Here is a 68,006-nt window from a genome sequence, read left to right on the forward strand (position 1 = left end):
GTCACAGGAAATTGGAAGTTGTTACTAACTTTGTGCTGCACAGCATGATCAGCAGATTACCTACTTGCTGCCAAGGGTGAGAGAGAGAGAGACCACATTTTGAAATTTACTGGGTGCCAATTTAGGTCAGTAAAGTATAATGCCTTTTGGTCACAGGAGTTGTAAATAAGCACATGTGCAATAGTTTTGAATGACTCAAGTTTGCAGAGTAGAATGTGGGAGACTGGTTCAGAGTTCTTTGGAATATTCAAGTCTAGAGGAAAATGAAGATCAAAGCAGCAGAGGCCCATATAGGTGCTGTTATAGAGGTGGTAATAGCGTGTTAGTCATAACACATATGCAGCTGGAACCTCACATCTGTCAAGTGTGAAACTAAGATTACCAACAATCCAGATCAGCCTTGTAATCACCAGAGAGACGGATGGAGTCTGGGTTGGGAATCATTTATAGCAGGTACTGAAAACCAGGACCTCCGTCTTCCCAATATTTGTTAGAATAATTTACTTCTTCAGTACTGCACTTTTGATGGAATTCACTGAATGGCAGCACATAGATGAGGAAGTGGAGCAGGTCACAGTTTTATCCTTGAGGGAAATTGGATGTAAACTGCATGGGTGAAAGGAAAAGCTTTTGCAGGTGAATATCTGGTTGTAAATGGAGAGGTGAGAGAGGATTGAGTTGATCTATCCAGCTGGATCGCAGTGGAGAAACATTGGAGGAAAATGTTATGATCAAATCAAAACTGTGCTGATTAAAAACAACAAATTAAATGCCTAAGTTATTTTGAAGTAACATAAATACAAAACAAAAATATCGCTGATCCTGAAATAAAATCATTCTAATAGAAATATTCAGCAGGTTTGACCCGAGCTTTTACCAGTTTCAGTTCAGTGACCTTTCAGCTAAACACACATGGAGCTTTGACATAACAAGAGATTCTCAGAAGCGTTATAAAACAAAATGTGGAGCTGAACCGGGTGAAGATGTTAATAACATAACCCTGTCAAAGGTCTTAAAGAATATCTTTAATGATCTGAGCAAGGCAGAGAAATAGTGATGTTTAAGAAGAGAAATGTGGAACTGAGACATTTGGCAGCTGAATGCTTGATAAAGCTATTAAATCAGTGGTGTTGAAAAGGCCAGAATTACACAAGTGCAGTTATCATTTGAGTGGCTTGGTGCAGGTTGCAAAAATGGGAAAGGGTAAGACTGGAGAGATGAAAACTAAATGAGAATTTTAAAATTGAGGCTTTGTTTATTTGGGAGCCCCCACAGATCAATGAGCACAGAGGTGATAGATAATGACATGCTGTGAATTAGGATTTGGGCAGCAAGAATTTTGGATGATCTCAAGTTCAGTGGAGGTAGAACATTCGAAAGCATCTCAGCATATGTTGAAATTACTAAATCTAGAGAAGGACAAGGACATATAGTTTGCAGTCAAATATGATCTGGTTTTGCTAAGAGTTTGGTAGAGTGGTATGAATCTAAAACTGAGGGATTCAACAGTCTGGGAAAGGTGGGCCTGGTAACAATACTTTCAAGGACTTTGGAGATGAAAGGGAGGGAGCTTACAAGGATGAAGGATTCAAATTTAGTGGGTTTTTTTATAAGAGGGGTGATTATGCCAGATTTATGAGAAGGGGACAAAAAATGAGGAGAGAGAATCATTAATAATGTCAGCTCACATAGAAGCCAGAGAGTGAAACTAGATGGTTAATGTTGCAGTGAGAATAAGATCAAATGAACAGGAGGAAGGTCTCAAGACAAGATAAGCTTGCAGAGAGCTTGAGAGCAGAAAGCACAGAAACCAGTGAAAGACATAAGTTCAGAGATAACACAGGCAATCCTTGGAGAAGTTTGCCCTAATTGGGCTCAGGGAAAGGAGGAAAGCAGCAGAGGTGCAGAATTAGATGGTATCAATTTTTGTTACATAGTACATGAGTTCCTCATGCTTCATGGCAATGAGAGTGAAGAAGACAGAAGACAGCAGATTAACAAGACTATTTGCAGAATATTTGGGGATATTCTTTGCAGTCAGGATGATCCTGAAATAGTAAACAACTTTGCACTCTAGAATAGGACTGAGTAGTTCTTTATGTGGACCAGTCAGAACTGACGGTGTACGGTTAAGCCAGTAACACACCATACCTACACATCTTGGAGAATAGAGGCAAATGCTGTACCAAGGCAACAGTCAGGATAAGAGAGAGAATTAGTTTTGATGGAAATTATTGCCTCAACAATGAATGTGCCATTGATCATTTTAGTGTGCGGTAACCACTGTCAGAGGTCAGGAATCCAGAATATTGGATTGTCCACTTTGCTGATCAATTCCCACAGATGCATGCTTACAAAAATGGCTATGATCTTGTGGCCAGCTGATATAAAAATGAGTATGGCAGAGAACACTACTGCAATTGCATAAATTATTATTTTTAATACAGTTTAAGTAATAATTACTATTAAAAATTGTGCTGATCACTTATGAGAGCTGTGGTAATTAATAAATGTCCTATAATAACCAATAGCAATATCAATAATTTCAGCCCAATTTACCAGCAGTGGAACGATTAACTATTTATACTTATCTGTCTTTATGGCATCTTGTTCCCAAAGAGCTCAAGTCTTTCTCAATACATGTCTATGCATTCTTCTGAGAAAATAATGCAGATCTGGAGCTCTGCTTTCAGGCTGTCTGTTTCCAATCTATTCTTCCAATTTCTCCAAGGAGTGATCATGAAGAAAATACTTGATGTAAGAGCACCATTGCAAGATATGGAGAGTGTAGGAGTTGATTTTCTTCATGGTGAAGGGGATAAACAAACACTCAAAGAACGTGACCTCGCTCTTGCCTCGATTTAACTTGATTCCCAATGTCAGTTCAAATGGCCCACAGATGCTCACGAGTGTGCACACTAACAGCAGATCTGAGCAGAAAATGGCAGTGTCATCGATATACAGGGAGGCTTTGACCTGAAGGCCGCCGTTGCCTGGAATAGTTACCTCTCTCGGGCTTACATCCTTCCTGATGGGCTCAGCAAAATCTTCTATATAACATACAAACAAGGCAGCAGAAAGTGGACAACCCTGCCTCACTCCAGATCTAATTGGGAGATTCCCACCTTTGATTGAGATTGCGCTAATGATGTTGGTGTCAAGCAGTGGCTTGTGGATTCCCTCCTCAAAGCCCATTTTGGGGAGTACATCCACATGCAGGTGTGTGACATTCTGTCAAAGACCTCCTCCTGGTCCAGGCTAATGATCCCACTATCCTGGACATAGGTGATCATATCCCTGAGGAGTGCAAGACTCTCAGAGATCATCCTGTCTGGTACAGGGTTGGTCAGGGTGAATCAGTGATCCCAGAGCAGACCTCACCCAGTTGGTGATGACCCTGGACAGAATGTTGTAATCTAAATTCAGCAGTGAGATCTGTCATCAATTTCTAGTTTCCTCCCTTATCCCCTTCCCCTTGTAGAGGAGAATGATGATATCTTTTTGCTTCCGACAGAGGCATACTCTCATACACCTCCAACAGGTCCTGGCCAATCATGACGCATAGAGCTAAATAAAGCACCGGTAAGCTGTCACTTTGGTATTTTACTCGTCTCAAAGGACTTGAGGGCTTTATTCAGTTTATCCAGAGATAATATCATATGGAGTGCATTATATTAACCGAAAACTGGTATCTGTGATAGTGGGGACCTCAAAAGAGGCTGACATAGATCATCTACTTTCTACTTCTGGCTGAAGAGGATCGTAAATGTTTCAGGGCGAAAATGGGTACTGCAGATGCTGGAGATTAGAGTCAAGATTGTAGTAGTGCTGGAAAAGCACAGTGGGTCAGGCAGCATCTGAGGAGCAGGAAAAGAGGCTTCATCAGGAAATGAATTTTGCCCGCAAAGTCAATTTTCCTTCTCCTCGGATGCTGCCTGACCCACTGTGCTTTTCCAGCTCGACCCGAATCTTGACTCACAAATACTTCAGCCTTGTTTATTGCACTGATGCATCAGGCTGTCCCATCATTGAGCATTAGAATATTTGTGAAGCCTCTTTCTCCATCTCTGGTCAGTTGTTTAATTGTCCACCACTATTCAGGACTGGATAAGGTCAGACAGCAGGCATTTAATCAGATCCAAAGGCTGTGGGATTGCTTAGCTCTACCTATTGTATACTGCTTCCATTGTTTGGCGTGCAAGTGGTCTTGTGTTGTAGCTTCACCTAACTCACGGAAGCTTAACCGCTTCGTTCTGCTTGCAGAAATACGAAGTAGACAAGCAGAAGGTTGGAAGAACACAGCAAGCCAGCAGCATCAGGAGGTGTAGAAGTCGACATCTCGGGTGTAACTCTTCAAAGCAAGCACATATCTTAAGAGTGATGTTTCTGCCTTAACAGCAAATCTTCCAACTATATATACCTTGGTAAAATATGTGTAAAATTTATGCCAAATAATTACTTCAACAATGATTTTTTGAGCACCTTTCTGTTTCGTAACCACTTGTTCTTTACCCTTGTGAGATGAATATGTGGGAAGGCTCTCTGGGCTGAGATTGAGGGCCTGAATAATATTTCTACTGTGACTATTTCCAAGATTTCTGAACTATCACTGTAGAAATCCACTGGTAAATCCTGAAGCCCCTTCTCAAAATTGAAATTTCTCAGAACTAAGGGGATACACTTTGTTACACCTTATTTATGGTATTAGTGGCGTATAACAAAGTATAATTTGCTCCAATGTAACCAAAATGGTTCTGTATTAATTATTGATGCCAGGACATTCTCACTCAGTGTTTTTGCCTTTGTTTACCTATAGGTTAGGTCTCTCATCACAAAAGAATTCCCGTCAATTTCTTTATCCACATTTACACTGTCATTCAATAATTTAAAAAGACTAGAGGTGCCTCATAGCAAAATAAACTTAATTATATAAACAGAATAGACAAAATAATGTTCAGCAGCAGTTACTTTATCATTTTGAGGCAATGCTGGTGAATTAAAGAAGGATCTTAATGATGATATAAGACCATGGGAACAGGGGTAGGCCATTTAGTCCCTCAGGCTTTCTCTGCCATTCAATAGGATCATGGCTGATCTGAAATTCTTCATATCCACTTTCCTGCCCTTTTTGCATAACCCCCAAAACCTCTACTGATCAAGAAACTATCTATCTCAGCCTTAAATGTATGCAAGGACTTTGACCCCACAGCTCTCTGTAGGAAAGAGTTCCAAAGACCCACAGCTCCCTGAGAAGAAATTCCTCTTCATGTCAGTCTTAAATTGGTACCCTTTATTTGGAGACTATGCCATTGGGTCCTGGACTCTCTCATTAGGGGTAACATCAGGTAGTGATGATTCAATACATTGTCTTTGTCGGTGGTAGACATGGTGGGTTCAGAAGGCGCTGTCAGAAGAATTCAGGTGGTTGCTGCAGTGCATTTTGCCGATGGTACACACTGCTACCACACTGAGTAGGTGGTGATGGGAGTGAAGATTGGATGGGATGCCAACCAAGCAGGCTGCTTTGGTATCGAGCTTCTTGAGTGTTATTGCACTGTCCAGAATAAAACTGGACTTCTGGCTGGCTGAAGTTCATGTAGAAATTATATGGCTAACAAAGGGAAGAGAACTCGACAGCAGGAATTTTGAAATGGTGTTGTGAGTGAATTGAGAAACAGTTTTTCTCTCAGGGGTATACACAGAAGTAATTAAGCCTGGAAGGAGAAAGAACAAGTGTGGGTGGAGCACGATACAAAGTAGTGCAGAGATTGGTTTATCTGTGATTGATGAAGGGCCCGAAACGTTGATTTTCCTGCTCCTCGGATGCTGCCTGACCTGCTGTGCTTTTCCAGCACCACTCTAATCTAGACTCTGGTTTCCAGCATCTGCAGTCCTTGTTTTTACCTTATCTGTGATTGATACAGAGGGGCATTATCACCAAATGGATTGCCATGAATGTAGTTTAGATTGTTTATATGGAGGGAGATATGAAGGGAAGACAGGAAAGTAGCAAATCCAAGAGATGGGTCTGATGGATTATTGGATGTTTAATTCATTTGTGAATTTTTGCCTTGGTCATAAAACATGCATTGACTGGTCAAGATTTTGAAAATGCATCAGTGGACCAGTTTCTCCTGCACCACTGTTTAACACCCTGACCATATACAATGTTCAAAGTTTGTAAAACCCAACTTTAATTTGTAATTATCCAAATTAACTTTGCTGCTTTATTCCTGGAATATCACTTTTTACTTTTGGGTGCTCCGGTTTCCTCCCACAATCCAAAGATGTGCAGGTCAGGTGAAATGGTCATGCTAAATTGCCCGTAGTGTTCAGGCGTGTGCAGATTAGGCGCATTAGTCAGGGGTAAATGTAGAGTAATAGGGGAATGGATCTGGGTGGATTACTTTTCAGAGGATCGGTGTGGACTTGTTGGGCCAAATGACCTGTTTCCACACTATAGGGGTTCTATGGTTCTATTCAATTGTGAAACCATCCAAGAGTACTAAAAATCTATTGGCTACAAGGACTAGCACAAGTTGAATTGCCACTTCAGCAAGCTAGCACAGCCTAGACATGAGGGACCGACTGCCTCCTGTGCTGGATTCGTTTTGTCTTCCCAGAGAGTAGTGGAAAAAATGAAGTACAACAGTTCAAAAAGGCAAGTCACCATCACCGTCTCAAGGGCAATTAGGGATGGGTATAAATTGCTGATCCAGCCAGCGAAACTTACATTCCATAAACAAATAATAATTATGATAAACAGGGTTGATGAGTAGTTCTAAGGATTAGAGTCATTAGATTCTTGGCTATACATGAGTAAAAGGATGTGGGGGTAATGGGATAGGCAGGAATGTGGGGTTGATGCCACAATTAGATCAACCATGATATTATTAAAAGGCACAGAAACCTCAAGAGAGCAACTGGTCTACTCCCGCTCCCAATACATCCCTTCTACATTCACACTGAAATGTGATATAATATGCAATTTAAAGACGTGTCACTGTCACCACTCCTAATTATACAGGGTTTTAATTGGAGCAGTTGACCATATTTTGGGAACATCCTCACTGTAACATTATACCTGGATCATTTTAACCATTAGATGAAACATATTTTTCTCTTTTGCTGCACAGCAATGTCAGTGTTGGTCTTTTTGCCCCCAATTAGAAAAAGTAGAGACTCGGTGATGTCTCTCCATTGTACAACATGAGGGTTAACACTAACGCCAGCAACAGTAATGTTAGGGTTAACACTGGGAACAATGGCAATGTTAGAGTTAATACTAGCACCAACAAAAATGCGGTGGTTAATGTGAGCACCAACTGCGTCATTAAGATTAACATGAGCTCCTTTGAAACTATTAGGGTTAACTCTAGCACCAACAGCAATGTTAGGATTAACTTTAAGATCCACAGCGGCATTACGGTTAACTCTAAGACCCACAACAGTATTATGCTTAACTCTAGCATCAACAATAAGGTGTTAGGTTTAACTCTGAGACCCACAGCAATGTTAGCATTCACTCTAATGGCCACATGTGTTAGGGTTAACTCCAGCATCAGTGGCAGTTAGGATTAACTATAAGACCCACAGCAGAGTTACATTTAACTCTAGCACCAATGCAGTTAGGGTTAACTGCAAGGCCCACATTCCTGATGAAGGTCTCCTGCCCGAAACATCGATTTTCCTGCTCCTCGGATGCTGCCTGACCTGTTGTGCATTTCCAGCACCACTCTAATCTTGACGTAAGGCCCACAGCAGAGTTACAGTTAACTCTCACACCAATGACACTGTGAGGGTTGACTCTCAGAACCACAGCAGCGTTACGATTAAGTTGAGCACAAATGGCAGGGTTAGGGTTAACTCTAGCACCAACAACGCTGTTAGGATTGACTCTCAGAGCCACAGCAGCATTTGGGTTAACTCTAGCACCAATGGCAGTGTTAGGGTTAACTCTCAGAACCACAGCAGCGTCAGGGTTAACTCTAGCACCAATGGCAGTGTTAGGGTTAACTCTCAGAACCACAGCAGCGTCAGGGTTAACTCTAGCACCAATGGCAGTGTTAGGGTTGACTCTCAGAGCCACAGCAGCGTCAGGGTTAACTCTAGCACCAATGGCAGTGCTAGGGTTAACTCTCAGAACCACAGCAGTGTTTGGGTTAAGTCTTGCATCATTGGCAGTGTTAGGGTTAACTCTGGCACCAATGGCAGCGTTAGGGTTAACTCTCAGAACCACAGCAGCTCCTGTCTACACAGACACACACACTGTCCCCTCCCCGGTCGTGACGTTCAGTCTGCTGCCGGTATAGAGATGGTGTGCTGTGCCCCACGCTGTGGTGCCTGATCCCGGCTCAGTGTAGACAACCGCGACATGGGCAAAAAGAGAACCAATAAGTTCCCACGGCCGCAGTTTTCCCCAATCGGGCCAATGAATAGCATCAAGGAGGAGGAGGAGGCTGGAGAAGTTTATTCGGCGGCGGGGGATTTGCTTGAGAAAGTAAATGACGGATCTGTTTCTCCCGGCTGCTCCCATGTGGGGCTTGATGTGGATATAACTTGTTCACGATTGTTTTAGGTGTCTTCTGAGGCTCTTAAATTAAAAATATAACATGTACATTGAGTTATCTCTCTCCCCCCATGCTCGCTAGGGTTAACAGACATGGCCAGGCAGAGAGAAAAAAAACCCTTTTAAAAGACATCTCATCTTGTTTTAGAGGGTGAAGGGAGTACCTAGGACAGAGTTCAGGGAAGCCTTTAGGAGGATCCATACACGTTCAGAGAGAACCTGCTGGCATGTGGTCTGTGTGACAACTCTGTAACAATTTGGTGGGTTGGCAGGCTGCCATAGAAAGTTAAAGGAATACTTAGTAAAACACTGAGTCGAGATAAGTTAACTTATGTAGAGTAGAACGTGGAAAGGGGAGCTGATGGCTTCATTGTATTGTTACTAGACTGCTAATCCAGACATCCAGATGATGTTCTGGGAACCCTGGTTTGAATTAAGTAAAAACAAAATCTGGGACTATGCATCTAATGATGACCATGAAACCATTGCCAAAAGTCAGAAAAAAAATCTGGTTCATTAATGGCCTTTAGGGAAGGAAACTGCCATCCTGGCCCAGTTTGGCCTATATGTGTCTTCCCCCACAGCAATGTGGTTGATTCTCAGCTGCCCTCTGGGCAAATTAGGGATGGGCAATAAGTACTAGGCTACCCAGGGATAACCATGTCCCATGAATGAATTTTTTAAAAAATCCAATCAGGACGGTATTAGGGTTCTTGAGCCTTGAAGTAGGTTGGATGATCCAGTGGTTATGGACTGTTATGATGATGGGACAAGGTAATCTGCACTGGACCAAATAGGACATTAAAATGGTGCATCATAATTTAGAACAGACCAAATTGGCAAGACACAGTGAAGGAATTGGTGACCCCTGAGCAACTTGTTCTGAGAAAATAGCAGGAATGATTTATTTTACTAATGCCAAATTTGGCAAGACTTTTTCTGTAAGTTGCTGTTGGACAAACAATTGGTGGAATGCAATTTGGAGCAGTACTGAGAGTTCAAACTGGCAGCCAATCATCTTGAAGCTGACCCCTGCTTGTAGATGATGTCACTCATAAACAGGCCAAGCATTGAGATGCAGAAAGAGGGTTAATGAGTGTGTCTTGGGCATACGCAGTTGACTAAGTTGGGACAGGAAGAGATGCCATTGCCAGAAATGTACCCACTGTGTTGACAATGAGGAGTGAAGCTGCAAAGCCAAGTCAAGTTGGGGAAATAAGGATGGTGGTGGTCAGGTTGTAAGCAACTGTGGTGAGATTGGATTGTGAGTGTTGATGCTAATAGGAAAAGGAAAGCTACAGCAGTTAAAAACATATCCTTAACAGTTCAAGTTTAAAAGAAAATCTACATGCTTCTTATACTTGCCATTAAAATTAAAATGCATATTTGCAGAAGAAAGGAGACAAGGTGATTTAGTTTTTGCCTGAAATTGGATTCTTTTATTATCATTGCCTTGCAATGTATTCTTGAAGTGTTAGGATAATTTGGCAGTTGAGCAGAAGGTACAGTATCACTTAAGTCGATCTAGCCAACTTTGGCATTGATCGCTTGGTCAGTCTCTGAAATTTAGAAACATAAAATTTGAAATTTCCAAGGCAGAAAAGTGAGGGAGATGAAAAGGACACTGAAAGTAAAGGAGCACTTGAGGAGGTTAACAAGCTGCAGCATATCGTTCATCGTGGGCCTGAAAAGAGGATGCTGAAGTCTAGATAATGGATAGTTTTCCATGGTAAAAGTTTACAAGTGGTTCGGATGTGCAGACATTGAAGTAAAGAACAGCAGAGTAAAAAATATTGTACTTAGATGGCGTCTTTCTGAACCTCTGGATGTTCCAAAGCACTTTACAGTCTGTTCAGTATTTTTGAAGGTCAGTTGTTGTTAGAAAGTGTGACAGCCAGTAAACCTACAGTATCTTCCCACAAACTGCCATGTGATAATGACTAGGTAATCTGCTTTTTTGGGTGATATTGATTGAAGGATAAATATAGATCAGGACAGCAAGGTAAGCATGTGATTATCCTTGATTGAAATATTCTGCCTATTTTAACAACAATCAATTTCACCAGTTTCAGTCATGGACAACCACATCAAACACATCCATTTTGTGGGAAGTTTCTCATGACAGACATTAATGGTACCCCATTGTCTGACATTGATATTTCCTCTGACAACAGAAAGATAAACCGATGGATTGTGACAATCAGGCCTTTGAGTTGAAATTTACTCAGATTTGAGGAATACAGTGCAGGAGGGTAGTTAAGAGAGTCAGGCTCGAGAGGTTTTCAATGTGGAAAATATTTCAATATGTACCTTAGGAGTATTTTAGCCCCCATTTGCTCTGAATCTACAGTGGAGGCTCATAATTGGCAGATGTTCAGGTTATGTAAAAACTCAAAACTTGCTTTCAAATTTTTTTGTCATCCAAAGCTTTTGCTATAATTCTTTCACAACACATTTTTAGGTACCTACTAGCAAAGTATAATTCATTTTTGTTACACTTTATCTAAATATATCAGAATTGAGGGGAATTATATTAACTTGGCCTTTAACTTGACTTTTCACTTATTTCCTGTATTGTAACATTGTTCAAATTTTGTTTCTGGCCTTGAGCTAAATATGCACAGTTTACATCCTGTAAGATAGAAGCACATTGTGAGACCAAGTAAAAAGACACAATATTCAGTTGTACGGGAACATGTTGCTTCTCCTAATTTCTATTATTGTATAAAGAAATATGGAGTAGTGTCTGGCAGTTCAGAAAAGTAAATGACAGTTACAGAAGCAACTGAACCTAATAAGGCTCACATTTGTAACAGACTCCTCCATTTCCCCAAGTTTAAAGTGCGTAGGTACAGATTGACATAGCTAAATCCAGGATACTGCTACAGGTTATCATTGCTTTGCTTGTTCACCAGTAAATTTACTGTTCTACTCAATAAAACATTACTTTCAGTGTTTATCTAGTCTGGTAAAACTGAGTAAGAATCTCTTCAGTTTGGAGTAGCGAGCCAACTAGCAGATCATGACCACCCAGGCTGTGGAAGACTGCAGAGCCAGTTAACACTTACCTGCTTTAAATGATTGATATGAATCTAAGTTTACTTTGTCAGCTTATTGTCATCCTTTAGCCACTTTGACTTCAAAGAGCTGACCCGACATTGTCTGAAATCATACCTTGTGTTTATGTAGCACTTAAATTAGAATAAAACATTTTCAGTTGCTTCTCAAGAACTGTAGAAAAGAAGATGTAACACTGAGCCACAGAAGTTTGATGACCCTTGGTGAGGGAAGTAGTTTAAGCTTGGTGAGGGAAGTAGTTTAAGAAATGTCATAAAGGAAGATAGTGAGGTAGAGAATTGGTGCAGTGAAGGGATAGTATTCCAGAACTTGGCATCAATGTAATAAAAGCAGTTCCCAATGGGAAATTTGGGTAAACCATAAGAAGAAAACTGGCGTACACTATTGAATTGAAAAAGCCCAGATGATAATCCACTTAATAGAATTGTCTAAATTGGTGTAATCTTTGTCTATGATCAGGTGTCTTAATTCTAATATCTTCGCCAATCACTTTTAGGTGAGAATTTCTCATTTATGAAAAGTAACTGCAGACGTATGTTTAACTTTCATTATTTGATGCACCTTATGACACAGTCACTGGAGAAATTAAATTTACACTAACCAACACAACCTGAAAGATATTGTACTCTGTGCATTACTCAACATTAAGTTTTAATTATATGAACTTTGGATAGTCATATGATTGTCTTGATTCACAAACTGCTTCTAAAGATAGAGGAATGCAGAACATTTAGCATCAATGGAAAGGAGGATTACCACCAAAGCCTACACATTCTGAACATATTACATTGAAATTAACCAGTCCAAAATATCATCCAGTTTCCAGGATTTGTACAACAGATAAAAATAACAGCATGTGATCATCACCTGTGATTTAATTACAGTTTTATTCTCTGGTAGTTACAGAGTGCGAATCCTGACATTCGTGAATTTGCCTGTGCAAGTATTTCCAAACTTGTCCAGGAGAAAAAGGTGATTTCTTCATTTCTGCAGAAAGATGTTGTTCGGTGTTTGGGGCCTCTGCTGCTTGACCCAAGTGTTGGTGTGAGAGAGACAGCTGCTGGTGCACTCAGGTTATTCTTTTAAATATCATTACATGTGCTAAAACTAATTTAATGGTTGTATTGTTAATTTTTTTTAAAAAATGATGTGCACTTGAATGTCAGTTTCATTCAAATAGTGACTGGAATTTAAAGATTTCAAATGTATAAGTTGTGTTTGTAGATCAGATAGTGAGACTTTTTGAGGGAAGAATGTTTTATTTTTGAATAATAACATAAACTTGGGTGTATGAGACATAATTTAAAAGCTTGCAGTTAACACAATACATGGAAATCTTGTGAACTGTTAGGAGAATAGCAACAGAGGATTTCAAAGAGCTGTTGGAATGAGCAGACGCAAGATAGATGAAATTTAATGCAAAGAACTGCAAAATCAGGGATTAATGAATTAAGGAGCGGCAAAATGAAATAAAGAATGCAAAGTAAAAGGGGTCTAAAAGCAGAAATATATTTGCTCAAATTATTGAAGGTGTTAGTGCGGGTTGAAAAAGTACTTAAAAAGGAATATGGGATGCTGGGATTTATTAGTAGAGGAATACAGTCCAAAAGCAAAGAAGTGAAGACGAACCTTTATGGTAGACTGGTTCCACCTTAACTGGAATGTTGTGACCAATTCTGAGCACCACAATTTAGGAACAATGTCATGGCATTTAGGGAGGGCGCAGAAAAAAAATATGAAAATGGTTTCAGTGATGAGAAAGTTCAGTTATGTGGATAGTTTGAACAAACTCAGTCTATTTGTAGAGAAAAGGAGGTTGAAAGGAGAGTTGATAAAGGTGCTGAAAATAATAAGGGAACTTAATAGAGTAAATAGAAACTATTGCCATTGTTGAAGAGCTAAGAACCAGTGGACATAAGTTTAAAGTGATTCTTGGACTCAAAGGAGTGAAGAAAAGCAGGTGGTTAAAATTCAGTATAATACTTGAAGGGATTTATGAGGCAGATTCAAATGTGGCTTTCAGAAAAAACATTGGTCTTTGAAGAGATAAATTGTGAAGGGCCATAGGGAAAGGTTAGGGAACGGGACTAGCCAAAGTATTCTTGTGAAACCCAGCATGGACTAGACAGGTGAATGGTCTTTCTTATGTTGTAACCATTCTCGGTTATGTTTAGAAAAAGAAGTTGTAAATATTCAAGTATCTAATATGAATCGTTTGTTCATAACAGAAACCTTAGTGCTTGTGGAGGATATGATGTTTGTGATGAGATGGTGAAGCAAGATGTAATGACTCCTCTTACCGCATTGTTGCAGGAGGTAAACAGTTTATGTAAAATTTAGATCCGTATGTACTTGTTTCATTTTTTTCTACTAATTTCCTTCCTTGAACCTTTTTCCTCCAATAAAACATAAATAGGAGCAAGTGTATGCCACTCTGTCCCTTGAGCCTACTATGCTACTTAATAAATCACAGCTAATCTTCTCCCTCAGCTACACTTTGCTGCACAATCCCCCACATCTCTTGATTCCCTTAATATCCAAAGCTACATCAATCCCTTACTTGAGCTGCACTGCACATTTTCAGCTGTCTACAGCCAAGAATTCCATATATTCACAACCTTCTGAGAAAAGAAATTTCTTTTTATCCCATCTCAATCCTAAATTGCTAAGCCTTTTATTTTGACACTGTATCCCCTAGGTTTTGACTGCATAGCTACAAAACATCCTCCTGGCATCAACCTTTCCAGGTCCATTTTTATACATTTAAATGAGTTCATTTCTCATTCTTCCAAACTGTACAGTATTTCTAATATCATAAATGAAGTCTATGTAATATCTCTCTGCAAGTCACTCTCCTGATCCCAGGAATCAGTTTAGTGAACCATTGTTGCACTTTTTCGAAGAGAAGCCCATCCTTCTATGAGTAAGGGACCAAATCTATACACAGTATGCAAATTGTAATCTCACCAAGGCTGTATATAATCGCAGTCTTCAATGTTTATCTCAAAACCCTTTATTCTGAAGACTAACCTATCACTTGCTTTTCCAGTTGTTTGTTATAATTGCTTATTTACTTACTGTTTTATGCATCCAAAGTAGGATTCAAAATACTTTTTTCCCTCAAGGGCTGTTTGAGATATTGTCGAGGGCTGCTTTTTGATTTTCAAGAGGTGACATTTTTGGTTTTGGGGATTACCTTTTTGTTTTCAGAATTTTTTTTTTCATTTTTGCGATTCCTTTATTGCATGATATAGTCACAACATTGCGTTCTGCATTGGTGTTAAATATTTTAGGGTGTTCTTCCATGAATACATGGGAGAGCACAGACACCAAACATTGTACAGATACCTAATTAAATCTTTTAACTTGAACCATTCAGTAAGATGTGTTTTTACTAATTTACAATAAATAAGTTTCTCATACTCTGTTTCTGCAATGGGATTGTGGTAAAATGATTTGGTGCAGTTCATGTTGAATGATTCAAATTTTGTAGTTGATGAACTAAGTCAGAAGTTTCCAATTTACATTCCAAGAAATTAAGAATAGAATGATTATAAACGTTTTCTTCATCAAAATATCAAACATACATGATTTGTTTACTTAAGTAGTGGAATACACCTTGTAATTAGCCTGTCTCATGCCCCACCATAAATACACAGGGCCTTCTTCCAAAACCCTCTTCCTCTCCCTCACTCAGCAGCCACAGAATCCACTGTTTGCCCCTCCAACCCCAAAAATGTCCAGAAGTAATCTCGAGAATACTGGACTCTACCACACTTTCTTTGTCATGAGAAAAAGTCCTGCATAATCATTGGTAGCTATATACAGAGATAGCAGTCTCTGATTTACAAGCTCAATTCTTGGTACGCCAAATAATCAATCCATTCAGATCTCATAGCTAAGTTCAACTAATTTTAACTAACTGTATAAATAATCAAGTAAAGCAGTACTCAAACATCAGTTATAACTATCTTTTAACCAGTTAGATTTGCTGACAGTTCTGGTCAGTTCTACCAGGATATGGATTCTTGCAATGCAATCTTTTTACAAAACCTCTGAGAGACATTACTGACCTAAGCTAGAGACTTGCTGTTATTTAGTATTTTGTTCTGCCTCAACCTAGACCCTCCCATTATAGATTTCTGTTTAAGGCCTGTACTCCTGTCTGTGTCACGTATGGACCACTGCAATTGGGCCAGACACTGCATCTTCAGCCCAATCACAGTTTTCCTTCGTACTGCCCTTGCTGCTGCTCCTATCATGAGTCTGAAATTTGAATGAGAGAATCTGTGATTGGATAATGAGAAAACCAAACTCTGATTGGAAGACAAGCTGTTCACAGATTCTGAATCTCCCAAGTATGGGAGGGGTACTTTTCCAGATTGGGCAATCACATCAATGAATTTTCCTGAGCATTTTGGTTACTTTCAGGGGGTGAATTTACCTTTTGTCCCCATTTATTTTGACCATTGATCCAAGGAAAGCCAAATATGTCTCAAGTACAACAAACTAAAGTGTCTGATTTTTGTTTAAAAAAGCTCCTTTTTTTCCCAGAATGGATATCTTCATGCCGAACTTGCTCTGTTGTGCTTGTGCCCGCTCATTCAGTTTGTCTAAATCTTTTGCAGTCTCTTGGAATCCTCCTTACAGTTTACATTCCCACCCAGCATTGCATCGTTAATAAAACTCAGCTACCCAATGTATTGTCAGTTCTGAAGAAGGATCACTTGACTTGAGACCATAACTCTGCTGTCTCTCATTAGAAGCTGCTGGACCTCCTGAACTTCTCCAACAATTTTTGGGTTTTTCTTTTGAAGATTTCCACTTTCTGCAGTTCTTTATTTTAAATATTATATTTGCATTTAAGGATGTGAGAAACTTTTCACTTTGACTTCTACCAATTCTGTCAGTATGACCAATTTCTCAGTGAAGGGGGATGCAGTTGAAGTAGCTCTGCTTAACGAAAACTGGCTGGCATCTAGAGCATTGGCAAAATTCAGAATGGAAACTCCTTGTGTGGAACTGTTGGATTGAAGCTCTTAGATATTTGAATTCCATGGAGCTTGCTGCTTTTTAAGTTTATGCTGTTTAAATATGTGCTGAGAAAGCCATTGCTAACAGCAGTCTTAGTGAAGTCTTTCTGTTGTTTCCCAATTATAGTGCTGCACAGAATTAGATGCATATGGCATCACTTCACAGAAGCAGAAAGGTGCAGATAAACCCTTTGTAGAAGACATAGCAAATGAGGCCATCAGCATTCTCTGGAACTTATGGTAAGTTTACTTATCATCAAGCGCAAACTCTTCCCGAGTAATTAGCTGTTGGCTGTGATGAATCTGTATTTTCATTGCCAATTTTCTTGCTAGCTCCTAATAAAGTTTGTACAGCAAAATCATGAATGGCTTTAAAGATGAATTGTCTCGGTTATGGAAAATGCCCATGGTGGCATTGAGTAAGAAGTCAAGCAGAAGTTTTCATTTTGTGTCCAGCAGCTATTGAGTAATTTACTTGACAGGCCTTGGCAAAATACTGCAGCTAGAATTCCTGAGCTCTCGCGAGTGATGCACTGCTCACTGTTTCCTGTTCATTGATTTCAACAGAGATAAAATTGTGGGCAGCATACCCGTAGTTTTCAGATCCCCTCCCACAAATAGGCACCTTGAGGCATGAAGACTTTGAACATCAACCCCAGGAATTTTGTATTATGTTGTTAGTTCTGCTCAAAACAGCCCTGTGGAATAGCTGAGTAATACCTGAAGTTAGATCGTGATATATGCTGTTTGAACACAGCAGTTGCAAAAATCGTTACTGCCTTTCAGGTTCCCACTAACATAATTGTCCTGTGAGCGTCAACTAGGAATTGATATTATTGGAAAGATAGTTGCTGTCAAAATGGCTTACATCTTCACAAATTAATGTAAACTTCATATTATTGCTCACTGTTTTCTGTAAACTGCACTGGAGTTTTGTCAGTGCATGTGTACAGTTTACAAATAAGCCTGATGATGAAGTGTCTAATTCTGGAAGCTTGAGAAGTTGACTAGTTTGTGGGTCGCAGCATTTCTAACTGAAGCTAGTAGAGTGTACGGTAATTATGTTGAGCAAAAAGGTTGATTGACATTTTTTCTCTTTTCTTTCTGAGTGAGAGTAGCAGCACAGCAGTGTCTATCTTTAACAAAGAAGGGTTATTGGATGTCTGCATTCAGTGCCTAAGACAGTTTAACCACAATGTAGAACTAGCCATTTCAGCAGGTGAGTAATCTTGAATTATTTATTGTGTGCTGCATCTGTTGGATTTATGGTAAAAGTTTAAGTTGTGCTTTGCTTCATACTATAAACAAAAAAAAACTCATTCAAGGGAGTTTCATTTAGAACCTCTTGTAAAATGTAAACTGTCTTAATTTGAACCCCTGATAAACTGTTATGTTATTTAAAAAAACGTTTCAGAATAAGTCCTCAGAAGCATCAGCAAAAAGCAGTTTGATCAATAGTTGGCACCATAATTGGGTCAATTTTGAGACCATTAATAATAAGCAGAAGTTGGGGATGGTGCATAGATTCAAAAACATTGAAGTGTATAAGACTGGAAAAGACAAGTTTCGTCAATCTTGGAGTCTTTGAAATCAGAACAATATTTTCACTACTTATCTCTCTCACTTTTCTCACTTTCTTTTCAAGATAAGTTATTGACCTCCCTGTTTGAGGAGTCTCTTTTAAGCATAACCATGCTAATATATCTGATCTATCCATTTCTTTCTCTTCTTTCCAAACATCGCCTTCCTCACTTGCTGTCAACCAGAGGACCTTGGTAAATATTAAAGATCTTGACTATCTGGGTAAAATCCATTCCCAATCTTTACCATAAACAAACTCAGCTTTTAGAATCTCTGGATGCAGCTAAGATGTCGAATGCCAAGGTCTGAATTTTTGTGGGGTTTCCTTTTTTATTCACTCATGAGAAGTGGGCATCGCTGGCTGTCACTAACTGCCCTTGAAAAGATGGTGGTGTGCTGCCTTCTTGAACTGCTGCATTCCACAGTGCCCTCAGGGAAGGGAATTCCAGGATTTTCACCCAGTGATAGTGAAGGAATGGTGCTTTATTTCTAAGTTAGGATGGTGAATGGCTTGGAGGGGAATTTGCAGGTGATGGTGTTCCCATGTATCTACTGTCTTTGTTCTTCTAGATGAAAGTGGTTATGGGTTTGAAAGATGCTGTCTGAGGATCTTTGATGAATTTCTGCAGTGCACCTTGGAGATAGTAAAAGCAGTGAGCTAAGTGTTTGTGGTGGAGGGAGTGGGTGCATGTGGATGCTGTAGAAGAGAGCATGAAAAAGCTTAAGCGGGTGCGATTAAGAAAAATCCTAAAGTGTTCTACACTTAGGTGAGGAACGAGAGGATGGTCAGAGTGAGGGTAAGGCCGATCAGGGATAGTGGAGGGAACTTGTGCCTAGAGTCGGAGGAAATAGGAGGTCTCTAATGAATACTTTGCTTCAGTATTCACTACTGAGAGGAACCTTATCATTTCTGAGAAGAGCCTGATGCGCTAGAACAGGTTGATGTTAGAAAGGAGGATGTGCTGAAAAGTTTGAAAAACATAAGGATAGATCAATCCCCTGGGTCAGATGGGATATACCCTAGGTTAACACAGGAAACAAGGGAAGAGATTGCTACACCTTTGGCGATGATCTTTGCTTCCTCACTGTCCACTGGAGTAGTGCCGGATGATTGGAGGGTGAAAAATGGTATTCCCTTGTTCAAGAAAGGGAATAGGGATAATCCTGGGAATTACAGACCAGTCAGTCTAATGTCTCTGGTGGGCAAAGTATTGGAGAGGATTCTGATTACTTGGATTACTTATGATTACTTGGAAATCCATAGTTTGATTAGAGATAGTCAGCATGGCTTTGTTAAATGCCATAGGATCTTTGGGATGTTTCTACAGGACATGGGAATGCATGATATAAAATAGAGGCTTTCCTGTCCTTTTGCATAGTTGAAAATAAATACACCAATGGAACAAGTTACTAATGTCAGTGCTGATTTAACAAAGCCATGGAGTGCTGCACTAAGGCCTAATACATTCAGATGAAGAAGTAAAACATTTGTAGTGACTTCACAATGATTATTCATAATCTACGTTTTGGGCACCAGCCTTGACCACTTGCTTCCTGCTCTAAATTTAACAAAACAAGCGTACATAAGCAGTTAACAGCATGGGTAGAATTGGCATTAGAAGAGAATATATTTGAATAACATGAACAGTGCAACAAGAGGTGGCTCCATGACCTTACAAAGCAAAATAGCATACAGGCCATGGTCTTTAACTGGACACAGCATTAAGCACAGCACAAATTCCACTCTCATACATTTCTTGTCATTGTATTGCAGCAACATATCACATTACTGGAAAAGGTGCAGCAACACCAACCCATCTGATCGGATTGGTTTCTTTGCTCCCAGGAATGGTGAACCCCTCTAACACTTACTTTTGAAGAACACTTACTATGTAGGCAAGTGCCGATAGCAAAAGATTCTTGAGACAGTGAGATGGATAATCGGTTGATTATTTTGATGGTTGACTCATTTGGGTGAACTTGCTGCTGTGCAAATAGTGCTGTCTGTCTGAACCACTGGAACAGGTATTCGCAGCTTCAGTTTTATTTCTGCTTCAAAGTATTCTATGACAAGGTAGCACACTCTTGGTGCTGCATTACAGTGTTAACCCATGACTTTTTGACTCAGGCTAAAATGCTCCCAGTAGAGTCAAGCTGACACATAATATATGCAAAAGGAGTTTTAATCCCCCCTGGGGGAGTACTGCTTATACAGCACGTGCGGGTAGGGTTTATGTTTTTCTCTCCGTACTTGAGTCCAATTTGCATTTGAATGCTTGATGAATGAATTCTAGGATGATTTGTATAAGGGAAGCTCCTTACTGAAACTACACTGGGGAATATTACTCACGTTTTTCTGAGGTATCTCTTTGATTGCCTGATTACAGTTGCCAAGTGGCTTCATCTGAATAGTCAGTGCCTGATGACAGTAGCAATATATCTTCCACATTGTCCATGTTGAAAAATGAGGTAGTTGGTTTTAACAAATGACAGTATATTGTTCCAGTTATTTTAGCAGTATTTGAGTCTCAAAGAGAAATTGTGATCAAACAGATAAAGATTTTTTAAAAAGCTGTAAAATATATTTTGGGTGTATCAGTTCAGACTGTGTACGAGCCAATTAAGTTCTAAAATTACTTGACTTCTTTACACTCCGTAACGAACAGTGTAAGCTATAGTTCAGTTATTTACAGTCTGACCTCTGAGTCAGGAGATCATTTGAGTTTAAGTTCATCTCTGGAGGCTTGTGGCATAATCTAGGCCAACATTTTAGTGCAGAACTGAAAGTGGACCGCACTGCCAGATTTGCTATAACTTTTGGATGAGGCCCTGCCCCCCCCTCTGTTGGACATGAAAAATCTCATGGCATTGTCAAAGGAGAGCAGAACAGCTAACTTGGCCAACATCTATCCGTCTAGCAGCTGCTGCTGTTTGTAGCTACCTCTGCCAGGAGGTCTGTACTGGCATGCCACCCTCTCTGTCTTGAGCAATTAGTTGACCCCATGTTCTTCTGATCCCAAGAAGAGAGCTCTGTAGCTTTTCAGCTCTGATCAAATGACTGAATTTGTGACAGTTTCTTCCTGGTTGTCACTTCCTTTTGCTCTTGCAATTTTAGTTACCTTTTCATGTATCTTAATGTCTTTGTTTATTGTCTGTGCATGGAAATTTTGGCATCTGTCTCAGCATCCACATTCCATGGGCCTCTGTTTTGACCCATAGGTCTTTACTCACTATTCAGGTTTTTGAGGCAAACAGGAAAGTGGATAGAATGTAGCTTCTTACTTTTTTTGCTACAGGCCCAAATTGATCTTAGAAAATATCTTCAGGCTATCTCTATCATTCTTTCTCTTCTGCATCACGTCTGATATCTTTCATTATCATTTGTGTTGAATAGACAAACTTACCTATTTGTTCCAGTGTGACTCCATTCACTCAGTCTTCACTGTAGTTTCTTCTGATGTATTCCTTCTGCTGCTGTTTTTATCATCTTAGTGTTTATGCTCAATCCATATTGTGAACTTCTAGGTTTGACTTGATATTTTGTAGGATCTCTTCTAATTCTGCAATTAATGCTGTCTTGTCAATGTACTGCAAGTTTATTAAGTTCTTCCCTCCAATCTTTACAATTAGTATGTCCAAGTCTTTTGAGTATTCATTCTGTGCACAAATTAAATCATTTTGACAGCAGTGCATAGTCTGTTCTACTCCTTTCTTCAACAGAAACATGTTTGACCATCTCTGTTTTTAGGCCATTTTGCTATTTGGTTCCCAATAGCTTCTGGATAAATCTCACAACCAGTGTCAATGAAACAAATTATCTGGTCATAATCAAATTGCGGTTTATGGAACCTTGCTGTAAACAATTGAGCTGTTTCTTTTGTGAGCAAATTTAATTCAAAAATTAGTGGTTTCCATTCGAACCAGGTGAAGTTTGTTTTCAAAATGAGTTTCTGCTGCAATGCTCAGGATTTTATGTAAAGCACTTGTACCCTTCACATACCTTCGAATCGACTCTTCAGTGACTTGCACTTATAGCTATTCGAGTTGAGCACTTTGGAAAATGGGATCATTTTTTAAATGAAGGGTCAAATTTTGGTTAATCACGTCAAGTTATCAGCAGATAAAGATCCTTGGTAGTCTGACTGTCGGGAATGTTTGCAAGAACTGCTAGCCTGCCCTGCGCTTTTACAGCCAGTGCTGAAATACTCACTGTGTCACTTCAGATAATGAGAGCTACTTGTAAATTCTTCAAGTGAATGTGAGGTCAGTATATTTGTTAAAGTTTTGAGTTAATTAATTTGATATGCTTCCTCTCACTGTGCATTGAGAACAAAGTACCACAAATGCATGCTACACTCTTATTTTTACACGTATCGGTCTGCTGTGACAATGCTCTCAGTTAGAGGCTATGATGTGGGTGGGCTAGGAAGCTGTGGAAGGGATCTGCCTTTCCAAATGAAGAAATTTGAAAGATATTTGTGAGAAACTGCCCAGTGACACCAGTGTTTCTTTTATGATTCATTCCTGGAAAATGAATAATTCTGTATTCCTTGCTCATCATAGACAGATTTCTGCAGGATAAGTCAATATTGTATGAATACAGTATATTCAATTTTTTTACTGTAAGTATACGAAGGTAGGTACAATAACTGTTCAGAATAAATTATAAAATGTGACGATTCCACTTTGAAATAGGTACTGTGTGCAAAAGGCTTGAACACCCAAACTGTATTTCTGAACAAAATTACTCTAGTAAAGAATTCAAATGTTACCTTTTGTTGCTAATTAATGATTGGTGAGGAACACTTAACCACAAATAGAGTCATAGAGATGCAGAGCATGGAAACAGAGCCTTCAGTTCACCTCGTCCATGCCGACCAGATATCCTAAATTAATTTAGTTCTCTTTGCCAGCATTTGGCTCATGTCCCTCTAAACCTTTCCTGTTCATATACCCATCAAGATGCCTTTTAAATGTTGTAATTATACCAGCCTTCAGCACTTCCTTTGGCAGCTTACTCCACATATGCACCACCCTCTGCATGAAAAGTTGACTTTTAGGTCTCTTTTAAATCTTTCTCCTCCCATCTTCAACCTATGCCCTCTAGTTTTGGACTATCCTACCCAGGGAAAAGATTTTGTTTATTTACACTATCCACGCCCCTCATGATTTCATTAAAATCTATAAGGTCATTCCCCCAGCCTCTGACGCTCCCGGGAAGATAGCCCCAGCCTATTCAACCTCTCCCTACAGCTGAAACCCTCTAACCCTGCCAACATCCTCACAAATTTTTCTGGAACCTTTCAAGTTTCGCAACATCCTTACTATAGCAGGGAGACCAGAACTGAACACAATATTCCAAAAGTGACCTAACCAATGTCGTGTACAACCGCAACATGACCTCCCAACTCCTGTACTCAATGCACTGACCAATAAAGGCAAGCATACTAAATGTCGTCTTCACTATCCTATCTACCTGTGACTTTCAAAGAACTACGATCTTGTGCTCCAAACTCTCTTTGTTCAGTAATACTCCCTAAGACCATTTAATTGTATTTATAGATAAATTCCCTGAAGAATGTTCTCCTAGTCTAGATTTTTCCCCTTTTAAATGTTATCTCGTTAGCATTCATGCTTTATATTGTTTTCTTATTCCAAAGCTAGAAAAAGCTTCTTTTCAAACTTTTTGGGACTTCAGAATTATTTCCTGTTTTGCTGTATAAACCGTTCTATCATTTGGAACTGAATTGAGGGCATTGCCTTACAAGCTTCAAGGGTGAAAGCAAAATACTGCAGATACTGGAAATCTGAAACACACACAGAGAATGCTGGAGAGACTCAATAGGCCTGGCAGCATCTGTGAAAAAGAAAGAGTTAATGTTTCGGGTCCCTTATGATACTTCTTCAGAACTGAAGAATATTCTGGAGAAGACTCATACTGAACTCAAACATTATCTCTTTCTCCTTTCAGGGATGCTGCCAACCCAACGGAGTTTCATTCTCTACGTATGCATTTGTGGGATATGGTTGTCACTGGCTGGCCAGCATTTTTATTGCCTTTCCCTAGTTGTCCTTGAGAAGGTGGTGGTGAGCTGTCGTCTTGAACCTCTGCAGTCCACCTGATGTGGGTTAACCCACAATGCCATCAGGGAGGGAATTTCAGGATTTTGACTCAGTGACAGTGCAGGAACAGTGGTATGTTTTCAAATCAAAATGATGAGTGGCTTGATAAGGGGCAATGTTCCCATGTATCTGCTGCCCTTTTAATTCTAGCTGGAAGTTGTAGCGGGTTTGGAAGGTGCTGTCTGAGGATCTTTGGTGAATATCCGAAGTGCATTTTGGAGATAGTAGCAGCAATGTGCACTGAGTGTTGGTGGTGGAAGGAGTGGATGCTTGTGGATATAGTGTCAATCAATCCAGTGAGCCTGATGTTGCTGGTGGGCAAGTTGTTGGAGGGAATCCTGAGGGACAGAATGTACATGCTTTGGAAAGGCAAGGACTGACTAGGGATCATCAACATAGCTTTGTGCATGGGAAATCATATCTCACAAACTTGACTGAGTTTTTTGAAGAAGTAACAAGCAGGATTGTTGAAGGCAGAGCGGTGGATGTGATCTATATGGACTTCAGTAAGGCGTTCGATCAGGTTCTCCATGGGAGACTGAGTAGCCAGGTTAGATCTCCCGGAATACTGGGAGAACTAGCCATTGGAATCAGAACTGGCTCAAAGTTAGAATTTAGAGGGTGGTGATCGAGGATTGTTTTTCTGACTGGAGGCCTGTGACCAGTGGAGTGCCACAAGGATCGGTGGTGGGTCCAGTAATTTTCGTTATTTATATAAATTATTTCAATGTGACCATAAGAGGTACAGTTAGTAAGTTTGCAGAAGACACCAAAATTGGAGGTGTAGTGGTCAGCGAAGGAGGTTACCTCAGATTACAATGGAATCTTGAGCAGATGGGCCAGTGGGCTGTGAAGTGGCAGATGGAGTTTAATTTACATAAACATAAGGTGCTGCATTTTGGGCCAGCAAATATTAGCAGGACTTATACACTTAATGGTAAGGTCTTCGGGAGTGTGGCTGAACAAGGAGATCTTGGAGTGCAGGTTCATAGTTCCTTGAAAGTGGAGTCGCAGGTAGATAGGATAGTGAAGAAGGCGTTTGGTATGCTTTCCTTTATTGGTCAGAGTATTGAGTACAGGAGTTGGGTGGTCATGTTGCGGCTGTACAGGACATTGGTTAGGCCACTGTTGGAATATTACGTGCAATTCCGGTCTCCTTCATATGGGAAAGATGTTATGAAACTTGAAAGGGTTCAGAAAAGATTTACAAGGATGTTTCCAGGATTGGAGGATTTGAGCTATGAGAAGAGGCTGAACAGGCTGGGGCTGTTTTCCCTGGAGCGTCGGAGGCTGAGGGGTGACCTTAAAGAGGTTTACAAAATTATGAGGGGCATGGATAGGATAAATAGTCAAAATCTGTTCCCTGGGGTGGGGGAGTCCAGAACTAGAGGGCATAGGTTTAGGGTGAGAGGGGAAAGATATAAAAGAGACTTAAGGGGCAACTTTTTCAAACAGAGGGTGGTATGTGTATGGAATGAGCTGCCAGATGACGTGGTGGAGGCTGGTACAATTGCAACATTTAAGAGGCATTTGGATGGGTATATGAATAGGAAGGGTTTGGAGGGATATGGGCCAGGTGCTGGCAGGTGGGACTAAATTGGGTTGGGATATCTGGTCGGCATGGACAGGTTGGACCGAAGGGTCTGTTTCCATCCTGTACATCTCTATGACTGATGCTAGTGGGGGATTCACTGATGGTGACACCATTGAATGTCAAGGAGTGATGGTTAGGTTGTCTCTTATTGTTGATGGTCATCGCCTGACCTGGTATTTGTGTGGTGTGAATGTTACTTGCCAGTTGTCAGCCCAAGCCTGGATATTGTCCAGATATTGTTGCATTTGAGCAAAGACTGCTTCAGTATCTGAGGAGTTGCGAATGGTGCTGAACATTGTGCAATCATTCGCAAACATCACCACTTCTGACATTATGTTGGAAGGAAAGTCATTGATGAAGCAGTTGAAGATGGTTAGGCCTTGGACACTACCCTGAGGAACTCCTGCAGAGATGTCCTGGAGCTGAGATGACTGACTTCCTACAACCACGACCAGCATTCTGTGTTCGTTTCAGATTTCCAGCATATGCAGTATTTTACCTCTATTCTTTAAGCTTGTCAACCGATTCCCTTATCTCATTTCCAAATGATAGAACACTTGTACGTCAAATGAAGAAATAATTTTGAAGTTTTAAAAATAGCATGACATAGCTTGGCTGCTTAAATGTCAAGGCAATTTTTATCAGAGATGAAGTTCAAAATTCATGACTTATGTTCTTTTGAGTTGGTTTTACTTTTATTAAATTTGCCAGCCTCATTACATTTTGATAAATAGTTTGGAACAAGGATAAGGTTTGATATGATTCTATCACCAAAGGATGGAAGAGAGATGCTCTCCAGCTGCAAGAAACTGTGGCAGCTGATTAGAGCCTCATGCTAATAACACTGGGATCATTGTTTCAATTCCTGCACTGACTAACAAGCCGTTTTGTGCCTCCAGCCTATGGATGATTTGCTACACTTGTCTGTTTCAATTGAAGCATTCAGATGGTTATTTGAAAAGGAACAAAGAAGGAAAGGTACAAAGTGAGAAGCTCATTTGGAGAGCTGGCACAACCATGATGGTCCAAATGGCCTTTTTCTGCACTGTAACAATTTAGGATTTTGTGAAATCCACTGACTTGAGAGTAACTTAAGTAGGGGAGAGGTGATGGAGAGAAGAGAGGTCTGATCATATTTTTTGTGTTTGTGTTTTATTGAGGTAACAAGGCTTTGCAAATCATTCTGAAAAGTGTAGGAAGTCTATGTAGAAAGAAGAGAGCCAAGATCTAAAGCAAAGATGGGTCAAAATGTTCTAAAAAAAATTAATAATAGGTTTGAATTTTAATTTATCAGATGGATGTTGAATGGCTTTGGAATGAAACAATGTCTAAAGTAAGGATTTTTTTTAAACCTCTTGGAACTGGAATAGAATTGGTAGCCAATTGGAAAGGTACTGTAGTCCTGATCTAGTTTTAGTTGGTTTGTTTTATTCCATTTTTTTCAATGGCGATTGTAGTCCTAACAGTTCACAGAAGAGTAGGAATCCCTTGCTGTTTAAGGCTTTTAGCAACAGCAACCCTAAAACTAATCCCTGTGTTCTCTCGTCTCTCTCCATAGCTAGGTGCCTTTCTGTTGTTCACGAGTTGGCCAATGTAATTTTTTAACTCTGCATTTTGCACTCCCATGAATTTCCCACAAGGTAAAATATGATCTGTATTTGTTTCAGTCTCTGTGAATATGCATTCATTACCTCAACTTCATTCCAGAGTTTGCAGACGATACGGAAGTTGGAAAATCTCAATTATGAGGAAGGGAGTAATCAATTTTAACAAGCTGAAGCAATGGACGGAAAAGTGGCAGACGACATTTAATACAGAGAAGTGTGAATTGATTCATTTCGGTGAGAAGTATGAGGAAAAGCAGCATAAAATAGAGAATGCAATTCCAGACTGGGTGCTAGAACAGAGGATGTGGTAATACATGTGCACAGTTTGTTGAAGGTTGCAGGGCAGATTGAGAAAATGGTTAATAAAGCATATTATAAAACATGGGGAGGCGATGGCCTCATGATATTATCAGTAGAATATTAATCCAGAAACTTACCACAGCAGATGGTGGAATTTTAAATTCAATAAAAAAAATCTGGAATTAAGAATCTGCTGATGATTATGAAAGGCAAACATGAGGACTGCAGATGTTGGAAATCAGACACTAGATTAGAATGGTGCTGGAAAAGCGCAGCAGGTCAGGCAGCATCCGAGGAGCAGGAAAATCGATGTTTTGATCTTGATGAAGGGCTTTTGTCTGAAACATCGATTTTCATACTCCTTGGATGCTGCCTGACCTGCTGTGCTTTTCCAGCACCACTTTAATCTAGACTCTGTTGATTATGAAACCATAGTTGATTGTCTGAAAAACTCATCTACTTCACAACTGTCCTTCAGAGAAGGAAATCTGCCATCCTCACCTCAACAGGCCTATGTATGAGACCTACGTCGATGTGGTTGACTCTCGGTGACCCTCTGAAATGCCCAGTAAGCCATTCAGTTGTATCAATCGCTACAAGGTCTCAACAAAGAAATGAAATCGGATGGATCACCCGACATTGACCTCTGTATCAGAAATGACAACAGCACAAACAGCCCTGTCGAACTTGCAAAGTCCTCCTTACGAACATCTGGGGACTAGTGTCACAATTGGGAGAGCCGTAGCACAGACTAGCCAAGTAACTGTAACTGTCTGACATTGGTCTGAGAAAGGAAACCTCCTACTGATTACTATATACTGTCCTCCCATGGCTGATGAATTTTGGACAATGCTTGGAGGAAGCACTGAGGGTGGGAAAGGTGCATAATGTACTCTGGGTGGGGGATATCCACCACTAGGAGTGGCTCAGTAGCTGCACTACTGATCGAGCTGGTTGGGTCCTAAAGGACATAGCTGTTAGACTGGATCTGTAGCAGGTGGTGAGGGAACCAATAAAGAGGGAAAAATGTACTTGATTTCATCCCTTACCAGTCTGCCAGCTGCAGATGCATCTGTCCATGCCAATATCGGTAAGAGTGATGACTACATGGTCCTTGTGGAGACAAAGTCCTGCCTTCACATTGAGAATTACATCTGTTGAGTTGTGTAGCACTGTTACTGTGCTAAGTGGGACAAATTTCAAACAGACTGAGCAACTCAACTGGGCATCCATGGATCCCTGTGTGCCGTCAACATCAGACTTTTACACAAGCACAACCTGCAATCTCATTGCTCAGCATATCCCCTCCCCATTCAACCATTACTGTCAAACCAGAGAATCAACTCTCAATGTAATAATGGATAATGCAGGAGGGCGTGCCAGGAGCAGCACCAACCATACCTGAAAATGAGGTGTCCTTGGTGAAGCTACCAAACAGGACTACTTGCATGACAAACAACATAAAGAGCAAGTGGTATAAAGAGCTAAGCGATCCTACAACTAACAAATCAGATCTAAGCTGCGCAGTCCTGCCACATGCAGTAATGAATGATGGTGGACAATTAAATAACTCACTGGAGGAGGAAGCTCCTCAAATATCCCCATCCTCGATGGTAGATGAGCCCAGCACGTCAGTGAACAAGATAAGAAAAAGAAAAGATAAGATTCACAGCAATCTTCAGGCAGAAGTGCTGAGTGGATGGTCCATCTCAGCCCCCTCCAGTGGTGCCCAGCATTACAGATACCAGTCTTCAGCCAATTTGATTCACTGAATGATTTCTCAAGAAATGGTTATTGACAATGGATACTGCAAAGGCTATGGGCCCATACAATATTCCTGCAATAGTACTGAAGACATGTGATCCAGAACTTACTGCTTCCCTGTCTAAGCTCTTCCAGTACAGTTACAGCATGGCATCTACCAGACAATGTGGGAAAATTGCTTGGGTATGTCCAGTACACACAAGGCAGACAAATGCAACCCGAACAGTTACTGCCCCATCAGAATACTCTCAATCATCAGTGCAATGATAGAAGGTGTAATTAACTGCGCTCAGCAATAACCTGCTCAGTGACGCCCAGATTGGGTTCCGCCAGGGCCACTCATTGCAGCGTTGGTTCAAACATGGACAAAAGAGCAGAATTCCAGGGGTGAGGTGGGAGTGACAGCGCTTGACATCAATGCTGCATTCAACCGAGCGTGGCATCAAGGAGCCCCAGCAAGACTGAAATCAATGGGTATCAGGGGACAAACTCTATACTGGTTGGAGTCATAGGAAGATGGTTATGGTTGTTGGAGATCAGTCATCTCAGCTCCAGGATATCTCTGCAGGAAATGAGTTGAGGGGAAGTTTGACAGAGGCACAACATGAGCCGATGAGGGTTCTGGACAGAGAAACTGTTTTGATTGGAAGAAGGTTCAGAAAGGGAAGACTATGATTTAAGGTGATCAGCAAGTTGAATAATAGTGATGTAATGGAAATATTGTTTTTACACAGTGGGGGTTAGGATTTGGAGTCAACTGCATGAAGGTTTGGTTAAGGCTGTTTAACTGCGCCTTTTAAAAGCAAAGTGCGTCCTTAGTTAAAGTGGAGAGATTTGCAAGGTCACAGGGAGAAGGAGTGGGACTGGGTCAGTTGTTGTTGCAGAGAATGACTTTGCACGCTAACTGAAAATATAGCATTCTGCTTTTACTGTGACCTTTATTATTCCATTTTAAATATTATGCACTGTTTCCCTGTGAACAGAGTTGCTTTCATTTAGAGGTGTGATACCAAGTGGAATGCAAGAAATTGAAATGTGACTTGATCACTTTGGTGCCATCTAGTGATGTAAAGCATAATACATTTGTAAAAGTTTGAGAGCAATAAAAAAGTGGAAAATTAACTACGGAAATTCTGAGTGATGGCATAAGTGCTGAAAGATTGTGATTGTGTATTTAAATTAACTTTAGGTTGACATAGTATTGTGTTATTACATGTTTGTAGCATCACAACAAGCTATGTATGATATTGTGGATGTTGTCATGCGTGGGGTTAGCTGCCCTTTCATTGGTATCTCTGAAATCTGTCTTATTGACACAAATTACTTATTCACTTGGTCTCTGTTGGGCATTTGCTGCATCTTAAACATTACATTGAAGGAGTGTTGCTTCTGATCATGTTCAAACAAACAAAAAAAAAGACGCACACTTGGAGTGGGGGGCAAGAGAGAATCAACAACTGTGTTTGTCACAGGAAGTACAGAATGCTTTATTATTGTGGTGCTGTTTCTGTTTCATTAAAAATAAATGCATGGTGGGGTGTGGGGGTTGATGTGTGGATTAGTGCTTACTTATCTGTTGTTGCTTGTTGTAACAACTCAGTTGTGTATTTAATAGCTTTCATGTGTTGTTATGATGATTAATGAACCACCAGTTGTTTGGATTGCATTTCTAGGTCGACCTGAATCTGAATTCCCAAGTGTAGCTATCTAAAGTACAGTGCAGCATTTTATTACAATAATTTCACTGCCTCACGGTAGAATGATTTCCACCTTCCTGTTTTAATTACGAGTTAATTAATTGGTTATGTGTTGCGCAAATCTTTGACAGAAACTTCCAAATAACCAATGCTGGTTGTTATACTGTTGGCCATCAAGCTTATTATCTCTGTTATCATCAAACACTTTGGTTTAACTTCTCTTCTGACGAGTTATGCCTGCTGAAAAGCTTTCAGAAGTGGAACCTTTTAATTAAATGTTTAAAAGCATCCTATATCGTGTAAAAGGAGAATTTGGGAGTGAGATGGCATAAGCTTGGCCTGTTTCAAGACTTGCCTACTCTGGAGGTGTGTCAGAATAGATCGATATAAAAATATCTATAAATCAGTCTGCAGGTACAGATGACATTTACACGTACTTGAACCTGTCTTCTTGTGATTTATATTACGTGAACCAGAACTGTAATTCTTTAGATGTGCAGCTTCATTAACAAAGATTAACTTTAAAACAGTATTTTTCAGAAATAACATAATTTCATTAACTCAAGTGACCTCTAGAAATTAACAGTGCAAAACTGTGTGTTCACAGAACATTTTCTATCAGCTGCTGCTCTATCAGATCTGAATAGATAATTCTTGAACACCCATTGCATACTGGGGTTAAATATAGCTCCCTTTCCCTTGGAAATACATTGAAAACTATTTTTCATAAACCTGGTCAATGGCATCAACAGGGTTGAAAGCATCGATTATTTGTATCTCTTGCGTTCAGTGTTCTCAATGTATCAGCTGCTTCCAGTCATTAGTTTTGTTGCCTTCCAGATATTGAGATTTCACCTTATGTTTCTTGCAGATCAATAGGATGGTGCATCTCCAGTTTACCTGTTTGATCTTGTATGTTCTTTTTAATGTAATTAATGACAACAGGAAAGGAAAACAATTCACAAGCCAAAGTTCACATGACTGAAATAATGTAGGTTCAGGTTATTTATGTGGTTCCAAGTGTCTTGATTCTGCTCAACAAGCAGTAAACAAACTGAAATGCCAACTAAAGTCCAATCAGTAGTCAATGAAATCCAGTCTGTAATCTTGAAATATAATTGATTTCGTTTACTTGATCCAAATTCCCTCTTGTCATTTCGTTAATTTAGAACTGTACTTGTGTTAGTCAAATATCCCAATAAGCTTTCTGGTGTGACTCCAGTATTTCAGCCTGAAAGATGTACTGTTTTAGCACTTTAAGCTCCAGTATCTTGCTTTTGCTGCACTCTTGTGTAATACTTGGCAGAAACTGCCAGGTGTTGCCTGGGTAGCTTGGCACTGCTTGAGCTTACCCCTTCAATAAACACCTTTCATGGTTTACCCTGTGTGGTGCCAGTTCCTATGTGCTGTGCACGATCTTGGCCAACAGTTGTCTTCGCTTGTTGACTGCTGTCTCACTGAAGCAGCTGTATTCTGGTGGGAAGGGCACTGTTCATTGAGTTAGGGTGCTAGTTTTGTGGAGCATTGCACTCCATGCACGAATAAGCAGAACACAAAGCTCGTCTGGATCTAGTATTCTACAACTTTGAGTCTTTGAGATTGCCCCATGAGTACCACTGGGAGGCGTGCACTGCCTGTGTGCCTTTTCACAGACCCCTTTGGCTGGGGTGCAAGTGATTACAGAGTGAAACCATTTATAGTCCTGCTTAGTTTGCACAGCGTGTACTCTTGGACAGTTATACTGCGTGGAGTTTAGCAGGTGGTGTAGCACAGCCTCACACACCTCGGTTGGTTTAGCTCCAAGCAAAGTAGTCTTTTTCCCAGACGTAGCCTGGATGACTGGCTTCGGGTGGGTAGAAATCTCTGATGAAATGTAATGTAAGCAACATCTGCCACAGCTGCTACCACTGACATAGCACACGATGGGCTTCCTTTGCCAGATTTGACCTCATTTTTAAGTAGGTTATACACAAGTTCCTCATTTAGATCAAGTGATGCAGTTGGTAAAATGTTCATAGCAGAATGAGTCCATTTCTACTGTCAGGTACATTGTCTTGCTGCAAACATTTGTATGCAATCACTGGCTGACAATCAGGGTGGAGATCCTTGGCGTACTTCCCTCCAATAGTTCCAGAGCATGGAGGCTAATTGCAGCATTACCACTACCATCTTCCAGAGATCAGTATAGATTGGGATCAAAGCTTTATCCTTGGTCCTGACCATATATGTTTGCCAAGTTTTGGGTGCTGTTCTGATTTTAGACTGTGAATTATCAAGATTGGTATTAAGGACAACCGTGTGTGCATCACAATGCAAAATGTGACAGTAACAAATTGTACTTTCAATTCATCTCAGATAATTAAAATGATGCATAAATCAGGGTGACTTCCAGTGGCGGCAACTCATTCTGTTGGTAAGTTGAGTTTTTACACGTGAGGCTGAACGTGACTGAAGTGGATTTGAAATTTTCATCCACAGCTTATTGTCTACAGACAATCAGTGAAGACAATGCCGAGCTTTTGCCATCTTTAATTCCCTCAGCACTCCAAGTGTTGGAAATGGTGCTTCTGTCCTCAGAAGATAATATGGAGCATATGCTGTTGAGGACACTTGCAGCAGGTAAAGTGTGCAAAGGAAAAGCAAATTGAAATTCTCCTAAGGTCATCTCAGTTTACTCGATTATCAGATGTGATTTCTGGGTATCGACGAAGCTGCTAAAAGCCTAGCGATAAGTATTTTAAAAAATATTACGGGTCAAAGTAAGTCAGTGTAGAACTTGAAAAAGGGCTTTTCTCTAATTGGCTGCAACACACAAGAACGTGGGGAGATGTACGGCTGCTTCAGTTCTTTCTTCAGGAGTCAATTTAGATCCTAGTTTTAGCATTAATTTTGAAAAGCTTTCAGTAAGGCATCGCTTTCAATTAAAATTTATCAAATTTTTTAGCCAAACAGAAACAAACAAATAACAACAAGTAATATATTATTAATCTGTTGTTAAATTATGTAAAAGTTGCAAATTTCCAAATCACGTGCCTTGTTTAATATCAGAAAACTGTGGAAGTGTTTTTTTTCTAAAATTTGGGTTCATAACATCTGGGTAATTCTTTTTTTTTGTCATTGCAGAATAATGTGAAGTGCATGAGAAATTTGCACAATTCATCATCTGCATTTGTATGTTTCACTTCACTGATGTTGCAATGGCCTGCAAATGGTAAATTGTTAATAATGAAAGTAAACAGGGTGTAATAGGATACATTACATTGCTATTGGCAATGTAATTGTTATGCTACATCAGTTGTGAATGGTGAGGGACAATGGTGTCTAGTGGTTTGAGAAGTTTCTAATCTGCAGTCACTGGAGTACTTTAGTTTAACATGTGCATATTTATGATTGTAAATGACACTTGCCTTTAGGTACTGTGTGGAATGTGAAGAGTGTTGTACCCATCAGCAGTCAGGCAAACACAATAAATGCTGTTATAAGGATTCTGTCAGAAACTTTGGAGAAGAATACCAACCAGATCATTCTGAATCTTGGGGAGGCTGCTCATGCAATGCCCAAGGTTGAGGCAGAAATTGAAATGGAGGAGGAAATGATCGATGCAGATGATGCTGTTTCCAACCTAAAGGATGGGATGCAGAAAACTGCACATCAAGGAAAAGCAGAGAACATGATAAATGATGACATTTCTGACCTTCTGCCAGTAAGTATATAATGATGATCCTAAAATGCTTTAAGCTACATTCTATTGCACCTTAAATGTTTTCACTAATATTTACTTTTGGGTGTTTTAGCTTGTTCTTTGTTTCGTAATTGTTGAAATATTGAAATCATGGAACATATTGAGGTTATTTAGAATTTGTCTTGCAAATGAGTGGAATATCTAATGCAGCAGGTTATGGAACAATGAGTCGCTTAAGTTAATGCAAACAAACAAATTAGGATCAAGACCAATCTGTTTTGCTGTTCTGTAAGATCAAGGCTAATCTGATTGTGGCCTGCACTCTCCTGTCTACTCCTTTACTCATTGACTACCTTTCTGGTCAAAAGTCAATTGAACTTGGTCTTTTAAATATTCAATGACCTTGCCTCTCCAGCTCTCTGAGAAAGAGAATTTTGTACACTCATGTTATATGTGCGGCCAGATGTGATGTTACCAACTCAGTGTACAGTTGTAGCAAAATATTTTCAATCTTTTGACCCACCACTAATCTGATCAGAATTGCAGACTTATTCTTTCAACTTGGTAATGTTTTTCACTTCCTTAGCTTCCTGCAAATGGTGCATCCCAGCACCTATCCTTTTCACTAGAAAGTAGTTTTGAGCTTTAGTCTGTTTGTTTTATGAAATATCTCTTTTAGTGTCAACACCTGTAGCTACACGGACCAACTCCTAAGTCTAATAGAGTCATAGAGATGTACAGCATGGAAACAGACCCTTCGGTCCAACCCATCCATGACAACCAGATACCCCAACCCAATCTAGTCCCATCTGCCAGCACCCGGCCCATATCCTTCCAAACCCTTCCTATTCATATACCCATCCAAATGCCTCTTAAATGTTGCAATTGTACCAGCCTCCACCACTTCCTCTGGCAGCTCATTCCATACACGTACCACCCTTTGCGTGAAATATCACAGATTGTTTTCGAAAGTCCTGTCCTCATATCTTTATTGCCTTCATTTAAGTTCAAAACACTAATCTTAGATTCATTCTTGCTTCCTCAAACTGGATTCAAATCAGACTTTATCTTGCTGCGAAGAAGATGAACACTTTGAGACTTGCAATTACACACACACTGCTGTAGAGTTGGCCATTTAAAATTCTCCAATGCTAAAATTATTAATGTAGAATTAAATGATCATCATTCTTGTTAGTTTTAAATAGATGCATTTTATACTATAATTGCATGCCTCGGCTAACTCCTTCAGCAGTATTTTCCATCAGCAACAGCAGTGTGGTAGGTTTGAACATGGTCATTGATGCTGTTCTGTTAACAGACAAAAAGCAAAATGATAATTCCTTATTGTAACTTTCTTTTTTGTCTTCTCTCTTCACTTATCTGTTGCAAGCTGAGGCTGGAGGATCTGAGATATAGGGAGAATAGGCTGGGGCTGTTTTCTCTGGAGCATCAAAGGACGAGGGGATTTATAAAATCATGATAGGGCATGGATAGGATAAATAGACAAAGTCTTTTCCCTGGGGTGGGGGAGTCCAGAACTAGAGGGCATAGGTTTAGGATGAGAGGGGAAGGATATAAAAGGGACAAAAGGGGCAACTTTTTCAGGCAGAGGGTGGTGCGTGTATGGAATGAGCTGCCAGGGGAGATGGTGGAGGCTGGTACGATTGCAACATTTAAAAGGTTGGGTAAAAGAATAGGAAGAGTTTGTAGGGATATGGGCCGGGTGCTGGCAAGTGAGACTTGATTAGCTTGGGATATCTGGTTGCCATGGACGAGTTGGACCAAAGGGTCTGTTTCTGTGCTGTACATCTCTACGACTCAATGACTTTAATTTGGTCAGACATTAACTCATCACACAAAGCATATTTCATCCTCCAGTTGCCACAAGTCATAGTTTCTCAGTAACCTGTTCAATTTTTTTTTGAAAAGTGGTGTAAAGTGGTTAATGTTGAGATAGATAGGGAACTGATACTAATTTTATTGCCTTAACTGGACAGAAGTTATCAGAAGGAGGAGCAAGTGAGGACTGCAGATGCTGGAGAGCCAGCGTTCCAAAGGTGTGCTGCTGGAAAAGCACAGCAGGCCAGGCAATATCCAAAAAGCAGGAGAGTCAACATTTCAAGCATAAGCCCTTCGTCAGGAATGAAAGTGTGTTAAAAGCAATAGTTGACTTCTGATGACTCCAACATCTGTCTACTTAAGGAATTAACACTCGTTTACAAGATATTAGATTAAATTCCCTACAATGTGGAACCAGGCCCTTCGGCCCAACCAGTCCACACCGACGAGTAACCCACCCAGCTCCATTTCCCTCTGACTAGTGCACCTAGCACTATGGGCAACTAAGCATGGCCAATTCTCCTGACCAGCACATCTTTAGGTTGTGGGAGGAAACTGGAGCAAACCCACGCAGACACGGGGAGAATGTGCAAACTCCACACAGACAGTCACCCCAGGCTGGAATCAAACCTGGGACCCTGGTGCTGTGAGGCAGCAGTGCTAACCACTGCCGCTGGGTGATGGCAGGGTGGATCTATCACAAGATATTCTAGCCCATTTGTTTTTCCCACATAAAGCAGGTATGAATGTTTTTAATCAATTTTGTACAATATGAAATTTATACATATATATTGCTTACCAAGTCGTAAAGAATATCTTATGCAATTCAGTTGACAGGATATGCTCCGTTGTAATTACTGATGCATTGGGGAGTGAATTGGCTTCAGACCATCGCATGACCAAGCTCATTTGTCTTGATATTCACTCAACTGCAATGCCTTTATTTTCAGACTGAGAAATTACAGGTCAGGGTGACTTTAAATTACTTTACTGGAGATAGCGACTTGCCTGGTAACGTTCACTTTGAAACAACGGATTTCAGTTTGTCATTGACACTTGGTTAAAAATATTACATCCGCTGCACAAAACTTTGATACTGTCTTCAACCTACTTAATATTGTACCATTGCAAAGTGTGCAATTTCATTTGGTTTTCAGCAGAAAATCTTGAAGTATTTGTAACATTTTAAACTATTATTTGTATATAGGCCCAGAGTGAGGAGCTGAAGCATGCCACTGTTCTGCTGGCTGCTCAACAGACTGCCTTGGAGATCATTGTTAATATGTGTTGTTCAGAAGGTATGAACTGAAATCTCACTGTTTCTGAAGATGTTTTCATTTATAATATGCTATGTGTATGCGGTGGCCATCCTGAGTGAACCTCCTCCTGCATAGTTATTATCTGTGATACGGTAGGTTCAATCACATGAGCTGGGTTCTTCATAACCGAGAGATTTCACTGAGGGAGGAAACAGCTGCTCTACATGTGAGATTTTACTCTGGGCAAGAGTATTGTTGGTGATGTTATGAGTAGCACTTAGAGTCGTAGACAACCACAGGGTAGCTCTCATTAAGAAGAACACTTCAAATGTGTTGATTGATTGAATCAAAGGGTATTGGGAGAGATAGAAAGGATACGGGTTTGAGACATTGGTCAACCCCTCTCCCAAACGTCATAAGATCTTACCTCGGCAGGATACTTGTGAGATGTTGATGTTGCACTGTTTTGAAAGGATTGCAGAGTCCCCCTGGAGAGGCTGTGGGCTCCAGGACAATAGTACAAGAGGGGGGGAAAGACAGAACTGTAAAGATGAGAAAGTAGCTTAGAGAAGGGAGGAAACCGAGTTGTTCAGGTATGGTTTACCAATCAAAAGTACAGGCCATGTACTTTTAGACAGTCTAGATAGATTCTAGACTACAAGGACATGGGAAGAAGGATTCCTCACATCTGACTTTGAGAAGAGTTAGTAACCATGCTACATTATCCCAGGGAGGGACTTTTTTTTAATATTGCCAATGCTGCATTTCAATACTTTGAATAGTTGCAGTCAAGAAAATACATTGCGTTGATCATTTCATTTTTAGAAATGTGAGCCAGTTTTGAATGTTTTTATAAATTATTTGCTTAAATTAAAGAGAAAATGCTGTTAAGTAGTGCATTACATTATTTACAAAATATTGTAAATTATCTTGCTTGGTTCATCTTTGTTTGAACTGAGGGTGGATATTCAACAAATGTGAACTTGTGTTAGCCAGAGTGCTTTGGTTAGTTACTGCTCATTTTTTATTCTGAAATAATACTACACCCTGGTGGACAGATTGTTGTTAGCATTCAGAAGCTTAAATCTTTTTTGTGACGTTAATAAGAAAGGTTGAATATTTATTGTTTAAAGTAGATTCTTCAAATCCATTTCATTTTCCTTAAAGTTCTAAATTTCCTTATGTCTTGTTGCTTTTGGCAGAAATTAATGTCACTTTCATGGATGCAAAATTCAAATGCCTTCCTGTTTGTTACATGCCTATTTTCAGAGTTAGCATTGCAATGTTACAAACTTGAAAGAGGTCAAGATTGTATGAACAATTGAAAAGCAAAAAAGACCATTTCACCCACTTGAAGAGATAAGATTAAAGAAAAACTGCTCCTTGAATGGAGAGAATAAATTGTTGACTGGAATTTTATTCATGATTTGTACATAATCCAGGAGGCACATTAATGTTCCAATATCATCTTTCTCTTTCCATTTTGGAACACTCATTTTTCCTTCCCATGTATCATATGGAATGGATATTGTACATTATGACTATCATAGAGTGTTATAGTAGTTGTGTTTTTTTTTGTTGCTTGTCAGCTATTTTTCAACAGAGAGACAATCACGGGATGGTTTACATTAATTGTCTTTGAATATTAAACTAAAATTTAAGATATTGTTCATTTTCCTTTTAAATCAGTTGCATAAAATATCTTCAGATGATAGCTTTTTTGATATTTCCCTCATACCTAAAGGTTAAGAATGGTTTGTTCTTTTGAATGAGCTGATAGAATCCATTTTGCTTCAATCTTGAATTTTTATATATTTGAGCTTGTACAGAAGCCTTTCATCAGCTGTTTAGCTATGTGTTTTCTGGAAGCTTGGGTGCACTGTGTTTTAAGACTTATCAGGGTTCAGTTAATACATTACTCTTGGTTTTAAAAAGCCAATGAAATCCATCAGGCAAAACCATTCCTTTGAAGCCATTACAGCAGGATGCAGGCCCCCCACCCCAACTGCTGCCTGCACTCCATGTGAGTTTTCCCTCACTCTTTCTGTCTAATTCTATCATCCAATCCTTTCCTCGCTGTGCACTTATCTAACTTCCTCAAATGCATCTATGTTAGTCAACTCAATTACTTCACTTGGTAACAAGTTTCACGTACTTACCATTCTTTGGTTAACTTTTTGCCTGTGATGTCTATTAGATTTATCTTTTATTGATGGCAACTAGTTTTAGCCTCCCTGTGGGTGGAAATTTCATTTTGACATCTGCCGATTACCTGGAGTTGGTATACTGGGCATAATGTCAAAGTTTGCAGATGACACAAATCTCAGGAATGTAATTAACAATTAAGGAGATAGTAATGGAGATTAGGGCATAGGTTAGTGAAAAGGACTGACATTTTGCTGGTTAAGAGGTATGAAATGGTACCTTTTTTTTGGGAACAATGAGTTGAGGCAATGTGGACAAAGTGGTATATTTTAAAGGGTTATATGAAGGGGAGACCTAGATGTGTGTGCACAAACCTTGATAGCAGGGCAAGTTGGGGCAGCTGTGAAAAGTATTGGTTCCTTTGCTTCATTGATCAATGAATAGGGTACAAGAGCAACAAAGTTAAGTCAAACAGTTCATAAGATACCGATTAGGTCTTAGTTGGAGTACTGTGTTCAATTCTGGGTATTGCATGTTAGAAAGAATTTCAGTCTGTAAAGATGTTGCAGAATTTGCTAGAATAGTACCAGAGATGAACGATGTTAGTTGCCAGGAAAGACAGGCAAAGCTGGGATTTTCTCTGTATAGCTGAAAAAAGGTAAGAGCAGATTTGACAGAAGTTTTTAAAACGTAAATGGTTTTGTTGGAACAAAAAAGGAGAAATATATTCCAGTGGCAGAAGAGCCTTTAACCAGACAACTTTGATTTAAGGTTATTGACAAAACCATGAGCAAACCTCCTTTTGCTACAGCAAGTTGTCATGATATGAAAGTGTAATGGAATTTGTTTCCAGCAATAGCAATGAAAATAAAGTTGGATAAATACTTGAATGCAAAATGTACAGGCTATATAGGAGGAGCACAGGAATGGGATTAATTAGGTAGTTCTACCAAAGATCCATGATGGGTCAAATGACTTCCTGTTGCATAAAGTTTGCAAGATCCTCTTCCCATCTACTTTAGAAAAATCTCTTTTATCACTTTAAATACCTGTTTTAGGTCTCTCAAGAAGTTCATAAGGTTATGTTGTTTTTGGATTTTATCTTTAAATCTTGATATTTTCAAGGAGGGAGTGAAATGGAGGATTTAGGGAATGAATCCAATTATTTGGGGCCCAGGCAATTGAATGCATGGCCAAGAATGGTGAAACAATGAAAAATCAGGGTTGTGTAAGATTCCAAAACCAAGACTTTCAGCATCCTCAATTTACTACACGCCTTAGCCACTGATTCCTAATCTTTTTTCCCCAGCTCCCATCTTCATCTGAACCTGGCTATTTGCAAACCCTCTACCTTTTCAATCTCTAGCCGAAATTCTGATCCCACAATTCCAATCACAAAATTATGATTACCTCCACCCACTGCAAGATGGTCTGCCTATACCCAATATCAACCCAAATGATGCTGAAACCCTCATCCAGAGATTTATTTATTATGGACTATATAATTTCTCTGTTGGTTGATCTCTCATCCTGTGGCTGTGATTCATCGTAAAAGAGAAGTACTTTGCAAATATCATTTGAGACAGTAACTGCCTCCCTCTCAAATTCCTATTGGATAATTCAGTTATCAGAAGTTCACCTTACGAATAGCCCAAATTTGGGAGCTAAAGTAACAATTGTATTTCAGAATATGCCATTGTCATTATTATTTGATCCTATTAATTTATGAATGCCAGTAACTGTTAAGTCTCTGAACCAAATATGTGGATAGATCTTGACATGTTAAGTTGGATACATTTAAGTGAAAGCATTTCAAAATTACACTCGTTCAATCTGATGTTGCACAAAACACAGTACAGAAATCTGAGGTAATTTCACCAGACTGTAGTCACAAAACTAATTTATTCTGCAGTATACCAGATATAATCAGATGAATGTAATTAAACCATGAATGTAGTAGTCTTCTATAAAGTATCCAACAAACATATGCAAAGCAAAACACTACATGTTCAATAATTACATCCTTGATTGATCTGAGTGTGAATAGTAGAACCAGCATCTTCTCTGTAAATTTTATGGTAATGACGCTTTAATTTCTGTTTATATTCAGATCCTTCAGATGATGAATGGGAGGAAATGTCAAGCAGTGATGAAAGTGATAACTCTATGACTGAAGGGGCTGGGATACTGTTTTCTCCACCCTGTCTATCTGCAGAAGTTCTCTCTGCACTTGTGATCTACCTTATTCCAAAAAAGGTAAAAATACAAACTCTGATTGTAGTTTTAGAATAAACATAATTTTCTTTTTTCAATGCTCTCTAGCAATAAATTAAATGATGTTTGCTGTAGAATGTGTATGCTCTACTTGTTTATCATAATTCTTTTGCATTGCCTGATGCAACTTTTTTTTGTGGCCATTAGAGAAGAGTCTTTGCTTCATATTTGGTACTAAAACTCTCAGTGGAGATCAGGTTTCACTTGATGCCATTGTTAAAACAAGTAAAGATAATGCTGAAAGCAGTAGCACTATGAGCATGTCTAACAGCAGCTACATCAATGGCCTTTACAAATACTGCTGTTGGTGGCATTTCAAAACCTTGCTCACATCTACAATTTTGTACATCTTTTATTTTAAAGAAATTGAATTATTTACTGAAGAGAATTATGCCATTTTCTGTTTTTAAAAAAAGAATTGCTTTTGACTGACAATTGACCTAAGTGTATTTTGCTATTTGACTTCCTTTAAATAGCAAAACCTGTTCAGGAATTGCATGGTAGATAGATACCTGACATAGTAATGTTGCTTTCCAAGAGGGTGAAGAAAATATCTCTGTTTGTTCCTGAATCAACAATTTCCAGCCTACGATGCTCCACTCATGTTTTCAGGATTATATCTGAAGGCAAATCTACATGACCGTTTTAAAAAAAATCTATTCAAACAGTTTCCAATCATTAAAGAGTCCTGACCTTTTTTTCCAAAGCAGATTTGACTTTTGAACATTTTGAATGATGTCAGATGTTTGCCATTCAGCTGTGCAAGTTTAGAAGTCTAACTGACCATTTATATCATTCACATTAGGAAAGTATACTTTTCATTTGTTAAAAGACATAATACTGTCAGATTTGGGATTAGGTTGCAGTCAACGCACCAATTACCTATATTTAAAGATAATACGAGGGCACATTGAGCACGTTTTACAGAAAACGATTTCAAAAATCTGCTTTTGGTAAGTAGAATCTGTTCTGATAAAAACTGTGCAACTGTTTTTGTCTCTTAAGAGGTTGGTTTAGAAAAAGGCAGGTTTCTAAAAATCAAAGCTGGGAAATTGGGAAATTAGGATATGTGTGAAAACCACTGCATGCAACTGCAGTGTGTCAGGAAATCAGCCTTACTGGCGGTAATGAAGCCATCAACAAGGAACATTGATTAGTTTAGCAGTGTAGTGAGGCAGCACCATCTGTCAACCCCAGTCAACTCCATCAGCTATTGCTGATCGATAACATACCTATCTGCAATCATAACAAAAACATTAAACAATTAGGCTTTTATAAACGTTAAAGAATAATGTACTTTAATAAGGATTTCTTTTTTGCCTTTATCCTTGCCTTGAGTTTGTGTTGTCAAATTGCCCTTTCCAGAAAATGGCAAGTTACTCCACAACAATTATTGTGCATGCTATGTAGCTGGCATGAGTTGATGTGTTTCTCTTCCCTGGGGTGAATCTTCTACCAGTGTAAAAAATCAAACTGTTATCTTGTTAGTGTTTCTCACTTGCTGTGTTAAGTGTGAATCTTCAAAACGTTCACATAGAACATTAGTTAGGATAATGTGGTAAAACTTTTTAAATCACAGCCATGATTCTGAAATTAAATTGCACATACAGATTTGTTAAATATTTGGCCTAATAATGAATTAAGACTTGGAAGTGATGGATTAAAAAGAGATGTCAGTAGATGCTTGAGAGTTGACAAAAATGCTTTTTCTTTTTTATAATGCTTGTCTTAACTGATAAATCCTTAGGTTCTGGAGAAGACAGAGTTCCCAGACAGTGGGACTGTAGATGTGTGTATGAAATATCCATCTTGGCAACATCTAATTGCAAAGTAAGTAAAAGATCTTGTATGTACAGTAAATTAACTAAAGGAAGTTTGAAAATTAAGACTTTTTGCTACATTTTTCTGTAGGATGAAACGAATACAGTGCAGAGCCCTGACCTGTCTCCATAACCTTTTATCAGTATTGGATATAGAGGAGCTTGGGGGGCCAGTTGCACTTCAGGGTCTTTCGCAGCACCTTGCAAAGCTTGTTTTCTCCCAGTCAGGTAAGTTAATTGGATAATAGTAGATATAGCTAAGCACTTAGTGCTTTCCACTTTTATCTTTTCCATGTTGTTGCTGTAGAATATCAGTTTTATGCAGATGTCCCATATGGAACTCTGCTTAAGGAAAACAATTAATGTCTTCATATGAGTCAATACAGTCACTGGCTGTCATTAAAACTTCCTGACAGTAACTAACTGGATTCAAAACATTGATTCTGTTTTTCTCTCTCCACAGATGTTGCTAAACTGCTGAGTTTCTCTCTGACATTCTGTTTTTATAAAGTGCAACAGTAGTTATTAGTAAGGAATATTGAGTAGTATAAAATCTAATAAAAAAATAAATCACTCAAAAATGACCATAAAGAAGAGGTTTTTGGCACAATTGGCAAAGTGGGAGCAAATTGTGAAGTTAAATGCAAATTTATTTACGCAATCATACATGAACCAGCATCATCACACAAGGTGAAATATAGAATTGTGACTTTTTTTTGAATTAAGATGTATTTGTTGATGTTTAAAATGGTAACTTTGTGCTGACTTATGAGTGCAATTGAAAATAAACGCTTTTATTGAGTGTTGAATCTACCAATCTGTGAGTAATCTGATTTTAAATCACTGAAAAACTTTTATAAAATTGCCATTTGATTTTCATTGTACATTCCAATCAGTTTCTTAAATTTGTTTTTAATATTTAAAAATGCTTAAAACATACATACTTGTGTTTTTACTTTAAAAGAATGGATTGTAATTTGAAGTAATTCCTTGAATGGACACAAATGGGTCATCAACAAAAACTCCCTGTGCTCTTTCCTTTGATTCTAAGATGTGGCCAGTTTTGCAGAGCGAATGCTGACTTTCAGCACAATGCTCGATTAAGAAACATTAATGATCATGAAAATGTAATTTACTCTTACATAACTTTCATTTAAAATTCCTTCATCTTTAATGCTAGCTTAGCTGATTTCCAGATACCAGTACGTACTCTAGGCCATACTGTCAATGTGGAGACAGTGAGGACCTAAGATGCTGGAGATCAGAGTTGTGAGTGTGGCGTTAGAAAAGCGCAGCAAATCAGGCAGCATCCGAGGAGCAAGAGAATCGACGTTTCAGGCCGAAGCCCTTCATCTGCTCTGTAATATAAGAGTCAGGCTTCAGTGAATTATATTGGTTTAAGTTCAAATGCTCAATAAAGACCCAATTTGTTTGTCTCTTGTAATAAATGTGTTTTGTAAATTTGTTCAAATCTATATTTGATGCAGAGCTGCCAAAGGATTCAGAGTTTTTAGAGGCTGTGACTAGTGCAATAAGGTCATTGCTGCAGAGAATAGCTTCCCAAAATCTTCCTCAAGTAAGTTCAGTTATTGTATTTGAAATTTCTTTCAATCAATGAAATCACATTTTTCCTATACTTTAAGGTATTGGTTTAACTGCATAACTAACTGCTCGTTGTACTTAACAAGTAGGAAGGATAAATGATAGCCAATACATTTCATTCTCTTTTTTTCTTAGCACCCCAACACATTTTGATTGTCTTTTCTCTTACAAAGCAGAGCCTGAATGCACAACAGCTCATGATATTGTGTGAGGCGGGAGCTCAGTGTGAAAACACCAGTGCACGAGTCAACGTGGTTGCTATAATGGGAATCCGTGGCAGTGCACTCGCCAAAGAAGATAACACTGCCGAAGTGCTTAAGGTATTGGAAAAGAATCAAACTCTTTACATACCTGTCGTCTCAATTCTGACAGAATTTAAGCTAAATGTTTAAACTCAATAAAACAAAAAACAGTTTCAAACAAAATTTGCAAATTCACATGGCTTGTGTGCCAGCTATATGGCAGAGTAAAAATTAGCATTTTACTTCATATTTAGAAGTAAATATGTTTATGCAACTGAGAATGTATCAACATCCTTTGCAAAATATTTTGAACCACGTGCATAGTTCTGCAGAACTAGCTGACAAAATTATTTGAAATGTTTTTCAATTTATCCTGCATCTTGTTCATACTATAGTTTGCCTACATCTGTATGTATTTTCCATTTTTTCCATATCTTGATTAATTCCAGATGATAGGAAATTTTTTGCTTCAAGTAGCCAATAAGGATTCCTCTCTTGTGGTGGTTGGTGAAGCCCTGGATGCCATCATTGATGTGTTTGCTGATGGGAAAGAGGCAGAGAAGGCCGCAGATCAGATGAAGCTTGTCCAGGCCCTCAAGTCCTTACAACCAGTTTTCAAATCAAGGGTAATTGATATAAAATGCACTACAGTCACGGTAATTATATATAATAACGCAGTGATTCTTTAAAGTTTTTAACCAAGGCTTTCTAAGTTAATGAATTAAAATCAATGTTCTGCAAAGTAGTTGTAGTACTGAAGTTCATAAAGAAGTATTCTTTTTCAGTTAGGGTTATGCTTTAAAGTCCACTTTTAATAGGAAACATCTTTTTTGTTTATTAGATCCAAAAGGAAGGTAAAGGTACCCTCACTCCAGATCAGCGACTGGTCCTTGACAATGTGAAGGTTAATCTAAAGCGATTTATTGCCTACCAAGAGGCTTTAGTAAAAAAATAAGCAGATGACCATGAAGGCTGATTTTAAAGGAAAGTTGAATTTTATATTTCTGGCCGAGACTTTCTTATTTTGACACACACAGTTGTAAAAATGTTGATGCTCAGTAAACAGTTTTTTAAAATGTGAATTTGCCATAATCTATCACTCAAAAGACTTCTTAGAAAAGTAAAGTCTGGATGATTACAAGATGTTTTGTTTTCAAACAATGCTGTTAAATATGTTAAAACTGAGGGTAGTTACATAAATATCACTTTTGAAAGTTATACTAATTTGTTTATTTTGTTGATGCCAGCACGATTTTTAAAAACAAATTCAACAAAATGATTCCCTACTCTTAAGAATCATAAGTTATTGTAACATGATGCATTTACTCCATCGAAAAATTCATGTAGATTGCATAATTTTAGCGAAACGTAAATTTAGAAATAAGCCTAAATCTCAGGAGTAACTGCAAGATCCACTCTAGTCTCTGTCTCCCATTTTATTCTATTTGTCCATGGGGCGGTACAGTGGCTCAGTGGTTAGCCCTGCTGCCTCACAGCGCCAGGGACCAGGGTTCAATTCCTGCCTTGGGCAACTGTCTGTGTGGAGTTTGCATATTCTTCCCGTGTCTACGTGGGTTTCCTCCGGGTGCTCCGGTTTCCTCGCACAGTCCAAAGAAGTGCAGGTTAGGTGAATTGGCCATGCTAAATTGCCCGTAGTGTTAGATGCATTAGTCAGAGGTAAATGTAGGGGAATGGGTCTGGGTGTGTTGCTGTTCAGCGGGTCGGTGTGGACTTGTTGGGCCGAAGGGCCTGCTTCCACACTGTAAGGAATCTAATGTAATTTAATCTAAATCCATCTTTGATTTGTAACAAAGCCATTTTATTTTTGTAAAATGTTTTTTATTCTTCAGATCTATTTAAGATACAGTTAAGATACTTGATAATTGAGGATAATTTATCAGGAAAATACATCTTTTGAATAGATCAATTGGAACACATGAAAAAGTTCATTCATGAAAGTCCAGGGTATAGGAATATTCAACTGTTCGAATGCCTTGCCATCTTTCTCATGATAAACATCAAAATATCAAAGGGAGTAGTGAAGGATAAAGCCTAACCTTACCAAGAATGAACCCCCGTATGGTATATGTGTCTGAAACTGGTTTCCCTGTAAAATTATCTAGCCATTTTCTATTCCTAACACTTGCATGTGTCTTTTATTCTCATTGCCCTTTCAGGCTGAACACATTTGTAACAAGAACCCTGTACACTGTCATCTTGAGGCGTTATTGATACTTCTGCTTCATAAAGATGGTGCCTAGTTTGTGAAAGAGAGCTCTGCTCAGTTGGTGAAGTATTATTCTGTGCTCTTAACGGACATTAGATACATCAGCATTCTGGAATCCCAGCTGTATTTGGATCCCTGGGAATTATTCCAAGTGGCCGTTTGCCCAACCTGTCAGTAGAGCTGATAGTCTCCAGCCAGGTGCAGTACTAGGTAAGTAAATCACATCAACCAGACTTTCACAAGCTGAGGCTAATAGTGGAGTTGTCTTAATTTTTTTAAGCTCAGTGGGTGCAGAGTGCTTTGTAGAAATAAAATGAACCGGAGTCGCAAAGTACCACTTATCGTGCTGTTTTACACAAGAGCTTTGGACCCAAGGTAACTCATGAATAAGACTGGAGAAATTTCAACTGAAGGTTAGCTCTTTCAATCTCCAGATACATCTGTATCAGACAAGTAAAAATGACCAGAAGACTTGGGAAAAACCAGAACAAGATTGTTTTCCTCTTACATCCTGTCAGAAAAAATAATTTATGTGCTATATTTAAGGAACTAATTTCAAGATTAAAATACAGTAAAATAAAATAGTCATTAAAATACAGATACTCTCTTCAACGAGCTCTTCCAAAATCCGATCTAGTCATGCTGCAATTCCCAGTCAGGTTCTAGATGAGCACCGGAGTATTCCGAATGTAAGACTTCTAGGATTACTCGTGGAATTCAGTATCATGTTGCTGTCATTAAATGAGTTGCACTTAATTGTTGTGTCATGCCCAAAGCTGAAATCTGTTTTAGTGGCTTCAAATTGAACTCCCCTTTGTAGTAGTTATGAGGTTGAGAGGTGACCTGATAGAAGTTTATAAAGTAATGAGAGGTATAGATTGAGTTAATGGTAGTTGCCTTTTCCCTAGGATGGGGGATTTCAAGACTAGGGGGCATATTTTTAAATGAGAAGAGAGAGATTTTTTAAAAAAGAAGTGACAATTTTTTTTTACACAGACGGTGGTCAGGGTGTGGAATGAGCTTCTTGAGGAAGTGTGGATGTGGGCACAATGACAACATTTAAAAGACGTGTGGATAGGTACATGAATAGGAAAGGTTTGGAGGGATATGGGCCAGGAGTCGGCAAGTGGAAAGTTTAGTTTGGGATATGTTCGGCATGGACTGGTTGGACTGAAGGATCTGTTTCCTTACTGTATGGTTAGCTGTTGTGAAAAGTCACTATTGGCAGAAGCTGTCTGGATGTGGAACTTCGATGTGTAACAGCACAGATCACTGCAAATACTGCCTGAGGATATCATTTTCTTCAAAACAATTTTATCATTGTTTTGTAAATCTAATTGCCCAACAAATTTCTGCACTGAAAGACATCTTCATCTTGTTTTGAAAAGTCATACCTTATGAACATAAGAACAAGGAACATGAGTATGCCACTCATATGCATTTGTGTCTGCTCTGCTATTCAAACAGACCGGGATTGTTCTGATTTTAAACCTCAAGTCTATATTCCTGCATACTCCCAATAATCTTTTATTCCTTTGGTAATCAAGAATCTATCTACATTTTTTTTAAAAGTATTTAAAGGCTTCATTGAGCCAGCACTTTTTCAGTTCTAACATTTACTGTGGATTCACATAGAATAGAGGTGACCAATCTTTCAAAATGTTAACAGCATTAATCACTGTTTCAAAATAGGATACTATACACTCAGTTATTCTCTTTGCTACATATTTAGCTTTCTCAATGCAAAACTGCAATCTGATTTTGAAAACAAAGAACTTGCTGGAGAAACGCAACACATCAAACATCATCTGTAGAGAGAAGGCAAGAGCCAACAGTTTGGTTTCAGTGACCCTTCTTTAGTACTCAGTTTTTTTTTGTTTCATTAAAATGGTTCTTTTCAAACTTGTTCATTTGAATTATTGGTTAATTATAACTTGCATTCACTCTCTGAATCCTAAACATTTGAACAATATCTGGCTGAAGCAGGTCACTGTACCTAATCTTCTGGTCCAGTCTGCACTCTGTCTCACTGAAAGAGGCAATTTAAATTGTCTCAGCACTTTTACCAATGTTTGTGGTACAAAACAGATGCATAGTAGGTCAGCTGTTCGACACTACTATATAGAGAATCCAACTCTCTGAAAGTGTTAACTGTTGATGACATCATAAAATTGTTGAACATTCACCTCACTAACAATATGTTGGAATTTGACTTTGTTGTAAGCCATCATGATGCAAAATGCAGTCTTCCATTTACTGCTCAGATGGAGAAAGTGCTAAGCAGTGAGTTATTACATTGTAGGTCTTTCTAGTGAGACAGTGGCAGGTGGAGGATGATAAAGGAAGAGAAAGCTACTCATCGTTACATATTCCAAAAACCCAAATATGTTCCTCATGGTATCCTTCTGCTCGTCCGAATGAAAGGATGGTGGACCGATGTTATCTTTCTGAAGAATGACTGTGTCCTGTTGATGAACTTGATTTTGCAAGGTAGAAAAATTGCTTTTAAATTTCACCACAGAAGTGCAGCACCCAATTTGTGAAATACCTGCAACTAAAAGCAGAACCCGTTGGCAACTACATTTATAAATCCATACCAGCAGCAAAGGCAGCTGTATCTGATGCAGGCAACACCAGTTAATGTTGAAGCTGTAAACCTCATTGAGCACAAGCTCTCTTTTGTGACTGCCAGCAGACGTGAATTTTGAATCCATTACTGGTGCTGATGAGAAAGCCCTGACATCTGGATTGCTGACCAACGCACACATTGCTGCTGTGCAGGAGGGTGCTGGTGCTAGTTGGACTGAGTGTGAGAAGAGGAAAAATCAAGTTGATTCAGCAGGCAGATGGAGGTAGACAAATCAACTCCCGCCACGGGGCTCAGTCCAATTCTGTGCGATTGCTGGGGAACCGACTGACAACTAAGCCAGATGTCCCTGTGCCACTTTTGTCTGTGCTAATTATTTTGCAGACAAATGTGCTGTCAGCAGGAAGCAAACCACTATCAGATTATTTCAAAATGCCTGGACGTTGTGCTGTTTGTACAGTGTTCAAGTTTCTAGAGCACACATTTAAATAGTTGTTTGATGTTTTATGATGCATTTTAGTGTCTTTTTGTTGTTGTTTGCTTCCTGTTTCATTAATATTGCAATTTTATATAACTGCAGAACTCTATTAAGCAGATCAAAACAAACAGGCGGCATGGTGGTACAGTGGTTAGCACTGCTGCTTCACAGCGTCAGAGACCCAGGTTCAATTCTCGCCTCAGGCGACTGTCTGTGTGGAGTTTGCACATTCTCGTGTCTGTGTGGGTTTGCTCTGGGTGCAGCGGTTTCCTCCCACAGTCCAAAGATGTGCGGGTTAGGTGAATTGGCCATATTAAATTGCCCATAGTGTTAGGTGAAGGGGTAAATGTAGGGGAATGGGTCTGGGTGGGTTGCGTTTCGGCGGGTCGGTGTGGACTTGTTGGGCCAAAGGGCTTGTTTCCACACTGTAAGTAATCTAATCTAAAAAATAAACAGGAATAGCTTATGTGGCATGCAAAAAATGTTGCAAAAGCTTATTGATGTGAATTCTGGGATGATGTGGTCAGATACTTAGGTGGAGTAATTTGGAAAGCAAGCCCCCAAAGGTGGGGACTAGTGACTGAAGGATTGGCCACGAATTGTGGACTGGACAAGGTAAACACTGAGCAGCTTCAAGAGACTCAAGTGACATGTACTGGGACATAGGGGAATGGATGGAGGAAATCATTCATAGAGTCATAGAGATGTACAGCATGGAAACAGATCCTTCGGTCCAACCCATCCATGCCGACCAGATATCCCAACTCAATCTAGTCCCACCTGCCAGCACCCGGCCCATATCCCTCCAAACCTTACCTATTCATCCAAATGCCTCTTAAATGTTGCAATTGTACCAGCCTCCACCACATCCTCTTCATTATCCTATCTACCTGCGACGCCACTTTAAGCCACAGATGGATTTCTGTATGAGGACAGGGAACTTGAGGTGTCCAGTGCTATGAAGCAGAGAAGAAAAGGAGCTTGCATGAATAGGGTGAATCAGAGAGCATGATCCGACCTGTACAAGGACTTTGGCTGCAGCTATTTGATTTCTTGAAGTTTATGAAGCACAAATCTGTGTCGAAAACATTTGAGAAGTCATTCATCAGCTGTACAAGGAGAGAGATGAGGATGTAAGTAAATAACTGCAGTATTGCAAATTGACCAGCTACATGTCAGACAGGTACGGAAGTTCCTGACCATGTGAACTGGCCTGAGCATAAGGTTTTAGCATTATTAGCAGCAGTGTCTGATTGTCGGTGTTGGCCTGACTTCAACTTTAAGAACTTTGAACTGCAAGGAAATTACAACCCACCTGGGCCTTCGTATCAGTGAAGCAATTAAATAGAGCTGTGATATCTTTGAGTTCAGCAGTCAAGATAAGCTTGGTATTTAACAATGTACAAGTGAAAGCTGATCCATTATTTTTAGCTAATGTTGCCAACGTTTAGAATGCAGATGATAAATCAAAGAAGTTAAAGGTGGAGGGCTGGGGAAATAGCACAAGAGACTGTTCAGGCACTGAGGAAAAAACAATTTGACTAAAGATTGTTTATAACCTTACTTTCTCAACTTGCTACATCAACTTTTATCAAAGTTAAGTGTCTTCAAATGATATGAAAATACATTTCAGACAATCATTTATAAAAGCCACAATAGCAACATTTTCTCAGTCTCCTGCTACCTGAACATAAGATTAATGTTTCAAGTAGTGTCCTATATTGTAAAATAAAAATCAACTTGTATTTATTTAGCACCTAGCAGAAGGTGACCTTATTGAAAAGTAAGATGCTTAGTGGGATAGATCTGAGACAATGGTTCTCCTTGAGGGAGAGACTAGAACCAGAGGGCACAACCTCAGAGTAAGGGCTGGCCCAATTAGGATAGAGATGAGGAGAAATGTTGTCACCAGAGGTAACACATCTGTGGAATTCTTTACCACGAACAGCTGTACAGGCTGCATCATTAAGTACAGTATAAGATTCAAGGTTAAAACACTTTTGATCAGTAAGGGAATCAAGGGTAATGAGGAAAAGGCAGGAAAGTGGAGATCAAGATTATCAGATCAACTATGATCCTATTAAGTGGCAGAGCAGACTTAATGGGTCAAATGACCTACTTCTGTTCTGACATCTCATGGCCACCTGAATGTACACCTGGTGGGAATTATGACATGGGCAGCAGAGTTTGGATCACCTCACATTTACAGAGGATCGAATGCATAAAATCATCTGGAAGTGTACTGCAGTAGTCAAGTTGAGAGATAATAAGGGCATGGATTATGGTTCCAGCAGCAGATGATCTGAGGCTGGGCACAGTTAGCAATTTTCAGTGATACAACAAAGTTGGCCTTTGTGATGTATTTAGAAGCACATCTCAGCTTCAGATATGACATTGAGATTGCAAACTGGCTGGAGAAGAGTTGAATCAGTGGTTAGGGAGGAAAATTTGTGACGGGCTGAAGAGAACAGCCTAAGACTTAGTATTGTCTGTGTGAGGAAACTTCTGGCCATCCAGTGGTGATTGTCTGTTGAGCAGTTTGACAATTTAGTCATGGTGGAGAGGTTAAGAGAGGTGCTGATGAGAGAGTTAGGTATCAGCGGACATGTGGAAATTGATGTATTGTTTTCAAATCATTTGATGTGCAGCATGTATATTATGAAAGGAGAGGGAGGACAACAGTACGTCCCGGTGGGTAATAAAGGTATTGCTGGGGAGGAACCATAGCAGATGATTTTTGCAATGGTTAAGTACATAAAACTAGTCAATGTAGTCTAGGATGATGGTGGAGAAGTGATGGTCCAGGTTGGGTGTGGTTATCTATGACAAAAGTATTTGTACATTTGTCGAACACATTTAGTTTAAGGATAGCAGTGGATGATATTGCAGAGTACAGTTTCCTAACCTGTTTTACTGCTTTTATAGAAATGACAATATGTGTATGAGGTTTTAAATGACAAAACAAATTTTTCTAATTTTTTGTGTTAGTAACAAAATCCCATCCATTGAATTACCAAGGAATCCTGCTGTTCATCATACATAGATTTCTTTTCCCTGGGACTTGCATGCTGATTGTTTTGAGTTGTTCAAACCACAATATAAGAATCATTACAAATTTGAGATGATGCATGAAAACAGTTAAAGATCTTGTGGAGAATAAATAGTTTTATTTTACAGATAGTTTTGATCAATAACACTTCTTTGTGGTAATTTATTTAACACTAAAAAACATTTCACTGAATATTTGGAATTAAAAATGTGAGATACAGGTCATGTGTTACAATAATGATGTTCAAAGAGAAATACAAGATTGAAAAACGGTTGCACTTTAGATAATGTAGTCTAGAGTTGTCTACATCAGATAATTGCTAGGACGTGGCTAAAATTCACCAAAAGGAGTAAATAATTATGTGCCCAAAATTATCTGAGGCTGACATGCAGGAATTTAAGAAATTCACCATTCCAGGGCAATTGATTTAACTCTTAATGCTGCACAGGAACCAAGCTATTGCTGTAATCTTCTCGCAGACAAATGAAACCAACATTGAGTTTGTGTTCTACCAGAATCTATTGGCTCTAGATATTATTTAGTTTTGGTTCAACATGAAGAAAGTTCATTTCCAGAGATGACGGTTCAGATTTTCTTCAGGACAAAAGTCGTGCTATCAAAAATGGGAAGTGACCCAGCTTCAGCCAGCAGTGGGGCTCGGAAGCAGATTGTTGACTTTGTCCAATTAAATGACTCCTGTCAGAGAGCCCCTAATGAATAAATGAATATGAAATAAATAAAAGCAAAATATTTCAGGTACAGGGTTCTAAAGAAGTCATTATTGGACTTGAAATATTTTCTTTCTACAAATTGAAGAGGCTGGAACAGATCAAGTTTGATGACATTTATGTGCTGGAAATTTTGGCAAACATTGAGATTGATAAGTCCCCAGGGCCAGACCAGATTTATCCTAGGCTGCTCCAGGAAGCGAGAAAGGAGGTTGCTAAGCTGCTGACGAAGATCTTTGCTTCCTCACTCTCCACGGGAGTCGTACCAGAGGATTGGAGGATGGCGAATATTGTTCCTCTTTTCAAGAAGGGTAATAGGGAAATCCCTGACAATTACAGACCAGTCAATCTTTCTTCTGTGGTCAGCAAGGTTTTGGAAAGAATTCTGAGGGATAGGATTTATGACTATTTGGAAAAGCATAGCATGATTAAAGGCAGTCAGCGTGACTTTGTGAGGGGCGAGTCATGCCTCACAAATCTTATTGAGTTCTTTGACGAGGTGACAAGACAGGTTGACGAAGGTCGAGCAGTGAACGTGGTATATATGGACTTCAGCAAAGCATTTGAGAAGGTTCCCCATGATAGGCTCATTCATAAAGTCAGGAGCTATGGGATACAGGGAGATTTGGATGTCTGGATTCAGAATTGGTTAGCTGACAGAAAGCAGAGAGTGGTTGTAGATGGAAAGTATTCTGCCTGGAGGTCAGTGGGGAGTGGTGTCCCGCAGGGTTCTGTTCTTGGGCCTTTGCTCTTTGTAGTTTTTATAAATGACTTGGATGAGGAGGTTGAGAGGTGGGTTAGTAAATTTGCCGATGACACAAAGGTTGGAGGTGCCATTGATAGTATCGAGGGCTATTGCAGGCTGCAGTGCGACATAGACAGGATGCAGAGCTGGGCTGAAAAATGGCAGAGGGAGTTCAACTTGGATAAATGCGAAGTGATGCTTTTTGGAAGGTCAAACTTGAGTGCTGAATATAGGATTAAAGACAGGATTCTTGGCAGTGTGGAGGAACAGAGGGATCTTGGCGTTCAAGTGCATAGATCCCTCAAAAGTTGCCACCCAAGTGGATAGAGTTGTTATGGAAGCATATGGTGTTTTGGCTGTCATTAACAGGGGGATTGAATTTAAGAGCCGCAAGGTTTTGCTGCAGTTCTAATAGACCCTGGTGAGACCACACTTGGAATATTGTGTCCAGTTCTAGTCGCCCTGTTATAGGAAAAACATGGAGGCTTTGGAGACGGTGCAAAGAAGGTTTACCAGGATGCTGCCTGGACTGAAGGGCTTGTCTTACAAAGAGAGGTTCTAGATTAGAATGGTGCTGGAAAAGCCCAGCAGTTCAGGCTACATCTAAGGAGCAGGAAAATCGACATTTCGGGCAAAAGACCTTCATCAAGAATAGGGGCAGAGTGCCTGCAGGGTGGAGAGATAAATGAGAGGAAGGTGGGGGTGGGGAGAAAATAGCATAGAGTACAATAGGTGAATGGGGGTGGGGATGAAGGTGATGGGTCAGAGAGGAGGGTGGAGTGGATAGGTGGGAAGTGGACACCTCGTGCTGGCCTATTACCCGACCTCGACCTCTTCATTTCCAACTGCCGCCGGGACATTAACCACCTCAACCTGTCTACACCCCCCTCCCCCACTCCAACCTCTCATCCTCACAACGCGCAGCCCTTCACTCCCTCTGCTCCAATCCCAACCTCACCATCAAGCCAGCAGATAAAGGGGGTGCAGTGGTGGTCTGGCGCACTGACCTCTACACCGCTGAAGCCTGACGCTAACTCCAAGACACCGCCTCCTACCGCCCCCCTCGACCATGACCTCACCCCCCATCACCAAACCATCATCTCCCAGACCATACAGAACCTCATCACCTCAGGAGATCTCTCACCTACAGCTTCTAACCTCATAGTCTGGGAACCCCGCACTGCCCGGTTCTACCTCTTTCCCAAGATCCACAAGCCTGACCCATTGTCTCAGCATGCTCCTGCCCCACTGAAATCATCTCTACCTCCCTTGACACTATCCTATCCCTCCTAGTCCAGGAACACCCCACATATGTTCGAGACACCACCCATGCCCTCCACTTCCTCCAAGACTTCTGTTTCCATGGCACCCAACGCCTCATCTTCACCATGGATATTCATCCCTCTACATCTCCATCCGCCATGACCAGGGCCTCCAAGCCCTCCATTTCTTCCTCTCCTGACGTCCCCAACAGTACGCTTCCACTGACACTCTCATTTGTTTGGCTGAACTGGCCCTCACCCTCAACAATTTCTCCTTTGAATCCTCCCACTTCCTCCAGACAAGAGGGGTAGCCATTGGCACCCATATGGGCATCAGCTATGCCTGTCTCTTTGTTGGCTACGTAGAACAGTCCATCTTCCATAGTTACACCAGCCCCACTCCCCACCTCTTCCTCTGCTACATTGATGACTGCATTGGCGCCACCTCATCGTCCCACGAGGAGGTTGAGCAATTCATCAACTTCACCAACACATTCCACCCTGACCTTAAATTTACCTGGACCGTCTCTGACACCTCCCTCCCCTTCCTGGACCTCTCCATCTCCATTAATGACGACCGACTTGACACCAACATTTTTTACAAACCCACCGACTCCCACAGCTACCTGGATTACACCTCTTCCCACCCTACTTCCTGCAAAAATGCCATCCTGTATTCCCAATTCCTCCGCCTCCGCCATATCTGCTCCCAGGAGGACCAGTTCCACCACAGAACACACCAGATGGCCTCCTTTAGAGACCACATTTGCCCTTCCCATGTGGTTAAAGATGCCCTCCAACGCATCTCGTCCACATCCCGCCCGTCCAGCCTCAGACCCCACCCCTCCAACTGTAACAAGGACAGAACCCCCCTAGTGCTCACCTTCCACCCTACCAACCTTTGCATAAACCAAATCATATGCCGACATTTCCGCCACCTCCAAACAGACCCCACTACCAGGGATATATTTCCCTCGCCACTCCTATCCGCCATCCACAAAGACCGTTCCCTCCGTGACTACCTGGTCAGGTCCACGCTCCCCAACAACCCACCCTCCTGTCCTGCCACCTTCCCCTGCCACCACAGGAATTGCAAAACCTGCGCCCACACCTCCCCCCTCTCCTCCATCCAAGGCCCCAAAGGAGCCTTCCACATCCATCAAAGTTTTACCTGCACATCCACCAATATCATTTATTGTATCAGTTGCTCCCGATGCGGTCTCCTCTACATCGGGGAAATTAGACGCCTCCTAGCAGAGCGCTTTAGGGAACATCTCTGGGACATCCGCAGCAATCAACCCCACCGCCCCGTGGCCGAACATTTCAACTCCCCCTCCCACTCTGCCGAGGACATGGAGGTCCTGGGCCTCCTTCACTGCCATTCCCTCACCACCTGACGCCTGGAGGAAGAACGCCTCATCTTCCACCCAGAACACTTCAATCCCAGGGCATCAATGTGGACTTCACTAGTTTCCTCATTTCCCCTTCCCCCACCTCAACCCAGCTCCAACCTTCCAGCTCAGCACCGCCCTCCTGACCTGTCCTACCTGCCTATCTTCCTTTTCACCTATCCACTCCTCCCTCCTCTCTGACCTATCGCCTTCATCCCCGCACCTATTCACCCATTGTGCTCTTTGCTACCTTCCCTCACCCTCCTCCCTGACCTATCAGCTCCATCCCCACCCCCATTCACCAATTGTACGCTATGCTACTTTCTCCCCACCCCCACTCTCCTCTCATTTATCTCTCCACCTGCACTCTGCCTTTATTCCTGATTAAGGGCTTTTGCCCAAAACGTTGATTTTCCTGCTCCTCAGATGCTGCCTGAACTGCTGTGCTTTTCCAGCACCACTCTAATCTAGAATCTGGTTTCCAGCATCTGTAGCCCTTGTTTTTACAAAGAGAGGTTGACTAAGCTCAGACTTTTCTCTCTGGAGAGAAGGAGGAAGAGAGGTGACCTGATCAAGGCGTACAAGGTGATGAGAGGCATGGATAGAGTCAATAGCCATAGACTTTTCCCCAGAGTAGGATTGACTGGCAGGAGGGGTCATAGATTTAAGATATTAGGAGGAAGATAGAGAGGAGACGTCAGAGATAGGTTTTTTACGCAGAGAGTTGTGAATGCATGGAATGCGTTGCCAGTGATGGTGGTGGAACCAGAGTCATTAGGGACATTTAAGCGAAAGTTGGACATGCACATGGACAGCAGTGAATTGAGGGGTGCATAGATTAGGTTATTTTATTTTACATTAGGAATAATCCTCAGCACAACATGGTGGACCGAAAGGCCTGTTCTGTGCTGTACTTTTCTATGCTCTATGCTGTAAATGTTGCCAGATCTGCTGAGTTTCTCAAGCATTTTCTGTGTTTGTTCCAACTATATGAATTCTACAGCTATAATAGTGGGCTTGTAATTCTGCCACCAAATTCTCTTCTCCTGACTCATCTCTTGACACCTCTATGGCTCAAGTGAAGATCATGAAAAGTATTCTCCAGTTGTTTAGATTAGTTCAACTCCACTAACAGACGTGAATCTCAATATTATACTGGACAAAGCAACCTAGTTGCTTGGCATACATACTCGACCACTTGACTATCTCCAGCACTGACATAACATGACAGCAGCCTGTACCATTTGCAGTACCTCAGCAAAGTTTCTTAAACAACACCAGCCAAACCTGCAAACTCAAGTGCCTGAAAGGACAAGGACAGCTAGTGCATGGGAACACCATACAAATTCAATTCCAAGTTACACAGCATCTTGACTTGGCAATATATTCCTGTTGTTTCATTGATACTGCATCAAAATCCAAGATCTCCAAACCATTATGGGAATATCCTTTTCACTTGCATTGGAGCAAGAAGATGGCCATGATAACCTTTTCAATGGTTAATAGAGACGGCCAATAAATATTAGCTTTGCCTGTGATGCCCACAGCCACGTTCTGTGCATTAATTTAAAAAATATAGATGGACCATATGTTTTACGAATTAACAGTTGCTGCATCATGTAATAGCAGCTTGCTGTTGGTCTTTATTTTGATAATAATTGGCAGATCTGCCTTTATGGTGATAGTATAATGGGAGACTACTTTTGAAGGTCCAAGCCAGTGGCTTGACCTTTTGGAGGAAAACCAAGTAATGCATAAAATGAACAGAATTAGAATTTAAGATTCCAGGACTAATTGATTCTCCTATTGCTCAGTCATAAGTGTTACTGAACAATTACCCGCACCTAATTGTGGATTCAACCATCAATGTTTCCCCACACTTAATCTTGATGTTCCAGTAGAAAACTTGACTTTCCTTTAGTAGAAAGCAAAAACAAAATATGACATCGCTTTGAGGCATTGTCACTTTTCCATCAGTGCAAATTCAAGTATCCAATGGCATGTGGAACATCATTGGTATGCTTCTTTAGGTGAAAGACCTTATGAAACAATGACATCTCATTATAAATTGTGGGGTCAAAATCCTTGCACTCCCTTTGTAACAGCTCTCCAGCTGTACCCACATCATAAATACTGCAATGGTTCAAAAGGGCAGCTCACTTACACTTTTTCAAGGGGGATTAGAATTAAGCAATAAACGTTGGCCTAGCCAGCAATACCCAACATCAATGAGAGATTATTTGGGTTAGTGCTGAAGTGGTCATTATGTAGAATTGTTTTGATAGAAATTATGTATTCACACATTTAAACTAATGTAAAATCAGCTACAAACCCAGTTCAAACTGCATATTTGTTCAGGCAGGTGGTACATTAAAATTGGAATATAAGAGGTCACTTTAATTTCTTTCACCATCAGAAAATAAAGATGATATATACCACAAGTTCAATTTTCATTCATGCTGGAAAACCTACAGGTAAGAATATATACTTCCAATACAACAAGGTACTCCAGTAGCAATGCTTCACTAAAAATAAATCACTTCTTTTGGCAAGCTTCCAGCACAGAAACTCAAGGGAGGAGTCATTGGTGTGGAACTTATACAGCATTGCAAGCTTTTTGACTTAGCAAGACAACATGGACCAGCCAAATGCTTTGCTCATCTAAAGTACAGACAGCAAGAAAATGCTGGAAGTACTCAGCAGGTCTGGCAGAACCTGTGCTACAGGCATAAACTGTTATCTTTATTTTTCTTTCCATAGCTGCTACCAGACCTGCTGAGTATTTCCAACAAATTCTGGATTTAATTTAGATTTTCAGCATTAATGGTATTTTGCTTTTATCGTCACCTGATGTAAAAATACCAATTGGGTCCTTGAATAAAACCCTAAAGAACTGCAGATGCTGTAAATCAGAAACAAAAGTACAGATTGCTTGAAAAGCTCAGACCGTCTGGCAGCATCTGTGCAGAGAAATCAGAGTTAATGTTTTGGGTCCAGTGACCTTTCCTCAGAACTGAACTCGAAATGTTAACTCTGATTTCTCTTCACAGATGCTGCTAGACTTGCTGAGCTTTTTCAGAAACCATTTTTGTCCCTTGAGAAAAGGTTGGATTAGGAAATGGACTGATTGTCTTCCTGATTATCAATGTTTCCTGATGCTGTCCCTGTTTCATTTCAGCTAACTCTTCTAATTCTCGCTTTTCAAGCATCCTAATTTGCATCACTCCATCAGTGGTCACCATTTCTTCAGCCATCCCCTAGCAAAAGCAGTAGCATTTCCTCATTAGATCTCTCCCCATTTGTTTTGGTTTCCTCCCTTAAGATACACTTATAAAGTCTTGGCCATAATATTGTCTTGTGTGGCTCAGTGTCAAAAATTGCTTTATGATGTTTTATAAGATGAAGCACCTTGGGGTGCTTTATTGTTACAGGTGCTATATAAATATAACTTGTTTTTAATACCTCCTCCCAAGGGTGCTGATCATAGTTTTCACAGCTTGGCTGAAAGCGGAGAACTCAGGTCAGACAAATCAAAGAGCTTCTTGTTCTGCATAGTTCAGTATTCATAACATGTGGTCGTTTACTCATAGTTGTATTTTCTATAGCTTTGAAGTTGCTAATAAAGGAAGAATTTTACTGTATTTTCAGCTGTTGAATGCCAACACTATAATGAGACCTTGGAACCAGGCATTCTGTTTGTACAAAACTTGACTTCCCATCACAACTCTCAATCCTGAACAGCTTTACAGTAAGGTTGCCTGTCTTCTATCCATGACAGATGTTTTGATTGTTGTGATTCTGTTTTATCAAAATGACAGCTGAAACTTCTCCATTGCTTTACCTTCATTCCTCCTTTTAAAATTACTCATCAAATCCATCTCTCACCAATTTTTCATCTGTTCCTTTCTGGTTTGGCATCTGTTTTATTACCCCTCCTTCAAACATTTCTACCTTTCATGATGTTGTATAAATGTATTGAAAAATATGGTGCTGGAAAAACACAACAGGTCAGGCAGCATCCGAGGAGCAGGAGAATCAACGTTTCGGGCATAAGCCCTTCTTCAGGAATGGTAGTTTGGCGCACCAATCTTTTTTACTTTCTCCTAATTGTATAAATGTGCATTATTGTAAACAGTAAGCTCAGCCTACTGTTCTAAGTTATAAGAACATGCTCCTAAACAGAGTTGTTCAGTGAAAAAAAATCACTGATTTACAGCAACAACATTTTGGATATTTTCTGATCAACCTGTTCAAAAGGTGTTTCTGGCCGTCCTGGCCCCAAGGTAGAGATACCAGCTCTGCACAACAAGACCCCCAGTGACACCATTTCCTTTCATATCCTGAAGTGCTCTTACACACAATTCCCAACACCAATTCATAAGTGGAGCAACACCATTTTAGCCATATGTGTGAAGTAAATTTATCTGCATGTATTTATTTCACAAATACTTACATTAACAATCCAAGTAAGAAAGCACCTGCAGCAATCAAACCACTGATAATTTTCATCTCACCATTTTACTAACATAGGTGTGTATTATTAATTTAATATAATTTGCTGTGTGCATTGAGACTAATGGATAACAATGTTCGACATTCATGTTATTGGTCTAACTTATTATTTTAATTTTAATTATTTTAATTGGATCTTTCTGCTTGATGAGTCTTCTCAATCTGTTTCAAAGCTCAGTGATCTGAAATCTGCAAACACTTATTCTGCTAAATCCATTCACTCCTACTGTCTGCTAGCCGTGGATGCAATTGTTAACTTGTTGTAAATATAAAGTACTGAAACTATTTCTTCCAGAGCTATGATCTGTGTTTACTTGAAAACAAAATGGTTTGTCTGCAGTCTTGCTCTTTTCCAGCTGCTTGAGTGAGTTCCTGGTTTTGGATCTTAACAAAGCAATTTTTCAATATCACCAGAAATTGATGGAAGAGAAAAAAGAAACACTCGCATATGTACTTTATCACATGCCCTGCATTCATAAAGATGTTTTAAAAAGTGATCCATTATTTGTAAAGTGCTATCACTGTTGATTAGTTGTCAACTCTAATTGATCCACTACTGAATATTATGAAGCTATCCCCAAGTTGAAATTTTCCTAAATATTTCCACCACCCCTTCATACTCCACAATTAGATTTCCTCTTCACCTGGTTAGCTAGATGACTAGCATGTGGTGCAGGATAAAACCAACAACAATGAGTTGGTTCATCCCTTTTATGGCTGGAATAGTTCATGGAGTTCTGTCTCCTAATCTTAATCTAAATTTGTAAATTGGTTACCCTCAAGTTATTGTTATTCATGAGAGAGACAACTGATTAAGAGATACCTACAGTCCTTTGTGGACTGTAGCTCCTTATTTAAATACAGAATTGGTTTCAGACCAAGGTTGATTAGATATAAGCAGTAGCATCAAAAATGGTTAGCTAAGCAGTAACTATTACTACAGATTTAGAACTTGAATCTTCGATATCATGCTTACCCTTATAAGGCGGTGACTTTCTTCCACTCTGGAGTTGTGGGTGCTGATGAGCATTTTAATGTTAGATTCACACAATCTGCCATCGGTAGGGTAGGTGGGATTTGAATAGGTGGAGTGGGTTGCTTGGGTTTTTGTACACTCCTTCTGCTGTTTGTGCTTGGTCTCTGCCTAGACCTGGCAGAGATGATTGAGATAGTAGTTATCTTCATGGATGTCCGAAAACAAACCTTCAAGCTCCGCGAGCTAACTTACATACTTATTCATAGATGCTTCTTCAGTTTGGGCAGATTTGGGTAAGGGATTCCCAAGAGTGAATGGGGATGTTGTTTTCATTACAGAGGCTTTGAGGATTTCTGAAGGCATTCTTTCTGCCATCCTGGCAAGCGTTTGCAGTGACAAAGCTCACCAGACGATTTGGAAATGCCGATGTCGGACTGGGGTGTACAAAGTTAAAAATCACAACACCAGGTTATAGTCCAGCAGGTTTAATTGGAAGCACACTAGCTTTTGGAGCGATGCTCCTTCATCAGGTGGTAGTGGAGGGCTCAATCCTAACACACAGAATTTATAGTAAAAATTTACAGTGTGCTTCCAATTAAACCTGTTGGACTATAACCTGGTGTTGTGTGATTTTTAAAGCTCAGAGAGCTTGTTTTGGAAGTATTGAGTCATCTATGTGGACAATCTGGTCCATCCAAAGTAGTTGACTGCCAGTAACCAATGCCTTAATGTTAGGGATGTTAGCCAGAGAGAGAGCACTGATTTTGGAGCACCTATAAAACAAATGGATTTGTAGGATTTTGTGAAACATCACTTCAGCTATTATGCTAGGGATTTGAGTTGTCTGCTGTACACCGTCCATTGTCTTTAACATATACAGAAGGGTAGGAAGTGTTACAGCACTGTACACCATGAGCATGGTTCGAGGTTATTGTTCAACATTCTAATCCTCAGATGGATAAAGGCTAAGATAGCACAGTGAAGGTGATGTTGAGTCTCATTGTCAATATCCTACTGAAGATTGACTGTCAAAGAATTACCATTGATCTACATCATCCAGCAGTTTGCTGTGGATCTTGGTAGTTTGGAAGACAGCATGGGGACAGGCCAGTACAGAATGTGCACCTTCCATATATTTAACCAAAAGCCCAACCTCATAAGTGCCTCCACTTTTCAGCCTCAGTGTGAGCTCACGCAAACCTTAGTTGTATTCTGCAGCTTAATAATGGAGGTCGTCTGATCCTATTTTTGGACTGCAGGCAACTCAATTTGAATAGATTCCTGCTTATCCTATAGGGATGTTCCATGGATATAGTGTGAAGTGTTGCAGCAAGGAAGATTGAGAATAGCATGCATTTGATGACAGTCTTTTTTCTTTAGATTTAGATTACTTAGTGTGGAAACTTCGGCCCAACAAGTCCACACCGACCCGCAACCCACCCAGACCCATTTCCCTACATTGGCCCATTTCCCTACATTAACCCCTTCAGCTCACACTACGGGCAATTTAGCATGGCCAATTCACCTAACCTGCACATTTTTGGACTGTGGGAGGAAACTGGAGCACCCGGAGGAAACCCATGCAGACACGGGGAGAATGTGCAAACTCCACACAGTCGCCTGAGGCGGGAATTGAACCCGGGTCTCTGGCGCTGTGAGGCAGCAGTGCTAACCACTGACCCACCGTGCCACCAACGTGCACAGTTGCTGGGTCTGTTGTGAATCCATTGTGAAGATCACGACTTGTAGCTTATACATCCTTATAGTTACCAATCAGGGATCATCAACAATCATTAATTGTCCTGAATGCATTGATTACAGTAGTTCCCCCCCGGACTCAGGGATACGTTCCAAGACCTACCGCGGAAGCCTGAAACCACGGATAGTTGCGGACCCATTTGTGTCAATAGGAAACTTACCTTCATGGCAGCTCCCAGTCCCTGGTTCTGGAACATTCTCTGTAATGTGTTCGGGCTGCAGTAAACTGTGGAAAGCAGACTTGCGGATATGGCCTGTATTTGAATGGCCATGTTGCCAATGGATGGCTGTTTGAAAATGGTCGCTACTGCAAACTTTCTTGGAGAATTTCAGCAAAGAGAATGTCAGGACAGGGAGAACAATCAATACAAGCTCTTACTGGGCTGTTCAAGAATAGCTATTTTTCCCACATACAAAATAAATGGCTACCCAGATGGTGTTACAGATGGGAAAAAAATCCTCTTGGTTTATAATTTGAATGAAGCTTTTTCTGTGGTGAGTTTATTCTTCCCAATGGAGTCTGAATTATGCTGATGCCAGAGACTACAGATGTCAGTTCGTACCCAGGGAACAAGGAGATAATTTCAGTTGCTGTCAGAGGATTGAAGCCTCAAGTCTATCTTGGGTCTCTATGGGAGTTAATAGGAAAGCAAGAGTAAGATATACAAAAGAAAGAGAGAGGCATACAGATGGGAAAGAACATAAGGAGAGTGAAAGACAAAGAAATAAAAGTGTTCGAGAGATGTGCACATGAGAGAGAAGAGGTCAAAAGGGAAGGGAAGAAAAAAGGAATTGGAATATTCAAGCAGAAAGTTTTTAAAAAACCAAAAGCTTTCTCTCTAATTTTGCAGTGAGAAATTTCATTCGACACAACCTTTCTAAAATGGAAAATCTTACATATACCCCAAAATAAGTTGGAGCACTATCGAACTTTGGTGCTTGGGTGATGAACTGAAAGAGTTGTTTACCCTCCTTTCTTAGGATCAGCCTGATTATAGTCTCATTGATAAAGGTATTGAACTAAAATTGGAAAATGTCCAATAGTCAGCAGATAATTCATTCCACCTGCACACTGGCTAAGAATTGATGTTGAAAATTACTCCATTAAATTACAAAGTGCTTCATTAAATTGATCTTTGGCAGACAAAAAGTCACTATCTTCTGAAATTGTTTATTTGAAACTGATATGTATTAGCAAAGATTCACAAATATAGAAAGACTGCAGTTTCATCCAATCACAGTATTGGATCAAAATTTCCAAAGTGGTTGCAACAAAATAAGCATTATAAAAAAAATAAACTTGAGTGAGAAATGAAAACAATAAATACTGGAAAAACAATGGCAGCAGCATTCGTGGAGGGGTGGGGGTGGGGGTGGGGGTGGGTAGGGAAAGCAGTTAACACTAGAAGTCAAGCAGGTTTCATCCCAACAGGCTCAGCTCACTTTGTAGACTCATTGATGCCCTATCAGTGCCATTACCATACTTTAAGATTAATTGCAATACAAGGATCGGAGATGGTGGCCAAGGGGCTCGTGAGGCAACACTCTACAAATGGTATGGCAGCTGGCCATGTTGCCAGCATATACCTGGTTAAATGCTAGACCACCAACATTGCATTTGCAGACCACCATCTCCCATCCTCTTCAGTATTACTAATGCAAAGTCCCACCTTCTTCAGTTTCATTAATGCAAAGTAAAACAATGTTTTGAGGAAGGGACACTCATTCTGCAACATTAATTGGTTTCTCTCTACAGATGCTGCTTGACTTGCTGAGCTTTTCCAGAAATTTGTTTGATTTACAGCAGCTAGTTTTTTTTTAATATTGGGAACAATATCAAATTTGTCTTTGGTTCCATCCTGGTTTCCTGTAACAGCAACAAAAAAAAAGTATAAGGTAATGGAGTGTGTAAAAAGAACAGGAACAGGTTGCCAATGCAACTTTCAAAATGAGGAAGAAGGTCTCAGTAATAAAGTAGGTTATATTTCAAAAATCCGGGTGAGGGATAGATTTGTCACCAAACTTTTTTTTTGTAAATGTGCATTTATTGCAGTACATGTTTGGAGCCAAACTCAGTCTGCTTT

The 68,006-nt window shown here is 40.0% G+C and overlaps 1 protein-coding gene across 5 annotated transcripts; it reads left to right on the plus strand.

The window, feature by feature from the left end:
* Positions 1–8,281: 8,281 nt before the first annotated feature.
* Positions 8,282–47,427, plus strand: heatr3 (HEAT repeat containing 3). Of its 5 annotated transcripts, none has more exons than XM_072547319.1 (15): positions 8,282–8,500; positions 12,548–12,720; positions 13,876–13,963; positions 16,808–16,920; positions 17,790–17,899; positions 33,825–33,965; positions 34,760–35,049; positions 38,075–38,165; positions 42,382–42,527; positions 44,293–44,375; positions 44,457–44,593; positions 45,853–45,941; positions 46,141–46,287; positions 46,659–46,865; positions 47,051–47,427. In XM_072547319.1, the coding sequence occupies exons 1-15, from the start codon at positions 8,375–8,377 to the stop codon at positions 47,162–47,164; spliced, it is 2,055 nt and encodes a 684-aa protein (XP_072403420.1). In that variant the 5' UTR covers positions 8,282–8,374; the 3' UTR covers positions 47,165–47,427. The 5 variants fall into 5 exon arrangements, with proteins under 5 accessions (XP_072403420.1, XP_072403423.1, XP_072403421.1 ...); XM_072547322.1 differs by having other exon boundaries at positions 46,659–46,835; XM_072547320.1 differs by having other exon boundaries at positions 46,144–46,287.
* Positions 47,428–68,006: the final 20,579 nt, after the last annotated feature.

This window comes from Chiloscyllium punctatum, chromosome 26, assembly GCF_047496795.1.
Source record: "Chiloscyllium punctatum isolate Juve2018m chromosome 26, sChiPun1.3, whole genome shotgun sequence".
Classification (NCBI taxonomy): Eukaryota; Metazoa; Chordata; class Chondrichthyes; order Orectolobiformes; family Hemiscylliidae; genus Chiloscyllium; species Chiloscyllium punctatum.

Excerpts from the sequence above, each read along its gene's own strand:
- heatr3 (XM_072547319.1), top strand. The coding sequence starts at position 8,375 with ATGGGCAAAAAGAGAACCAATAAGTTCCCACGGCCGCAGTTTTCCCCA. Across the intron at positions 38,166-42,381 it reads TAATATGTGTTGTTCAGAAG|ATCCTTCAGATGATGAATGG; the intron begins GTATGAACTGAA and ends GTTTATATTCAG. Across the intron at positions 46,866-47,050 it reads TAAAATGCACTACAGTCACG|ATCCAAAAGGAAGGTAAAGG; the intron begins GTAATTATATAT and ends TTTGTTTATTAG.